Source organism: Arachis hypogaea, chromosome 19 (genome assembly GCF_003086295.3).
Source record: "Arachis hypogaea cultivar Tifrunner chromosome 19, arahy.Tifrunner.gnm2.J5K5, whole genome shotgun sequence".
NCBI lineage: Eukaryota > Viridiplantae > Streptophyta > Magnoliopsida > Fabales > Fabaceae > Arachis > Arachis hypogaea.
In genome coordinates, this window is record NC_092054.1 from 7,518,874 (window position 1) to 7,579,821 (window position 60,948).

The 60,948-nt window shown below is 27.2% G+C and overlaps 2 protein-coding genes and 1 pseudogene across 2 annotated transcripts; 1 reads left to right on the plus strand and 2 right to left on the minus strand.

The window, feature by feature from the left end:
• The first annotated feature begins 13,363 nt into the window (after positions 1 to 13,363).
• On the plus strand, positions 13,364 to 24,709 carry LOC112777802 (protein ROOT HAIR DEFECTIVE 3-like). The gene is made up of 12 exons (XM_072226542.1): positions 13,364 to 13,469; positions 15,183 to 15,383; positions 16,546 to 16,612; positions 16,692 to 16,797; positions 17,309 to 17,379; positions 17,848 to 17,911; positions 17,999 to 18,064; positions 18,153 to 18,200; positions 18,298 to 18,366; positions 18,472 to 18,528; positions 23,824 to 23,931; positions 24,291 to 24,709. The coding sequence occupies exons 1-12, from the start codon at positions 13,466 to 13,468 to the stop codon at positions 24,372 to 24,374; spliced, it is 945 nt and encodes a 314-aa protein (XP_072082643.1). The 5' UTR covers positions 13,364 to 13,465; the 3' UTR covers positions 24,375 to 24,709.
• An 8,323-nt stretch (positions 24,710 to 33,032) lies between these two features.
• Positions 33,033 to 39,112, minus strand: LOC112779273 (ABC transporter C family member 8). Its single transcript, XM_025823520.3, has 12 exons — positions 38,961 to 39,112; positions 36,705 to 38,650; positions 36,276 to 36,596; positions 36,088 to 36,174; positions 35,405 to 36,010; positions 35,155 to 35,319; positions 34,765 to 35,059; positions 34,442 to 34,656; positions 34,058 to 34,363; positions 33,904 to 33,967; positions 33,448 to 33,687; positions 33,033 to 33,294 (listed from the first exon to the last, which is right to left on the minus strand). The coding sequence occupies exons 1-12, from the start codon at positions 38,983 to 38,985 to the stop codon at positions 33,179 to 33,181; spliced, it is 4,386 nt and encodes a 1,461-aa protein (XP_025679305.1). The 5' UTR covers positions 38,986 to 39,112; the 3' UTR covers positions 33,033 to 33,178.
• Positions 39,113 to 57,009: 17,897 nt separating this feature from the next.
• LOC112777803 (F-box/kelch-repeat protein SKIP6-like) lies at positions 57,010 to 60,733 on the minus strand (annotated as a pseudogene).
• Between the last annotated feature and the right edge of the window lie 215 nt (positions 60,734 to 60,948).

Genomic DNA, 60,948 nt, shown 5'->3' on the forward strand with positions numbered 1-60,948 from the left:
TAAAAACAACTTATAATGGTGTTATGATTTTATTACTGTGGTTTTATGTGTGCTATCTTAGACCTTAGTGTATGCAAATAATGCAATATCTTTAAAACAGTTTTCACAAGTTTTGAGTGCCTGTATCGCATGTTGAAATATCGTGTAACATTCAGTTCTGATGCAAATGGAAGGGATATTGACATATTGATTTCATTTTAATCTAGGTATGATGCTGAAACCACTTATTATAATGAAGGTCCAAGATCTACATACCAAAATCAACTTAAAAAAAAATTGTTGCAGGTACATTATTTTTTAATTTTCTTGCAATTATGTTAGTTCAACCTTTTCTTTTATTTTCGTCATTGTTAATTAACCCATGACTGTACATAGAAACAGAAATGGGTGATATATATATTTAAATTTTGGATTATTGAATATATAAGTCACTATTTAAATTTTTGGATTTCTTCATTTTGTTTGTAATATAGTCCCGACTCTTGAAGTTCATAATGTCCTTTTGATTGGTCAGCTTTTTAAACCAGCACTGGTATGTGCATTGGAGCATATAGGATCTACAATTTTGAAGGAGTTCAAGCACACATTTCAAACGAAATTATTGAATCGAGGGGAGAATTTTTATGCACGTGCTACTAATTGCATTGAGTCTTGTTTGTCTAAATTTGACCAAACCTGTCGAGATACACAATTCTTTTTTGAGTAAGGCTAGTGAACCAATTTTTTTTAACTTTAATCTTTTTTAATTATTTTCTCTTTTGTTTATCTCATTTTTTAATTTCTAAATCATAACATTTTAATCCTAAATTTTAAATTATAAATACTAGATGTTAAATCTTCCAATAATGTTTAAAATTAATTAATATTAATTGACTAAAAATTAATTCCTATATTTATTTTTATTAAGATGTCCTATGTTTCAAACTAAATATCTAATTGGTACATATAAAAATCAATATAACCATAAACAATGATTTTTGAATGTAACAAATTATAAGTCACATTTATTTAAAAAAAAAAGTGAATATTCATTAAACCAACCATATTAGTCATTAGATATATATCAAAATTAGTTATTAATATAAAATATATATTAAAATATAAATATATATTAAAAATAAATTAAATAATATATATTTATATATAAATAGATTAATAGTTGATTTTGTTATATAAATAATATTTTTGTTATTCTAGACAACAATAAATTGAAGTTGAAATCATTATGGAAGTGTTAAGTCCGGAAAAAGAAACTTGAAAGAGATTGAAACGTGAACTATATATTTTGTGACAAATTATTAATTTGGGGTTGAGCGAATGAGCATAGATGGCTAGCTTTGTCTATTGTACAATTATTTAAGTAGGTATTGGAGTATAGGGTTGCTAGCTTCTGAGTACTGTTTGAGATGTTAAATTCTATAAATCTCTCCTCATTTAGTTTTTGAAATTTTCATGCAATTATGATCTCAAGAGAGTTGCAGAGTTAAATACATTAACCTTGCAGTTGCAGATGTTGTGATTGAAATGACAAATAAGCACAAAATTAGAGTAAGGAGGAAATTACAGTTTGACATTGTCTCGGTGGTTACTTCATCTTGTGAGGTATTGATCAATCATGTCTTGTGTTCCCTGCCCCCTATTGACTATCTTAGAAGGTTTTCTGATGGCCTAGTGGCATTGCAGGAAAAACTGAAAGAAGCATTGACTGGATCCATTGAAAAAGAACTCTTTGGTGAAGTTATTATAGATACTTGGAGATCAATACGGGAACTTCTCAGGAATGAGGTGGAATCAACTGTTTTCCGGTTATTTACTGCACTTACTGGGCTTGGAATAGATGGAGACACAAGGGAGAAAATGATTGAGAGTGTAGGGGATTATGCAAAGGGTGTTGTAGAAGAAAAGGTTAGGGGTGAAGCTAAAAGTGTTCTGATGCGAATGAAGATGTGTTTCGAAAGGAGGTTTGTGAACCGTCTTTTCATAGGCAAAGATGACATTCCAACTGCCGCGAAGTCTGCTCGCGGTTATGTATGACTCTGTTAATTTTTCTTTAAATGTTGAGTCCATAATGTATTCTTATATGTTCTTAACCAAAGTCTTAATCCTATGCAGTCTTTGGAATTACTATCTATTTTGGCTGCAATTCGTTTGAATGAAGATGATATTGATGACATTAAAGAAATATTAGAAGCTGAATTATTCGTATCATCAAGCAATAGTGCTGCCAATGAAAGCAGCAGTGTGGAGTTTGATCCACTGCACATAGCTCCTGACAGTTGGGAACAGGTACGCTTTACTGATTGATTCTATTCCACGGGATATCAAATTTTGCACTTATCCTGCTGACATATACTCTGATCAAAACATATTTTAGTTCTCAAGTTTTCTGCATAGTTTTGTTACTATATATGGCATGGCAAGATTTTTCACCTTCGGTATGAATTACTCATCGTGACCAAGTTTCCTATGTAGATTCCATCCTGTCGGACACTGATTGGACCTCGCTCATGCAAAACGGTGTGGGATCAATTCATGCAAGAAACGGAGATCATTATCTCGAAGGCACTTGAACAGGTTTGTACCATGTTTAATATTTTTCTAAAGATTTCACAGCTTTGACTTCATGTTTAATATGATTCTGAATCATCACCACTGCCGCCACCACTCAAATTGCATCAATGATCATGATCTTTATTATCACATTACCGACTCGTGAACCCCCTATTATTGAGAGCATTCATGAACCACTATGTTTGAATACCTTAGAATAAGATGGTGGGGAGGAGTTAGAGACTTGAAGGATTATTATGCAAAAGAATTTTCCGTATTTTAACACTATAAAGAGTTGAAGCAGTGACGTAAATGTACAACAAGATCTCTGTTGTTAGCACCTCTTCCATTTGTACTTTTGTAGTGTCCATGAAAGGATTCAGATTCTAATATACCCTTTTAGGACTGGAATAATGTACTCACTTGAAGTCCCATACTATTTTGGGATATCGCCATGATAGCTTCTATAAGTGATTTACAATCCTTAATTACCCCTTGACTTTTGAGGTTGAGTTAAGCCTCTCAATCTATAGTATGATAGCTTATCATGTGTTTATTAGTTTAGCCAAGTTCAAATATATTTATATCAATCCTGCAAATTTTGCACTCCAATGTTCATTCTTTGGTACGAGGGTTGTGTCTAGTAGTTCTCCATAATATCTTCATGGGAAGATGTCTTAAGTATTTTCATTATTACCAATTCTTATTTTATTGACATTTTTTATTCAATCATTTTCAGGTCAGGTCCTCAAAATTGTCCACAATTTATAAAGTTGTCGCTGTTGGCTCTGCTGCCACTTTATGTTTGACCGGAGGTGCGGCGGGTGTAGCCACCGCAATATTAGGTCCTGAGGCGTTATTACCAATGTTGGCGGGAATGGCGGCACTGTTTGTGTAAAGGGCCAAGTACGTGAAAGACCTAAGCCTTTTAAGCTAGAGAAGACTGGGAAGTCCAAAGCCTAAAGCCCAACTACAAAAAAAAGTTTGGAATACATGAGACAGATTATTTACTAGTGTTTGTTTGCTGTATTTTTCTTTTCTTTTTTTTGTCATTGTGTTTCATTTTATTTTCAACTTGTCTTGATCATCTCGGTACCCAGATAAAACCATGTTTTTATTGAATTGATTTAAACTGCTGACCCTTGGGAATCCATGTTTGAGGCTTTGATATTATAAATAGAGTTCAAAAGAATCTAGCGTGAGACAGATTATGACTCACTGGTTGTGTTATTATGTTTAACTAAGTCATGAAGTACACTGCACCTGCAGAATATATAGTGTGGCTGCAGGGGCAGTTCGATAACTCTACGTCTCTACTCTAGAAGTGATCAGAATCTGTTATGCATGATAAGTATTTAGGCCAGCTGCCACTGTTTAACTAATCTCTTCACTCACTGTAGAGTTTGCTTAAATGATATGAGCAGTTAGACAACTCAAAAAGAATTTGATATTTAACCGTTTATCTAAATTATAAAAAATATATAAAATATATATTAATTGAAATTAACTCGGTTAAAATAATTTAAACATTGATATTTTTGATATATTTAATTTTTTTTTTTAAATATTGTTCTATTCTCATGAGGATTTTTGTAAAATATACATTAGAATATAAAATATACATTAAAAATAAATATTAGAATACAAAATAAAATATATATTAGAATATAAAATATATATTAAAAATAAATTAAACTATATATATATATATATTTATACATAAATATATAATAATTTATTTTATTATACAAATAATATTTTTTATTTTTTTAAATATCTTAAATTAAATCTAAATATAATAAAATAATACACTACCAGAAATACGGACATTACCAACGGGAAGATACCCACGAACTAAAAAGAGTGGCAAATTTATATGATCGTGGTAATCACTTGCAACGTCTTGTATTTCTGTGGCCAAATTTTGTGAAATTTTTCGACGATTTTGTTTGTTTGTGGCTAACTTGAGATGAATTCTCTCAATGACCACAGACTCAATGATTACCGTAGCAAAATCGAACCGCTTTTACTTTGGTTTTGTCCTCCATCCATCTCAAAATATTTTTATGCAGTTTTTACTTTTTCAAAATTTAAACAGTAACTTAAAGGTAAATTCGATTTATCATGTGCAGGCTTTTCCAATTCTTCAATTGTTGAATTCTTCTCCCTCCTTTTGAGTGCTGCCATGAAAAATTAATAAAGTATGCTAATGGTTTGATTTTAGATGTTGTTGATGATGTGCAATTTTCTCACTTCGTATGATCCTTGAATTCGGCCATATCTCTAAATCATGTATTTTTTTACTTAGTATTAGCTAGGCGCTGATTTGATTAATTTTTTCTTTTTGATTTAAATGTAGTTTTTTAATGTGGTTGTATTATTCATTACTTGTTACTAAATCAGATTGTAATGTAACCAAAAAGACTAAATTATATACATACAATTTCAATATTTATATTTTAGTTGTTACATTTTTTGTGCGTGTTCTTTTTGGTCAAATGTAGTTTAAATTAGAGACTTTGGTGATAGAATAAAATGATTCAATTGAAAATAAATGTTAAAATTATAAAAAAGAGTACTTATAAAAAGAGTACATATTTATCTTTGATAAAATAATTCTAACTAATTTTAGAAAGTAAAAGATACTAACTATGATTTTATTGAAATAATAACTAATTTAATTATTCATTATTTAATTACTCACTCTTAATTTATGGCAACATTAATAAACAGAATTTTAATTTTTAAAATTCAGAATATTAATTTTATACTTATATTTTATTAATTTAATTTAAAAAATAAATTAAAATTATTTTTATGGGAGTTCATTTTTTAATTATGTACAAAATTTTTTTTTCTTCAATTTAAAAGTATCAAATTCTTAAGTTTTAAGTTTATTTATTTTAATTTTTACTGATGCCATTTTTTTTAAATTTAACGGGTAAAAATTTTAAATTCTAATTAATATGTGAAATTTTTTAATATAATTTAAAGTTGTAAATTTTACAATTTGATATTTTTTTATTAAAATTAAATTTTACTCTAAATTAAAAAAGTTATAGTTAGTTCACTAAACAAAATTCAAATTAACATCTATAATAAGATGAATGAAATTTTGAGCTGTAATGTTAAGCACAACTTTTATTAAGTAGCCCACTCACCCAGTCTTAACAATAACTTCCTTCCACTATTTCCAAAATCCCTATTTGTTAGCTAACCTTCAGAGCAATTCGCTCAAGACGTTCCTGTTTAGGTTCTAGGTACGATCACACCGGACGTTCTGTGAAAGAGTAGGGACCATGATTTGCAGTTCGAGTACCGTCAGTTTGAGTCGCCGAAGAAGCAAGCAAAATCGGTGGAATCAGAATTCTATCTGTAAACCCGAATCGCGAAGAAGATTTTCATGACATCATTTTGTTTTTTATATTTCTTTTAGTTAACAATGAAAGTTAATTTTAGATTTTTTTTTTTATTTTTTATTTTTTTATTCCAACATGCATTTCTTTTGTTACTGGTTGTAGATAGATTCTAAATCACCAATTGGCATTTTGAAAGATGTTATGCAACTGACAATTGAAGGCCGCAAAGCAGCTGCAAATTACATCCGAAAAGTAAGTATTGTACCTTAATTTTTTATCATCTTCGAAGGAGTCAAATCATGACCTATTAATTTTTTAGCTTAATTCTTGATCTCTATTTTGCTTAACAGATTTTATTGGAGTACACAAAGCAATTGGAGTATCGACAGGGTGTATAATTTAGTGGCCGAAATTATGTGTATTTTTTACTATTTACCTGAAAATATTTTTGTATGTGGATTGTCTCTATAACAAGAAATGGAGAGTTTGATAAATTCATTATTTTGATACTTTCAAGATTTGTATCATTTTAGCAAAGTTTTATATTTATTTTGTAATAGTTTTATTTGAATATTTTTTTAACATTAAATCCATTAATCTAGGATATTTGCTTTTCAATACTAAGTATTTGTTAATTTTATATTTTTATACTATGAATAATACGTATAGGAATGTGATTAATTTTTTTAATATTATATGATGTAATTTTATATTAAAGAGCATTTTTATTATGATATTTTTTTTTAATTTAACTTCTATCGTTAGCCACAGAAAAAAGAGTATGGCAAAAAAGCCCGGCCTGGTCAATTTTATCACAGGTAAATGTTTTATTTTGCCACGGAAAAGAGTGTGTCTAAACATGCTAAAATTGTGGCTAACCAAATATCTCCACGGGTGTTAAAACCGTGGCTATTGGAGTAAAAAGCGTAGTTAACTAAAAACGCATCGCCCTCCCTAGCCACGGATGTTCATTTGTTGCAAAAGCATAATTGCCACAGTTTTTTTGGAGTTTAGCCACGGATTTTTCCGTGGCTAAACCCCTTCTTTTTGGTAGTGATACTACTCATGAATTTGACATTTGACAGTACGGTATTAATATCTGAATTTATTTATTATTTTAAATTAAACTGAAATTTATATGGTGTGCGAGAAAATAAATTAATTATATTATATAATAAGCATTAAATTGTTTAAAAATTAATTGGATAATATGTAAATTAATGTTAAATTTAAAATGTTTTAGTTATCATGTTTTTTCTTCTCGTGTGGCATTTTTTAGCTTCTAAATAATTTAAAAAATATATAAAAAATAAATAAGAATGAACACACCAAAAAATAATAAATTATAAATTGAGTTTATAATTATTATATATTTAAATATATTTAATAAAAGAGATACATCAAATTTAAATTTGTTTGGCAAAATTTTTAGCAATTTATATGAGATTAAAAAATAAAATAATAATAAAAAAAGATAGGTCAAATAATAATATAGTAATAAGAGTTTTATAGACTATGTATAAGTTTTGAAATTTAAATATTTGTAAATAAAATTTTTTATAATTATTATTATGATATTTTTAGTATATATATTTATTGTAAAAAAACAAAAAAAAAATATTTTAACAGAAAATTTAATTTGAATAAAAAACAATTTAATTTTGCTGAATACTCATGACGCATGAATATGTTTTGTATGGATGATGATATGAATTGAATGTATATATGATGGTGCTGATAAGAATATATTACTGACCATTCTTCTTTTTCAACATTTTATTTTATTTTATTTATATTTTTCATGATTTATCGTATCTATTCAACCTGAATAAACGATTATGTGAGCAAAGGTTATATTTTTATGAAACTTAGCTCGTATAATAGTGGGAATGAATTCTCTCAATTTTTTTTAATAGTAAAAAAATAAAATGTAATTTTTTATTATTAATTTTATAAATAGAACAAAAAAAATATGAGAGAGATCAATAACAAGTTAGAAAGCACACTTTACTCTTTTAATATATTTTAATAATTGAGAGAATTCATTTTTTATAATACTCACATAAATTACATTTATCTATTTCTAATTTTTGTTTAGTTTATAGTGTTTATACGGTAATAATACTAGAGAAATAATATTTAAAGTTATTTTATATGATATAGTATTTATACTTTTTCTATATAGTATTTGTATTTATTACATATTTATTACATTTAAAATTGTACAATTATATATTTTAGCAATAATTAATAAATATTAAATAGAATAAATTTAAATTAGTTAGATTGATAATTTTTATTGTTTTTCAAATATTATAGTATTTATAATTAGTAGCTTCATTTATAATTTTTTTATTTGATATTCATACACATAAAATAAATTTATCATACATTAATATAAAATAAAATAAAAAAAAAATGAGTCAACTGAAATAATTCATACCCGTTTCACCCAAATTCATTTAACTCGCAAATATACAAGTTGAGTTAAATTAATCTACTTATAAATAAATTGTGACTTTACTTACTTGATTCATTTATTTTTAAGGAGCTGTCCGAATCAATTCTTCGTGACTCCGTCACAACTCGTTTAGATGGCTCTGGTGACGGTTGAGAGTGGAAGAACAACTAGAACAGCTAGTCAACTAGAACAAGATAAAGACAAATAAAGCTTCAATGTAATTTGAAAGAAGCAAAGGGTAATATGGGGTTTTCATTTGGTACGTACTATTGAAAGTCCAAAACATGCACCACAACACGAACGGAATTTCAGAAGTCCCTAACGAGAAAAAAGCGGAAAAATGGTTTTTTAAAAGTCCTTGGAGAACAATAAAAAAAACCATTGAACAGATACAGCCGGCCGATCTTGTGTACATAACCGCCAAAATATTTTATAAAAAAGCTTTTCTCCAAACCACCCACCTTCATCATTATAGCTATGCAATTGCAAGACTCATAATTATTTTTTAAGGACCCACTCGGAAAATTAATGAAGGTAGCAAAGCACACCCAACCAAATTGAATGGAAGGTTCTTTTGTACATGCATTTTCTCTCTTATCCATCTTTATACGTACCAAAGGGAATGTGAGGGAAATAATGATATACCATATAGGCTTTAGATTCAACCCTATTTCTATATGCAAATTGAGAATTTTTCTAAAATTTAGCTTCGGTAGTGTTAAATAATCAAAATTAAATTGTATAAATTTGTTTCATTTAATATTTTTAATTATAACGATAATTAATAAATATTAAATAATAAAAATTTAGGCTACTTTTAACTAATTATTTTTGTTACTAAATATTTTCGATTTAACTTAAAAGTTTAAAAATTTCTCAATGAAAATTTTATCTTTCCTAAAATTTTATACTGGATTATACTATATTTAGACTCTATCTTAAAAAAAAACAATTATTTTTAAAAACACATTATTTAATTATTGTTAATTTTATTTAACTTTTTCTAAAATAAACGATAATTATCTTATATATATATATATATATATATATATATATATATATATATATAATGATTATTAAATAAAATTAACTAATTTATAATATGATGTATAAAAGTATTATTTACGTATAATAGAATCAATCTGATTTAATTTTGACCATTATTATCGCTGCAATAATAAAGCGTAATAAGATTTTCGGTTCTTGTAGACTTGTAGTAGTATACCCAATATACCTGACTCCGGTAACTTGAGTAATAATTTACTAATATTTTATTTGAAACGTAAAGAATTGATTTTTTAAAAAAATTTACAAATAATTCTTAAATTTCATATTTTAATTTTGATGAAGGACTGGTATATAGATTTCATCGTGCATTCATCAATCAACATGCTCATCTAACTCAATGATAAATATTATATTTTAATTTTGAGCTATTTGCATATAAGTTTTCTTATGTAGTTTCAAAACATACATACTACTCATCTATCTAAATCAATAAAAATTTTAAAAGTCTATCGTTTGAAAGTTATTTTTTTCTAATTACGAAGTGGATATTTTTTATAATATTTACCGTAAAAATATTCTTTTAATTAATGAAATCGCAGCGACAAAAATAAAAGATATTTTTAATAGAAAAAACCTGAATAGATAATTAGTGTAAAATGTTGACTATGATAAGTCAATTAATTTTATTCAATCATTATTAGACATATAAAAAAATAACTTATTTTTTATTTAAAAAAATAAATAGAATTTATTTTTAATTATATAATATTTAATAAATATATATATTAATAATATAAAAATTAATAAGTTAAGTCTATATTAAAATTAAAAAAAATAAAATCATAATTAAATTCATGTTAAAAGTTACGAATCACTCAAATATCAATTTATCATCAGTTTTTTTTAATTAATAATACAAATAATAATAAAATATTGACTAAGTCATTTGGAAGGATTATAGAAAGCAGAAAGCAGAAAAAGTATGTTCAATACTTACAAACTCATAATATACATATAATTCTTTTTACAAAATACACTAACATATTAAATTGGATATCATTATCAAGTTCTTGTTAACATTAATAATACAAATAATAATAAAATATTGACAAAGTCTTTTTAAGAATTATAGACCGAGAGTTATTAACGATAGACGATAGTCGTAGTTATGAGTGTTTATGGGTCGGATGAAATCAAATTTAATGTGATCTAAATTCAGCTTGAAATATATACTGGACTTATTTGTTAGACCCGAATTCGATCTTAGACTCGATGAAATCCACACACTTTCGGGCTACGATTATACCGGATAAAAACTGGATAAAAATCGAATCATTAACATTACATTATCTTGATATTTTGTTGTAAGCTAGCATGTGAAAATATCAAAATTTCCAAAGCTCCAACCATTATTTGACATGATAAAATTTACTTAGGAAAATATAACAAGAACCAACCCTTCTTCAAAATTAAAGTATAACTACAATCAATATTAATATTGTCTAATAACACCAAATATTTAAATCAATACAAATAATACAATATTATACATTAGTTTAAAGTCTTATGTATTCTAAATATAAAATATTAACTTATAATCTTATAATAATTAATAACACAAAATATTAAGGTTTACAATACTTAAATTCTACATCAGAATAACCATCATCCATCACTAATAATACAAAATATTAAGATTTACAATACTTAAATGACCACCGGACCAGATCCGATCTCGATTTCACTCACTTTCTATATTTTATTTCTTCTCCCCAAGTCAAATCTGAGTCACTTCAAACCCGAATCTTTATAATCCAAAATCTTTTGAACTCAGATTAAATTTTCAGACCGAACTAAATTGTGCTCACCCCTAATAATAGTGATAGTACTCAATCAATTAAATTTTACTCTCTTGAGCAATATACAAAAAAAATTACGCTTCATTCTTTATGTCTTTGTTCTGATTTTTTGGGTTACTCTCTTTTCAAGAAACCAATGTTTCAGTAAACTCTTTTTAAGAATGTCTATGCGTGGGAGTAGATTTTTTTTTTTTTTTTATGGAAAAAAAAATGGATAGTGTCTAATATTTAATTTTATTATTCGTTGTTCTCTTTTATTAATTTCTAGTCCCACTTATATTTTATTTTTTCGGTAAAAAAAATTGGAGAGGATCCATTTCTGCTGCATTCTATATAAATCAAATTAAACGAAATAAATAATTAATTAATTTATTTCTTGTAAAAATTTTTTTAATTTCCACCAACTACATACTATACATAGCCTTGTACTTGTATCTTTTGGATGGGAGAATGAGAGGAGATGTCAAGATAGAGCACAAATTTTTTTTTATTTTTCTATTTTTTTTCTTAAATTATTTAAAATATGAAATTAAAAAATAAGGTTAATTAAATTTTAATGTTTATTAAATTTAAAACAGTAATTTTGTCAAAAACAACAATAAAATGTTTAATTTATTTTTTAAAATAAATAAAAGATATTTTTATTATTTATCAATTAATTATAAGAATATTTTAATAAAAATAATGATATAATATATTTTAAAAAAATATTAATGTGAACAATATAGTCTATATGTTATATTTTTATTTGTTTAATTTTTTATTGTATCAATACATCTAAATTTATTTTTGTACAAAAATAAATATTAGTATTTTTTTATAAAATACACTAATATATATTAAAAATGGAGATTTATAAGATAAAGGGATAAGTATTGTTTTGATCTCTAACGTTGAGGGTCAAAATCGAAATCGTCCCCAAAGTAATTTTGGATTTAGAATCATTCTTAACGTTTTTTTTATATTAAAATCTGTCTTTCTTAATAAAATTTTTAATTTTATTCCTAAACTACTCTTACTTTAATAAAAAATTATAAAATTTAAAAAAAATAAATAAAAGAACGTGGAAGAGGAAGAGAAAGGAAAGGACGCGGGGAGGGGGAGGGGGAAGGGGAAGTGGGGGAGAGGGACGGCGGCGGCAAAGTTTGGAGTCGTCGTCGTGGCCGTCGCCATTGAGAATCGCGAAGGAGAGAGGAGACGCGAGCCACTGCCGCGCCGCTGACCTTGCTGCTGCACCCCTTCGCCGCCTCGCTTTCTGCTTTTGCATTTTGTTTCTGCTTTTCTGATTTTGCTTCTTGCTTCTGCTTCTTGCTTTCTTCTTCTTGCTTTTTACTTCTGCTGCTTCTACTTCTTGCTTCTTGCTTCCCAATTTCCAATTCTGCTTTTGTTTTTACTTTCTTGCTTTTAATCAGAAATAAAATTAAGTAGCATTTTCAAAAAGGTTTATGATATGAGCACGGGATCCTAAGCCAATGCTACGATTTTTTGATTTGTGGGAGAAGTTGCTTCCTCCTTCAGTCCTCCCTACTAAGGATAGAGCACAAATTAGAAGGTACTTACCACGTCATCCGTTTTAAATTGAGTTCTGTTCTTGGTGCCTGGCATCAAGTGATTCCAATTAAATTGATTTCAATTTTTTTAGGTAATTAAATGGGCTTCTGTGATTTCAATTCATGTCATAGTAAATATGATGGAGAAGTTCTTTTTCACAAAGTGACTTCAGATTTTGTATCACTAGTTGTGTTTAAATTCTAACTTTAAAGAAATTATGAAGTGATATAATGAATGGCAGTGGAGAATATTTTTGTCCAAAAAAAATTAAAAAAATAATTTTAATACGAAAAAAATGTTAAAGATTATTCTAAATCTAAAATTACATTGGGACGGTTTTGATTTTGGCTCTCAATATTAAAGACCAAAATAATATTTATCCCTAAAATAAAATTAGACTTAAACTCATACTGATACACTAACTTCTTTGTTAACGTAGACGAAGACTTCATTGAGTATAATATATTTTTTTTGGTCTAGTCATCTGGTGCATTGATTATATCCTTATCCTTATTTTGGGAATTTATTTGCTGCTTATATATGTATATATACCCTGTAAGTCATTAAGTAACATTAGAACAGAGTATTTTCTTTCTTGTTAACTGCTGCCGAACCATTTCCTCAATTAAATACTATAGTTCCCCTCTATCTCGAACACAAAGAAAAGAAGAAAAGTTATGAGTACGTTATTTTCAATTTCTATTCCGTTATTATTTTGATCTTTGTATCCAATTTCATGCATTATTCCATACAATTTATATCTAATTAACATCGAATATCATACAAACTTCTTTTTTTTATCAATATATAAATGATTAAATTATTCTATACAATTTATATCTAATTAACATCGAATATCATACAAACTTTTTTTTATCAATATATAAATGATTAAATTAGCGTCCACGAAAAAATCTATTTTCTTCACAGCTGAATTAACATACTAGACTTGTATTATTATTATTATTATTATTATTATTGTTAATATTGTTGTTACTGTTGTTAAAGTAATGCTAGAAAATTATATTTATCAGCAAATATTATCTAATTTTTTAGATTATTTATCTTAAATTCTATACTCTAAATCATAAACCTTTAATCTTACATCCTAAATCATAAACTCTAAAAAATAATTTCCTAGATTAATCTTCTTCTTATTATTATTATTCACTTTAATTTCTTTCCAACTATTTCTCATTAAACAAGTGTAATGGCCTTAAACGTTAAAGTGAGAATTTCCTAATTGTGCATCTATTTTTATTATATTTAAACTTTAATTTTGTTAATCGTACCATTGACATCAGTAATTCATTATAATTTATGCATATTTATTATAATCTTTGAATCTTTAATATATATGAGTCTTTTTCTATTATTTATATTTTAATATGTATTCTATATAAATAGTTGATTTGGCGACTATTTTTTGTATACCTAATATATTTTATAAGTTCTAATTTTTTTATTTTTAATTTTTTTTATTATTAAAATTTTGCTAAATATATTAAAGAATAAAAAATTATTTTTTATTAAAAAATAATTTTTTTAATAGTTTGATGACACCTAAATAAATTGAATATATTATTATCATGAACAAATACATATATTAACATTACTAAAAGCATAATCTTATTGCAAAATATGCTAAACAAAATTGAAAACGATTAAAAAAAACTCATGAGAAAATGTTAGCTCACAAATGCATGCATTAACATTCACTGAAGTGTAAAAATCAAAACTTGTAGTAGTGTTTATTCGTTTGTTTGCAGCTCAATTTATTTATTTATTTACAAAAATATTTAATATTTATTAATTATTATTAAAATAAATAAATATTAAATAAAACAAATTTGAACCCTCTTTTTTTAGTTACCTAACACTACTGCACTATCCAATTTATTTATTATTAATATTGGCGTTGCTTTGAATGAATGAAGTGGGACCATCTTAAGAAGGTGGATGAGCTGAATGTCAATTTTGGGGGGATGGGGATTTTGACATTTTTATTTTAGGAATACAACTGCTACAATAATTTGTTCATTCTACTCTATATAACACTACTCTAAACGGTTAATAAAAATCTGTAGGCCATTGGTTTAGTATTAATATTATATGGTCGATATCATTTTATTACATTGCATAATTCTTTGTGTCAAGTACAAAAGAGTAATTCCTAATCCCTGCAAATTGACGTTTAACGTAAATGCTAATTCACAGACGTTAGGAGTTAGGCGCCAATTTATAGGCGCTACGCGCTACTCTTTTATACTTGACACTTTGAATATCTGTCACAAAGATGTAAAATACAATAAAAAGAGAAACAATTCTCCATATAATTAAAAGTAAAAACAGAGAAATTTTATCAAATTCACTTCTTTATTTGCCAAATTTCAGGTGAATTGGGAGAATGCTCACTCGGGAATGAACCCTACTCTGCGGGGTCACCAGTACAATGTTATCCAACTCAGCTTATTATTGATAGAGATAACAAAGTATTCAAAGTTGCTGAGACTGAAAAGTTTGTTCACGAGATGAAAATAGATAAATGTGAACAATCGTATGCTGTGGTTTCTATCATGGGTCCCCAAAGTAGCGGTATGCTTTCTTGCTTTCCTCTACAATGCCATTTTTTGGGGGCTAATTATGGTATTTTTTATTTAGTGTTTAATTTTTGTTTAAATTATTTTTTATAGTAACTTTAAAATATTTAAAATTTTTTAATTTTTATATTTTTAAATTTAAAATTAATTATTTAACTTATTTTAACAATTAGACAATATTTTTTGAACACTATAACAAACATATTTTTTTATCACTGTCTATTTATTTATCTATTTTAAAATTTTTTATAATACTTATGTTAGGTATACATCATTAAAATTAGTCATCACTAATTTAAATATAAGTTAAATAATATATATTATATTTAAATATATAATAACTAATTTTAATTTTAATAATTATTTTTAATATATAAATAATATTTTTTTTTACCAATAGAAGTTATAAACAAGTTTTAGTAAGAAATACCCAATTCAATTTTGTCTATTTTTTTCGAAAGACAAAGTTATCTCTATCTAAAACAAAGGAACACACAGCTTTAATAAAATTATTTTTGGACAATACAATTCTTTTGTAAAAAAAAATTGCTAAATAGTAACGAAAATTAGTATATATTGTGGAACTTTTATTTAAAATTTGTAAGGGTTATAAACTCCACAAACTATTATAAATTTATCTTTAAACAATTTTTCATTAGTGGGGATTAAGTGGAGAAGCTAAGGACAATTATGAATTATCAGAAGTGGTATCACAAAAAAAACTTATAATATAAAAATTTTTTAAAAAAATAATATAATACAAAAAATAAGAGAAGAGAATAATTTTAAAATTTACATAAATTATAAATAAAACTTTTACAAAATTAATTTTTTTATTAATTAATGAATTTTTTAACAAAAATGTCGTATTATTCCAAAATAATTTTGTTAGAGGTTAAAATGTCTTTTATTTTTCAAAAATTGCCTTGTCTTTTAAAAAAATAAATAAGAACCGAATTTAGTGTTTACCTTTTTTTTAATCACGGATTATATATTTATCTATTTTTAAAGATAGAAGTTAGTATAAACAAGTTTTAGTGTATTCTTTTATATGTAATTTAATCTCATAACATGAATTGAACCATTTAAATAAGGTGAATAAAGGTATTTTGATACCCATAGCCAATCAAACTTACTGTTCTCTTCACTTTGGGCAGGGAAGAGCACACTCTTAAATCATTTGTTTGATACCGATTTCAAAGAGATGAACGCTAAAGATGGAAGGCAAGTAGTTCTTGTAATTCCCATTTCCTCTATACAAAGTTACTTGACATGACATGATGGTATTTTTGCTTCTTTTTAGGTCTCAAACAACCAAAGGAATCTGGATTTCTCGGAGTGCACGCATTGAACCTTGCACACTTGTGTTGGATTTGGAAGGAACTGATGGAAAGGAACTCGCAGAACAGGTTCTCTCTCTCAAAATAGCGAAACTTATATATAATGGTTAATTACCATGCATAAAACACACTAAAATATCCACAAAACTAATAGATATTTCAATTATAAAATTAAAATTGAAAAATTAGGTGTGGAGAATTGTTTAAAATTTGCACTCTAGTAGGGAGCAGTTAATATTTAAATTTTTTTTATTATTTTAACGTACGAGTTTGTCCTTGGTAAAAAATTATAAGACTTTATTAGGTAGATAATGATTTTTGTGAACAATGTGAACAATGGACTTTAAAATAGGCCAATAAAATAAAAACACACTATATTTTCAAATTATCCACCTAAATCTTAATATTAGGATAACTATCCGCACACCTAGTAAATTAAACATTCGATATATCAATTATTCATATTATATTATTTAATATTTTTATTGTTTACCTATACTTTTCCAAAATTTATAACATAGTTAAGGGTTAATAATTCTGCTTTGATTGTTTCCTTGTACTGAAATTATTTTTATTGCAGGATGATATTTCATTCGAAGGTCAGAGTGCTCTATTTGCTCTAGCAATCTCAGATATAGTTCTTATAAACATGTGAGTTCTCTTTTTATTTAATTTTAATAAATTAATAATATAAAAAACTTTTGGTTTAATTATTCTTTTATTTTTTATTATTTTATTAAATTTATAATTAGAATTATTTATTTATTTTTTTAGTTAGGTTTATATACTATTTTTAATTTTATAATTAAATTTTTTTATATAAAAAATATTAAAATAAATAAAATATTTTTTTTAAAAAAATATGTAATTAAAGATCTAATTAAATTTTTAATTATAAATATTTTAATTTATAAAAAAATATTCAATTAATTCTAATATTTTTAATATTAAAAAATTTAATTATAAAATTAAAAATAATATTAAAATTTAATTAAAAATATATATATAAAAAACTAATTAAAAATTTAATAAAACTATAATTACCAACCGTCTAATTAAACCAAAACTTTTGGACACTTAACTAATGATATTCTTCTTTGCTATGCAATGATTGTGAAGGTGGTGCCATGACATTGGCCGCCACAATGCAGCGAATAGGCCACTTTTGAAAACTATCTTTCAGGTATAATTTGGAAGCTTATCAACTACAGATAACTCACTTGAATCCTGAAAATTAATCGTTTATTGAATTGCATGCTCATTTTTTCAGGTCGTGATGAAATTGTTTGCTGGACGCAAAATAACACTGTTTTTTGTCATTCGCGATAAAACACAGGTGCCTAAGAAAAATATTGAGTTAATTCGGTTTTAAAGCAACTGTGCATTTTTTTTAAATGTTAATATGATGAGCTTTCTTTTTATAGACGCCATTTGAACGCTTAAAAGAGCTTTTGGTAACAGATATGGAGGAGGTAATTAATCCAGTTTTAGCTTCATATAATGTCACTGAATTGTTTTATAATTTCCGTTATCCTTTATGGCTTTGTCAATTTACTCTTTTCTCTACAGATGTGGGAAAGTGTTACAAAATGTAAATCAGACTCTAACAATGAGGTCGCACTCACTGATTTTTTCAGTGTAAGATCATCATTGCTAAACTTACTGAGCGCTTCTTTTCTTAGCATAATCTACTGGCAGTTCGTATGTCGTAATAACTATATTTGTATTTGGAAACAATTCCAGGTTGAGGTCGTTGCTCTTTCAAATTTTGATTATCAAAAAGAGCAATTTAAGGAGGAGGTATGAACCGTGGGATAACCAGAGGCAGAGCCTCATGTAAAAAAATTAAAGGGGGGGCATTTTAGTTTTTTTTTTTTTTTATAAATTATATAGAAATTTCAATTTAAGTCCTTTAAAATATTTAGTTTAGTATCTTTTATATTACAAAATTATTTTTTGTCCCTCCCTAAAGTTTAGTCTATGGGAATAACTCTTGGGCTTATGACCTGCTGACGATTTTAAGACGTGTGGTCGAATGCGCCTCATATGAAATTATGATTATCTCTCATATTTGATAATTTACATCACTTTTCTACTTCTTTTGGATTATTTTCATTGTAGGTTGCGGAATTGCGAGAAAAAATCTGCGATATTGGTTGGGACTCCAATGGAGTAGTTCTTGCGTCAGACTTTCTTTACAGTTGTCAGGAAATTTGGGAAATGATTAAGGCAGATAAGGACCTCGACCTTCCTTCTCATAAGGTAAATCTCAGCAAATTTCTTTTCAAGGACTAATCTCTGTTGAAGCTTTATTATTTGAACAACCAAAGTTGTTGCTTGATCAACTTGTAGGTTATGCTTGCTATTGTCCGATGTGAAGAAATTGCCCGAGAGAAGTATAAAGCTGCAAAGAAGGTATTAAGAGCACTTGAAAAAAAAGGACTCATATTTGACTGAATTAATTGATTGATTTAATTCAATCTACTAACATAAAGATATATATAACTGCTAATGTTGTTTAAAATTTCATAATAATGAAATTAATTATTGTTTATATCCTTGATCTATATATGAACCTAATTAATTCTAATTATTTCTGCATTCGTAATTACTAATGCTAGGGAAGTTTCTTTCATATCAGAAATTACATCAACTGGAAGAGGATATGAAATGTAACTCTACTGAATTTTTGAACAGGTTTAGTTCACAAATTGATACTTGTTTGTCAGAGTGAGTATAATTGACTTTTTATGACACCATAACATTAAATTCTTTGTTCATATTAGACTGCTAGTAATAGCAATGGTTTTGATTGTTCTATGTGTTAGAAAAAGAAGGCTTCATACTTTTCTCCCACTTTAGTTGCAATATCCTAAGATTTATTGTTTTCACATTAATCTAGGTATGATGCTGAAACTATTTATTATCATGAAGGTCCAAGATCTACATTCAAAAATGAACTTAAAGAAAAATTGCTTGATCGGGTACATTATTTTTACTTTTCTTGCAATTATGTTAATTTAACCTTTTTTTTTTCGTCATTGTTAATTAACTGATGACTGTTGAAAGAAAAGCAGAAATGGATGATATATTAATGATTATTATTGGCGTAATTACTATGCATATTAGTCCGTAGAGTAACGACGTGGTAAGATAGACTAATGACTATTACTTTAAGTGAAATTTGAATTAAAATTTTAAAGATTTTGCTGGAAGAAAATTAAGATAAATAAATTTTAATTGTTACATCAAATATTTATTAAAAATAAGCATATTGTTAACAATTTTATGATAAAATAAAGTTAGAAACAAATCTAAATTACTGAGTGCTAAATTGAGAGACCAAATTAAATAAATTGAAGTTTTGATAATCAAATTAAGACACTAATATATAAATTTAGGAACCAATTCAAATATTAAGTTATTGTTTGGCCAATTCATTTTGTTCATGAAGTCCCAACTCATGAAGTTCATAATGTCCTTTTGAATGGTCAGCTTTTTAAACCAGCACTGGTTTCTGCCTTCGAGCTTATACGATCTATGATTTTGGACGACTTCAAGCAAACATTTCAAAACGCATTATTGAATCAAGTGGAGGATTTTTATGCAGTTGCTAGTTGCATTGAGGCTTCTTTGTCTAACTTCGACAAACCCTGTCCAGGTGCACAATTCTTTTATTATTATTATTATTATTATTATTATTATTATTATTATTATTAATAACTAGATTAAAACTAGCTTATTGTGCGAAAAACTAAATTAATTAACAAATTATATTATATAGTATATATTTTAAAAGTGTTTTATTATTTAAAAATTAATTAGATAATATATAAATTAATATTAAATTTAAAAATTTGTTTGTAAAAAATATTTATAATTTGTATATAATTTAATATATTGTTCAAAAAGAAAAAATAAAAGAAAATATACAACAATATTGACTTGTGTTTTTTAGTATCTTTAAATAATAATAAAAGATATTTTATTTATGATCATTTAGCGTGGCTATAGATTTATGATGATCACGATTTTTCTTTTATTTATGATAACAGTTTTTATTATCACAGTATTTAAATTTTGACACTTTAGATCACATTTTTTACTGTGGTCATAGATTATTTTATGGTTACGTGTAAAAATTATGACTATAACTTATTTTTTGGTTACTTTTTTGTAAAGCCGTGACAATAGTCTAATTTATAGTCACAGTTTTAATATGTCCATAATATTTATGATCATCCTATTTTAAAATTGTGACAATAATTTATTTTATGATCATCTCTATTTTAAACTATAACCATAACTTACTCTATTTTATGAAATTTATTTTTTTTAAAACATAATCATATCTCAAAATTATCATTATCCTAAAATTGGAGTACATGGTTGCTAGCTTTTGAGCACTGTTTGAGATGTTAAACTTTATAAATCTCTCCTAATTTAGCTTTTGAAATTTTCATGCAATTATGATTTCAAGTGAGTTGGGGAGTTAAATACATTAACGTTGCAGTTGCAAATGTTGTCGTTGAAATGACAAATGAGCACAAAATTGGAGTAAGGAAGGTATTGCTGTGTGATATGGTTACTTCATCGTGTCAGGTATTGATCAATCATGTCTTAGTGTTCCTGTCCTGACTATCTTTAACTCAGTAATTAGTTATATATGTTCATGGAAGAAAAATCCATCTCAGTTTCATATTCTTATTAGGCTTTGGAAGTTGAAACTTAGCTTAAGTGCCATTAGTAATAGAATCATCCAAGTATAAGAAATAGGTTAATGAAAATATCGTTGACACTTCTTTCAAATAATTAATAACCACATATCAAAAGTGAAAATAAAAGATATTATTTCTCCTGCTTAGCAACTGTTACAATAACAGGTAAGTTGTTTAAGAGATTTTTTACGCCAGTTGGTTTGTTTCTATGGTCCAAAGACTACCTTTTTATTATAGAATTGTTATTTGTTTAATTGTTGTTGAAATTAGAAGATTTTTTTTTAATAAGTAGTTTCGACAGTGATTAATAGAGAATAGTTAATCGTTTTATATTTATTACTCTTCTTTTTATATATTTAAAAATACTAAAGAGTCAACAAATTTATTATTTTTTACTATTATTTTAATTATCAACTCAATTTCTTTAATTTAGCAATTTAAACTATGATGATATAGTTTCAGTTAATCCATTTGATGGCTTTGCTGAGTAGTCTTTTAGTTCTTTGCGTTGCGTCCTCTTATTGCATGTCTATGAGATTTCTGCTATCTTCAGCCTTAAATTAAAACAAGCTTAAAGCTTAGTAAGCCTTAGTTTGAGATCGAGTTCTAGAAATAAAGTGATTATCCTTTGACATTTCAACATATCAAATAATACTTTTTATAAATTGCTTGTGTCCAAGCTTGATGCATGCTATTTACATGTTCATACTTGACGCGGAAGTGTTGTAATATGACAATAGATATTATTGTTAGATAGAGATTAATTTAGATGGTGCATTAATGAAAAGTAGTTGATTAAGTACTCTATATTTATTACTCTTTATATATATATATATATATAACAAAATAAAAAAAATATAGATAAATAATTTTTAATCAGTTAATTTTAAATAAGTGCAATTAATATTTATTAATTTTATATCTTTTAAAAAATAAAATTTAAATAATTACTTGTTAATGATAATTTGAAAAATCAAGATTACTAAGTAGTTGACTAGTTGGATGTTAGTTACCTGATAGAGTTCAACAAAATAACCCTCTATACACATTATTCTAATATTTTTACCGAGTAACCATGAATCTTAACAACCATTAAAAGTTGTTTATAGTACACAACCTTTAGTAGGTAAGTCGGAAATTTTATTTGTAGCTTAAAAACAAAAGGTTGAAAACTTCTACAATATTTCGTAACTTGTGAAAAACTTGAAAAAGTATTGCTATCCTTAGAAAGTTTTCTGACGGTATTGCCACTGCAGGAAAAACTAAAAAGAAGCCTTGACCAGATCCATTGAAAAAGAACTGTTTGGTGAAGTTATTAAAGATCATCCTTGGAAATCAATAAGGGAAGTTGTCACGAATAAGGTGCAATCAACTGTTGGACAATTATTTGAGGCACTTAATGGGCTTGACATAGATGGATACACAAGGAACCAAATGATTGAGAGATTAGAGGACTACGCAAGAGTGGTTGTAGAAGAAAAGGTTAGGGGTGAAGCTGAAAATGTTGTGATGCGAATGAAGATATGTTTTGAAAGCAGGTTTCTGAACTGTCTTTGTATGGGCAAAGATGACATTCCAAAAGCCACCAACTCTGCTCGCCGTTATGTATGGCCATGAATAATATTTCTTTAAATGTTGAGTTCATGTTGTATTCTTATTATATGTTCTTAACCAATGTCTTAATCCTATGTAGTGTTTGACATTACTATCTATTTTGGCTGCAATTCGTTTGGATGATGATGATGATGATACTGATGACATTAAGGAAAAATTAGAAGCTGAATTATTGGATTCATCAAGCAGCAGTAGCGCAAAGTTTGATCCAGTGTGGCTAGCTTCTGATAGTTGGGAACAGGTTCGTTTTATTGTTGCTTGATTCTAGGGGGTTTCAAAAAATCCAGTATAACCAAAACGAACTGAACTAAAACTGCTTTAAATAAATTAGTTTCTTTTAGGTAAAAAACTAAATTGAAACTATAGTTTTTTATAAATTGAAATTCATAATGCATAGAATATTTACTGATATAAACAATTTTACACATTTTGGTATTATGACCCAAAACACATTAAATACATATTTCGAGTGCTTTGTCTCTTAGATATGATTCAACAAAAAATAAGATGATTCTATTCGATGGGATATCAAATTTTACACTTATTCTGCTGGATGAGTGATCTTATATCTCATTTGAAGCCCCGAGAATGATTTTATCTAGTGCTGATCATATACCCTCATCAAACCATATTTTAGTTCCCAGTGTTGTTTCAAGTTTTTCACTTTTCTGCATAGTTTTTATTATTATTATTATTATTATGACATGGCAAATTTTTGCACCTTTGGTATGGATACTCATGGTGGCCAAGTTTTTCTATGTAGATTCCATCCTGTCGGACATTGATTGGACCTCGCTCATGCAAAAAGGTGTGGGATCAATTCATGCAAGAATCGGAGATCTTTATCTCGAAGGCTAAGAAAGTTAAAAAGGTTTGTGCTATCTTTCATATCTTTCTTTCTAAAAATTTCAGAGCTTCTACTTCAACATTGACACCATATAAGTATCTACTTTAACACTATAAAGAGTTGAAGCAGTGAGCTAAATGCACAACAAGATCTACTTTATCAAGATCTGTATTGTTAGCACCTTTTTCATTTGTAGTATCCATGAAGGAATTCAGATTCTAATATACCCTTCTAAGGTTTTGTTGATGTATTTACTTTTTGGCTGCAAAAAGCTTTTGCTGATATAATAATACATGACTAAATGTATATGTTGGTCCTTGACAAGAATATATATATTACGGATTCTTATTTTATTGACATTTTTTGTTCCAAATAATTTTCAGGATGAACTTATAAAGGAATGGGCTTACGAAATTTTCAAAATATGTGGGCACTTGATGATCGGAAAAGCGTGGGAAGATAGATAGACACAAATACTGAGATCGAGAGACATAGACTGAAATAAGTTTTAGTATTTTGTTTGGTATAGAGTGGAAGGCAGAGATTGAAATAAAAATAAAACTTTAATTTAATTTGTATAAAGGATAAACTTTTCTTAGGTTTGTATTTTGTTGTTCTGTTTTGTGTTTGGGAGTGCTTAGTTGCTAATCTTTGAAGATAGGAGAAAGAATAGCATCTAGATCTTGTGGAGATTTGTAATTTGTAGTATTTTTTTCTGTTTAGATTTGTAACATGGTTTATTATTTTTCAGAGAAATTTGTGTATCAATATTTTGAGTTTAATAAAATATCTCATTTTATAATAATTAATTCAGTATATTTATATTATGCATAATAATTATTGTTGGCAAAAATATATATTTGATTCTGGAAAAAAGATAGTTTGGTGCTTCTAAGAAAACGAGTATAATATAACTAACAAAAGTCATAAGATTTTAGTGGCAATAGTAATGGCAACTAAAAGTGGATAACATTATAATTTTAAAATTATTTTTAGTGGCTATATAAATTTCCGGTAAAATGGATTTTGGCGGCAATAGTAATGGCCACTAAAAGTGAATAACATTGTAATCTTATGATTACTTTTGGTGGCCATATAAATTGCCAAGAAAATGGCCGCTAATAGTTATATACTTTTTGCGGCCATTAAAAAGGTCTTTACCGGCAAATGTTATAATTGCCACTAAAACCTTTTAGCGGCGAAGCATAAGATAGCTAATGTCTAATTGCCGGTAAATGTATTAGCGGCTATTTTTATTGCCGCTAAAAGCAAAATAAATGGCCGCTAAAAGTGATTTTTCTTGTAGTGCTATCATACCCTATCCTACTCTACCCGCACTCCTAATATATTATATAATATATATGTAAAAGTTATGTATGCAGTAAAGAAAGTGAGTATTAAACTCACAATCTTCCTCTTATAAAAATCTAAAATAATCACTAAGTTAGTTGATGATCATATTATTTGTAATTTATGTTGGATTTCTTTAAGATTTTATTGTTTTTAATTTTAATTTGAACTTAGTTTTTTATTTTCTATTTTATTAATATGTATGAAATTTGGAATGTTTAAATTTTATATTTGCTTGAAAATTTTTTATTGTTCTGCGGATAGGGTCGGATTGGGTAGGGTTTAAAACTTTAGGATGCGAGTAGGGTTAGGGTTAGGGTTAGGGTTGAGAGATTCTCAACTCGCGAATAGAGTAGGACAGAATTTTAAAAAAATTTTCAACTCGCAGATAAGATTAGAATAGAGTCCAAACCCTATGCTACCCTACCCATTGCTAACTTTACTCTTATATTATCTTTCGAATTTAGCTTTGGAAAAATCCTTATATCTTTCATGTTTTATACGAATACCATCTGCACTTCTAGAAATCAAGAAAGAGAAAGCAATAAAAAAAGGTTAACTTTGTGGTTATAAACTTTTGTAAATTTTTTTTATGGTGGTGCGTACTTCTCATTTAGTTTGATAATAGATTGCATCAAATTTTTATTTGCCTTTTTGATAATAGATTGCATCAAAACTTGTTCAAAAGAACTCATCAAGGAGGTGAGTCGTTTTTGGCAGAAAACAAGAACATTAATTCAGAACAAAGAAACAAAATAGTTACACAATCATGGAGAAATGAAATTCTCTTACCTTCAAACCCAAGAATCACCATAAGAATACTAATGTCTGTAACACATGCTTCTACCTTTGCTCGCAACCAAACTTTATATTAAACTAGAATGAGACATGCGCTATACGCAGGGAAATAAATTAATTATATCCTATATTCTAATATTTTTTAAAGATTGATTAGATAATATGTATATTAATGTTAAATTTAGGGTTAAGTACAATTTTGATTTTTAAGGTATAGGCCGAAAATTTTTTTCGTCCCCAACCTTTTTTTGCATATAAAATCGTCCATAAGGTTTAACTTGATTTTAAAATCATCATTCTTACTAAAATACCTTTCTCCTTTTTCACAAAATACTCAGTTTCTATTCTTCTTTTTCTTTTTCATTCTCCATCACAGCAGCATCTATTCTTCTTTTTCTTCATCTTCAACAGCAGCAATAACAGAATTTCAACTAATAAATATCAAAAAATCAAAACAGAATTTCAACTAGTAAATATCAGAAGTAGAAAAATGGAATAGAATCAGAAACAGAAAAAACAGAAACAGAAGAACAATGCACTCAATCAAAATGAAATCAGAGTCAATATCGACAATGTAATTAACAAAAGAAACAAAACTAACAATGTAATTAACAAAAGAAACAGAAGCAGAATAGTCAACTTAATTAACAAAATCAACAAATCAGAAACAAAATCGAAACCCTAGGGAGGACCAACGGCGAGGAGCAGCGGCGACATGCAAGGAGCAGCAGCGGCGACCGACGAGCTAGCGAGGAGGATGAGCAGAATGGCATGCGGTGGACGTCCTCCTCCCTGATCTACTGGCGTTGACTCCGTCCTCTCTTGCCAGCGTCGTTGCCACCCTCCCTTCTCCCTTCTTCTTCTTTCCTCTCCTCCTCGCATGATTCCCTTCTCCCCCCTTCCCTTCCCCCTTCTTCTTCCCTCCCCCCTCGCGTGATTCCCTTCTCGCTCTCATCCGTTTTCTGTCTTTTTTCTTTTTTTATTTTATAATTTTTTTAGTTAGAAATAATTTGGTAATAAAATTTAAAATTTAAGTAAAAAAGACGATTTGAAAACCAAGTTAAATCTCACGGATGTTTTTGTATGCAAAAAAAAGTTAGGGACGAAAAAAATTTCGACATATACCTTATAGATCAAAATCGTAATTAACCCTTAAAAATTTAAAGTATTTTATAAAAAAAAAATTACAAAATATTTATTTGATAATTTATACATAATTTCATATAATTATTTAACAAAAATATAATATAAATTGGATTATAGATTATTGTCTTTAGGAATCTGAATTCATTTATTTAAAAAAAAACATAAGTTTTTTATATTTGAATTGTACAAATATATATTTTTGTGTTGGAAATTAGTAGTATGACCAAATCTAATCAATCTTGCGTCAAATAATTTATTATTGTTATTATATTAAAATGTTAATATAATGAGGTCATTGATTAAATTTATAAATTTATCATTGTGACAGTGATCATAATATTGAGAGATAAATATTTTATAATTAATCTGAATTATTCTTAGTCATAAGATTATTAAAAAGAACATTAATAATCCAAAAATATCAATATATATATAATGGTCTTCATTTGATGAAAATTAATAGATTTCATTTATTAAATTATATATATAGATGGTCCATATAGAGATATGGCCATTGAACTGACCCACTTTGAGAATTCCTTATTGTTATAATTACCGCATATTTGTCAATAGAATATTCTCAAGATGAATATAGTAATAGAGTTTCCTTTGAACTACAACTATCATAGTAATTAACAATGTATTTATTATACTTTGATTTCGGACACCTACTACCCTAGGGTGCTAGTTGAATGGATATTGGGTTTGATTTAAATACATGTAACAGTAATTATTAGTCAATAAGAAATCTGTCAACTCTCAGTAAAGAGTTTGAACTCTATGATTATAATAACTGAGATAAATAAAACATTAACCAAGGAAATTGAATGAATGAAGAAATGAATTTCTTAAGTCATTCACATGTTGTCCTGTCTCTAATTATCCTCTGTTTATCGAAGAATTTGTAGAGACTTGTAGGCTTGTAGCTACTCGTGACGTATCAATCATTTGAATCATTAGTTCCCTTATGATATTTAATTTTTTCTGTGGCAGTTCAATGTAACAAGATTTTGTACTATAATTTAGAGCAGGCTTGATTATAATCTGATTATAGTATTAAATTTTGATTTCGATTATTGAATTTGATTATTACCATAAGCGTGTTTGATTATAACCAGATTTTGTATTATGATTTAGAGCGTGTTTGATTATATTCTGATTATATACCATAAGTTTGAATGTTAAGTTTAATTATTATCTTGATTGCATTTGATTATAACTAGATTTTATAATATAATTTCAGAATGTGTTTGATTATACTCTAATTATAATATGCGTTTAAACTTTGATTTGGACGATTTTTGAGTTTGGTTATTACTTTGAACACGTTTAATTATAATCAGATTTTGTAATATAATTTAAAATGTTGATTATAATATAATTAAAGCATGAATTGAAACTTTGATTTGAATTCGTAAGTTTTATTATAATTGGATTATAGTTAAAATAAATGACGACACATTCACTCTTCAACACAAAAACTAAAAGAAAATAAAAAGTGACATATTTTATAGGCTAAGATTTAGGACATATATTCACTCCTCAATGTTCAATGAGTATATCTCAATAATCTATTTATTTCAATAAAGAAGCCTATAGATTTAAACAAATCTCCTTTTGAATAGACAAAAATCATAAATCTAGTTACATGCACTACAACTGAGTGTTAATTTTTTTTTTTTTCTTTCTGTAGTGCTGCGTTTTAAATTTTTACTTATCTTGTATAATATGATTTTGTTGCTATGGCTAATTACCACATAAAATCATTCAATGAAATTGAGAAAGATGCTCAAATTGTGCATGGGCATCGATAATGAAACCTTGCCTAATGCAATTAACGTGTGGAGAGATTTAAGAGAACTTTGATTCTTCTCTTTCTTTTATGTCCTGTTTGCTGATTTTTGAATGTAAAATTGTAAATGGATGAATAAAAATTAAATAATTGATTTTGTGCTGCTCTAAAATTTTTGTTAAAATTTTCTTGCTGCTAAAATAGAAATTAAATCTTTATTGGATTTTATTTTACAGAAGATTTTTTATATATTGTCAAGCACACTTTTATGGTAGTATTATTTTGATCTCATATTAACAAAATTATTAATAATTATAATTCTAATTTTAGGTGTTTGTATAAATAAAATCAAGGAATTTAGCAGATTTTCATGGGATGAGTTCCTTGAAATATTTATTTTGGTTTATAAATAGTATTTTGTTATTTTGGCCATACTTCTTGCTATCCCTAAATTTGAATGAGGTTTTATCTTTGTGTCAATTTTTATTAACTTGTGTTTATTATGAGAACCAATCATTCTATTTGAAATTATTCTATGAAATCGATGGAAATGAATAATGATTGAGCTACTGGCTAAACGAAATGGTGGGAGGTGGACTAAAGAGGAACAGAGAAGAACTTAACTGAAGAAGATGATTTCAAATATTCAATTATCCCAAGTCATTTAACTCAGTGGGTTAAATGAAATGGTGGAAGGTGGGCCAAGGAGGGATAGGGAAGAATGTAATTGAAGATGATGATTTTAATAATCCAATTAATCTCAATTCATTTAACTCACTAGACAACGCTGAGTTTTTTTGGAGACGTTCCAAAACATTATCCTTTCAAACACCTTATAAGGTATAGTTGTCCGAATCAAATCGATGATCAAATTAATTAAGCTACTAAATTATTAGGTTATTAATTTAATTGGTGAATTATTAGTTGAACCAATTGATTTAATTTTATGAAATAAAAAATATAAAATAATAAAAATTTAAAATTAAAATTTAAAATATATATTCACTAATATTTTAAAAATAATTAAATTATTCTAAAACAATATAGATAAAAAATAATAAATATTTTATTATTTTTATTTTATCATAAGTATTTTTATTTTATTTTTATATTAAAATAATTATTATTTTAAAATTTAATAATTTAATAATTAATTTATATTTATTATTAATTTATATATTATAAGTATTTATTAAAAAAATAATATTAATAAATATTATATAATTATAAAAAAATGAATTTATAATTATTGTTAAATAAAATATAATTAATTAAAAAATAAATGAATAAATTAAATAAAAATAAATTATTTGATCATATATATATATAAAATAATTTGCATATATATATATATAAGAACAAAAAATATGGCTACTTGTTGGTTATTCATGCTTACTTCTGTCTTTAATAAATAAATAAAATATATATATATATATATATATATATATATATATATATATATATATATATATATATATGTAATAACAGTTGGTGGAACAATAAAAATACATAATTATAAGTTAGACACAAGAGTACGTAAATATAAGAAGACATTAATTTTATATTGTGTTTAATAAGTTAGACAAAATAAAAAATTATAAAAAATTAGTGTTTCAAATTAAAAATGTGCGTCTCAATATTTTAGAAAAATACAAAATACATATTTTTAAATTTTTCATAATTTGTTTTAATAAACAAACACATATATGTACTCTCATGTACTCTCGTATTTATATTTTAATGGACATGTATATCAAAATAAACACTACCAAAAAAATATATCATACCCAAAATTTCATCTTCCTTCACCCTTCATGTGCAGTTATTTTGAAACATAGTTGGTTCTCGCATGATGGCTATGCCTTGATATTAAGTATACTCCCTTCATCCTTCGTGTGCAGTTATTTTGAAACATAGTCGGTTCCAGTATGATGGCTATGCCTTGGATATTTAGTATACCCGAAATAGATCCAACGGTTGTTATCCTTCGCTCTGTGGCATTTCTATCTCTTATGTCAGTAGTCATCGTATAGGTGCTATTTTATGTGGATCACCTACTACGCAAGGTATCCTACCATACTTTTCGACTTGAATAATTGGGCTAATGACAAATTTTTAATTCTTTTTGTGATCACACTGGTTATTATTGGTTTTGTCCCGTATACGTAAGTTATTTACTTTATACCAATATTTTTGTCATTGACCTAGATTTTATGCTTTTGACATGTACTCCTTTTAATATTTAAAATATAAATTAAAAAATTACTACTAGTGCTTACATTTCAATATTATTATTATTATCTTTTGGCATGTACTCTTTCTATCTTTTAGTTATATTGGTATTATTATTATTATTATTATCATCGAAAAATTAAATATTTCTATCTAATTTATAAAAAATTTATTTATTATGGTACAAAATAAAAACTTTTTTACCTTAGTACTACAAAAATATTTATATATTTATTTTTACAAGACTAAAATAATTTAGTAACTCCTTCAGCCACAAATAATTTTAATTAACTATTACTTATTTACCATTTCTAAAAAATTTACTAAATTATAACTAACAATTAAATACTATTTAACTTAAATTGATATGCACAATTCTAATTATAAATATAAATAGTATTAAAACATCATAGTTAATCATGTATTTAAATTTCAAATACCTTCTTTTAATTTGTCAATTAATTTCGTTTAAAAAAATCCGTTAAATTCACATAATTAAATAAAAAATTAATTTACTCATTATTTTAGCTGTAATTATTAGTACAATAAAAACTTTTAAATTCTATAAAATTGATTACAATAACTATAAATGCATATTTGAATCTTAATAATCAATAAAACTAAAATAATGAGTACAACCAAATTAATAATTGCAACTAATTTTTTTTATAAAGTTCAAAAATTTTTTTGATGCTCATTATTTTTAATCTTATTCGTTATCTTAGTTATACCATTATAAAAAGTAACAATTAAAATTTTTAAACTTTATACAAATATAATAATTACAATAGTTATAGGAAATTGTTAAGTAAAAAATTTAAATTTTATAAAAATATTTATGGTGATCGTCCTTATCGTTTTTTCAATCCGTTTTAATTTAAATAAAATTTCATTCATTTATGACTCATATACTTGTATATGTAAATGTATGTTTTTATATATATATTTATTTGTGTGAACATTTAAGTTTTATATTAAGAGTGCAAATTTAGCTAATATATTTTTATTTTATTAATTTTAGAAGGACTAAAATTAGACCGTAATCGACATATGTGCAATCTCTTTATTTTTAATTACTATATAAATTTAATAACATAGAAAGGTTAAAATTTTTTTCATTTTAAATATATTAAAAACAATTAAAGACTTGACTATATTTACTTAATAATAACTAATAGCATTATATTATACGAATAATAACTAGAGCAATTAAATAATAATACTATATTTTTAATATTTGTATTACTCATAACCTATGTAGTTACTAATATTTATCTACTAATTAGTTTGAATAAATACAAAGAAAAAATTTAAGAACCACCAGAATTTATAATTTTTAACCAATATTTTTAGTCATAAGCTTAGTTCTTTTAATTTAGTAATCTAACAACATATTTTTAGTTCACAATTTTAAATATTAACAGCTAACTGCTAACTAAACATAAAAAAATCTACCAACTCTTTACTATTCTTCATATACAAATTACACAGTTTGTAGAAAAGACTTCCAAATTTGATATTTACTTTTGTTAATAATTTTGTTGAAATATTTGAATTAATTATATATATATTTTTTGGTACTAATAAAGCAAAGCAAACAAAATTAATACCAATTTTTTTATCAATATAAAAAATAGAGAAGACTTATTACTTTTTTATTTAAATTTGATATTTACTTATATATATATATAATAAATTAATTTTACTAAATATATGTTTATCACAAATAAGTCTATATTTTTTCCACTAAATTTATACAGTAAAATTACGAGCATTATTGGGCCATCTTCTAATTCATTCATTATAATTTTACTAAGAAGTTAGAAGCCATCCATATAATATTAAAAGTTAGTGAAAAAAAATCATCAAAGCCACAAAAATGGCACATTCCCCTTGATTCTTAAAGAACCTGTTTATATTTTTACCAGCATAGACAAATCCTTCTTTTCAGTATTAGTCATTTTGGAGAATATTCCTATTACAGTTGGACCAATATTCTGACACCAGCTTATAGAATGAAGAGGCTCTCTCCATAAGCTTTGAAGGCTCATCATATTCAATCAGTTTCCCTACAATGACCAGATCACACATAAGGAAGAAGAACACATAAAAAAGAAAATGGATATGACTAAAGAAGTACTATATCTAAGGAAACTTTATAAAGAAGAACCGGGAAAAGTAACATACCATAAATAATGATTGTAACAACTATTAGAACTTACCATAAGACAGGACCATGACCATGTCACTATCTATTACAGTTGGAACTCTGTGAGCCACCGTTATAACTGTGCATTCTGAGAATTCTTCTCTGATAACTCGTTGTAAAATGGCGTCCGTGGTGGAATCAATGGAGGCAGTAGCTTCATCCAGCACAAGAATTCTGTTCCTCTTAAGAAGTACTCTTCCTAGACAAAACAGTTGGCGCTGCCCTACACTCCAGTTTTCACCTTCATCACTCACTGTTAAAATTGGTAAATTTAGTTTAGACTATTTCAGTCAAATGAATCAATGGATGCAATGCATATATTTGTCAAATCTTGAATGATATAAATCAACAATAACATTTCACAAATATTTTCATTTGAAAATTATTACTAGTGAATGGTGATGTAATATTTGGTGGCTGCTACCTCCATTTCATATTGTAAGCTAAAAAGTTCACAGATTTAACTCACCAGAAGAGTCCAAGAGATTTGGTAGACAACTAATTGTTTCCTTAAGCTGACATTTCTCTAGAGCCTGTACAAAAAAATTGCCATGAATTTTTCTTAGAAAAAAGAAACCCTTTTATTGCATCTAGTTCTGCAATCACAGACCCACTTCACATACCTTCCATATTTCATGATCAGTGTAGAGACCTAAAGGGTCCAAGTTTGTTCTAATGCTGCCCCTGAAAAGTGTTGGTTCTTGAGGAATGATGCTTAGCTTCATTCTCAAATCTTTCAGCCCTATTGAGCATATGTTGATCCCATCTATAAGAATATCACCCCCTGCAGGCTCAACTAAGCGGAATAAAGCGCTTATAAGTGTAGTTTTTCCACTTCCAGTTCTTCCTACCACTCCCACTCTACTCCCTTCTTTAAATGTACAAGATATGCCCTTAAGGACTAATGGAGCATTTGGACGATATCTAATCTGAAATTAATGGAGACATAATCACTATTGAATTCATTTGTTGTGAATCTTAATTCATATAACAGGCTTGATTGTTACCTCCAGAGATTGGAGATCAATCCGACCCCTCGACGGCCAAGAAGATGGTGGCCTTAAGTCCTCCACAATTGCACTAGGCTCGGATGGTATGTTAATAAATTGCTTGATTCTTTCAAGAGAGATCAAATAGTTTGATAAGTTGCAGAACCACTTGGTCAGAAAAACTTGGGTGGCTGTCAATGAAAATGCATAAGATAGCGAAACTCCGACAAGACCTGAAATGAGTCAAGCATAATGTTGACATAATAAGATGATGTTTTATATCTAAAAATGTTATTAACAATATTAACATGAGAAGTTGATTTTTTTGTATCTAACAATACCAGGGGCCACATATCCCTTTGGAAGTAAAATAAGCAACAAAGCTGCAGTGAAGAGTGTCAAGTTCTGTAAGGCTTCAATCCTTAAAATTAACCATTCTGTGGCAGCATTAGAATGAAAGAACAGTGTGGCATCTGTGTCAACAAGTTTTAGGTAGCTTTTGAAAAATCTGTCCATCATCTTGGTAGCCCTTATAGTAATCACACCAAGTGATGTCTCAGCTGTAAAATTCATAAGAGGAGCTTTTGTAGTTCCATTGATTCTCATAAGTTCCCTTGCAGAAACTTGATAATAACCCTTATAACCAAAACAGAAAAAAATAAGAATATAACATTAAGAAAGTAACAATGTGGCCTCCATTTGAGCATGAGACAAGAGAAAAATTGACAAACCTGAAGATATTTTGAAGCCGCCAGTGCAAGAATGGCAACAATGAGAACCTGCCATGTGACTGAAACCATGATCCCAATCATTGTTGAAAGTTCAATTATTTCGCCTATTACAAAGAAGGTTGCGAAAGCCATATCGAAATCCAAAAAACTAAAATCTGATGAAGCCTGCATGAAAGATAAACATATTGACATTAATTTGTGGAATAAATAATGGGATCATTTCAATCTGGAAAAGAATAATGAATCTTACTCTGGTTAGAATCCTCCCTACAGGTGTTGAGTCAAGGAACAACATAGGAGCACTGAAGATGGCATCATTGAAAGCAGAGAAGAAAGCCTTAGAAGCTTTCAAACCAAGATGTGCACCAAAGAAAGACTTTAGATATGAAAATACAACACTTAAAAAGGAAATCACAGCATAAACTCCAATCAAGATGCTACTTGTTACTTTTGGTATCTCAATTGCTAGTGCGAGCCAAAAAGTTGATGCAGCTTGCAGACCAATAAATAAGCATTTTGCCAATATGCAACAGCATAGAAGCCATGATCCCTTGGGGAATAGAATATAATCACAGAATGTCTTCCATCCAATATCACCAAACTCCTTTTCTTCCTCTTGTGTAAGTTGAACTTTGGAGGAAATGTCAGCTTCACTTCCACGGTTTGCGAGATTCAAACCATGTGAATCCTCTTGATGAACTGCAACTATATTTTCAAGAACTCTCTCCTTCTCATTCCTTTTCTTCATCCCTATGATTGCATCTCTGTGAGCATTCAATAGTTGTTCAAAGGCTGTTCCAGCAATCAAAAGATCTTTATAACTTCCTGATTGAGTTATTTCTCCTCTCTCCATCACCTAGAGTGATATAAATATATTCTCATATTTATGAGATAGAAAATCAAGATATCAAATTTGACAATGGGATACAATACCAGAATTTGATCAACTTCTGAGAGAAATTCAACTTGATGAGTCACTAGAATAACAGTTTTGCTTCTTAAAGCAGTCTTCACACAATCCTGAAATTACACAACAAGAATTAGAAACATGTCTTGGAATATAAACCACTTGTTTCATGTTTTTTATAGATTATAAAAAGCGGTTGAAGTTAGTAAGTTACATTGAACAGAATGGAAGCAGTATGAGCATCTACAGCACTAAAAGGGTCATCAAGGAGATAGATATCTGCATCACTATAGACGGCTCGAGCGAGTTGAATCCTTTGCTTTTGTCCTCCACTCATGTTGATCCCTCGCTGACCAATTTCTGTGAGATCACCATGGCTGAATCCATCAATATCCTTATCCAAGGCACATACCTTAATGCAATATTCATATCTGGTTTTCTCCATAGGCTTTCCATAGAGGATATTATCGCGAATGGTACCACTTTGGATCCAAGGAATTTGGGAAACATATGCAAAAGTTCCACCAACACTAACCTGTTTTTCCATTATCACAAGCAAAGCATAAGAAAAAAAATTATAATATTGTTGAAATTCAAGTACTATGTTCATAAACTAAAGTGTAATCATCAATATATAACTTACTGTTCCTGAAACTTTTGGTATCTCTCCAAGAATTGCATATAAGAGAGCTGTTTTTCCAGCTCCAACTGGTCCACAAACTGCTATTTTCTGACCCCATTTTATATCTAGATTCACATCTCTCAGGGTTGGATGCAATGATTCCTCATTCCAGGTGAAATTTCCTGCAATAATTTCAACACTGTTACAAGAACTCAGTGTTGCATTTCTTCTACCATCATCAACTTTTATCTCATCATCCAGCAAAAATGCGTTGAGGCGATCGAAGGAGACTTTGACTTGGATAAGAACAGATAGTGCCTCTGGAATCAGATTAACAGGTTCTCCCATGCTTTTCAATACTGCAAGAATTGTGAAGATGGTTTCAGCATTCAAAGGTGCACTTTGGAAAAGAACACACCCCGTGAAGATAACAGAAGAGATTATGGTAGGAGACATCCAATAAATGAATGCCCCAAAAGCTCTCATTAACTGTGCCTTAGTCAAGCATTTGAACTCTCTAGCGCGAAGCGATTCGACTAGTTTCTTGAACTTTTCCTCCCATGATTGTAACTTTATGATTTTCATGCTACTTAGAATCTCTGAAGTTGATCTCAGACGCTCATCCTGTGCAACCATAAACTCAGAACGACATCTTTGTAGGATCTTTGCAAATGGAACATTGATGATTCCACAAATGAGAAGAGGGACTAAACCAGGAAGTGCACCAAGACCAACAACACCAAAAAGAACACAAACAGCCAGAAAAACTTGCAATGCAGAACTCCAGGCTATATGAAACCACCATGGAAATTCTCCCATTCGATATGCATCAACCACAATATAATTCACTATCTCACCAGTTGAATGCCTTCTCCTACCCCAAACAGAAAGCTTTAACTGCTTCTGATATACTGCTGCCATTAAAGTTGATCTCATTTTCATCCCTGACCTCCTTGAGTTGAAAAACCAATGCCTCTGAGACATAGACTCAACCACCTTGGCGAGTACTAGACATGCCACTATGGTTAGTCCCCATTTCAAGTCTTGCTCAATGGAATTGGAATATTTCACAAAGGAATAGACAAGTAAGGGAGAAGCCACAGCACAAACTGTCCTGAGAACAGCACAAATGGCTATAAATATGTTTTCTTTAAAGTAAACTCGCACAATCGACCAAAGAACCAAGTTTGTAGAATCATTCTTGCTCCTCTCCCTCAAAAGGGAGTCCAATTCATGAGCAAACTTTTGATAACCAATCTCAGCTTCATCTTCAGAAGCAAGGGAAGGGATGTCTTCAAGTGTTAGTGGCTTTGAGTAACCCAATTTCAGTAACAAATTGATCCAAGAGAATGTCATTCTATTGAGAATGTTGTCATGGCCTAACTCTGTTTCTTGATTATGCTCAACCTTATGAGCTAGTAGAGGATCAGATAAACTAGAATCTGAGGCTTTTTGTTGAACAAAATAGCCATGGTTATGGAAATTATAGATTACAAGTAGAATATGTACTGGCCATATCATCATGTCATAAATCTCAAGCTTTTGCTCTCTAACTAGAATTTCAATGTTTAGTGTTGAGACCAATGCACATGAACACACCCACCAAATAGTGGTTAAAATTTTAGTCCACTGGGATTTCTGAACAAGCAAAGAAACAGTTAAGGAAATCCAAACCAGTGATCTTATAAAGTAAATCAAACTCAGCTGATTGGAACCATTAGATTTGGCTATGAGATTCCAGAAGCCATTAACCAAACAGGTAATGCTCAAAAAAGCACAACAGAATGAAGTAACTAAATGAAGCCACCCCTTTCTTGAGCTACCACAAGGGATTCTCATTATCAAATTTATGAGCAAAGATATATAGAAAATACATAGAAAAATTAGGTTGGTTGTGTCTATTATAGTCCCTTGAGTGGAAATTGAAGTCCAATTGAAATTTCCAAGACATGTTCCTGAGAAGTCATCTGCATTATACAAAGCAGAAAAAAAAAAAAAGAAAATCAATGAATGAAATAACATTTATCTTTGCAATTGAAGTTTGACATAAAATAAATGTTCAGTATAAAATAATACTATTGTATATTTATTTCCACTCAGAATAAAATCATTTTCCAATGATGAGTCTTGTTTCAAGAACATCATAATGCATCTAAGAAGCACAAAACAGAATTTTTTTTGTTTTTTTCCTTTTCTTCTTTTGGTCCGAATCATATTACTAGGAATTCAAACTAAGACTTTGTCTTCAAAGAAAGTTGTTTTGTGTAGGAGTTGTACCTCTTGTGATTCCAAAGCATGCCATTTTGTGTAGTATAGCCTCACAGATTGACTTCTCACTTTCACAACACTTCAACCTCAGCTTCAATAAATGAACTTAAATTTTCGGAAAAAAATATCTGTACCCCACTAATAATCTCTAAGTTTGATATATGTTTGACTTTTCTTTCATATATATATGCATGCATGCATGCGTATATCGTACATAGGAACAGATATCTGTAACAAGGAGTAAGTGCCTTCACTAAAATTCAAAAAATTTGGGAGTAGTATATAATAATGATATTTATTTATCTTTATTATGCCACTATATTAAATTATTATAAAAATTATTTTATTGTTATGTGATATATATTTTATGTTTGCTGTTAAAATTGTTTACATTCGTGAACCGTGGATGTGGGTTAATAAAAAAATTTTCATATGGATAGGCAAGAGCGGTAATAGAAAGGGTAGGGTAAGGTTTGGACTCAATTCTAATTCTACTTGTGGATTGTGATTTTTATATAAACTTAATCTTATCTTATTCAAGGGTTGAGAATATTTCAATTCTAACCCTCCTCATTCTTAATCTGCGGGTTACAAAAAAGATGCAGTATTATTATATAACTTGATGATAATTTAAAATAAAATTGATTTTTATGTAAAAAAAAGTTATTAAATTATTAATTGATGATCTTTTTTAGTGACTAAAATTTTTTTGTATTTAGTAAGAGGTCTTTAATTCAACGTCCACTTGAAATATTTTTATATAAGTATATAATATATACATATATAAAGTACGAATTAGTCGGATAAAATTAAGGGTCAATTCGCACCTTATCCGATCCACACAAAAGCTCTATCCGCATCTTATCCTATTCGTTGCGAATCGAATTAATAATCCTACTCAATCGAATAGAATCGGATTGAATACCTGTGAATAGAGTGTAGGTTGCCTCCCTACCCATTCTACCTATGGTTGTTGTGAATAAAATGGAGATGAATATAGGGTGATAGGGTCCATGCGGTTGTAAAGGGATTCTTTGAAGGCCAGTGAAAATAAATTAATAAATTATTACAAACGTGTTATGTGCATGAAAATTGGAATAGGGAGAGGAACGGAAATGGGAAGGGGGGGGGGAATGAGATGGATTCTTTTTGTTTGGTAGAAATACTTTTAGTTTCAGTAATAAAAATTAAAAAGGCTAAGTAATTAGATTATCAAAATAAAAGTACATCTTAAAGATTTAAAAGGTGATAAAAATAATTCTTAAAAATTGTAAATGACAAAATTAATAAATAATATTAGTTTGATAAAAATAATTAAATATAAAAAATATATTTTTACAAAGATTTTAAAAATAATTTAGTACAATTTTTTTTAAAGACTAGTTAATCGAAAAGACTTAAGCAAAACTAAAATTAATAGCCTTGTTATCTTTTTATTTTGTAATAATATTTGAAAAATAATAAAGATTCAGTTAAAATATTTTAAAATTATTTTATTTTATATTTATTAATTATTGATAATTTTATAATTTTAAATTAATAAATAATAATTAAAAACATTATATATATAAAATTATAAATATTATGTTATATAAAATAATTTTAAATATTATCTTTTTAATATTGTGAAATATTTTGTTAGAGATCCGTGTCATCTCTCTCCTTAAATGGTTAAGTGAATAGAAAACAAATTGACTTTTTAGCATTTAACAGTGTAGTGAAGATTGAAGAATAAGCTCATCAAAGATTCGCATCAATCATGCATTTTACAACATCGAGGAAATTGACCTCTAACAAATCCATGTCTTATTTTAATATTTTTAATGTGGAAATAAAAATAGCTCAGATTAGATTAGGCTCTACCCAATTTGCAATAAAATTTACTGGTCTAAATTTAGCTTGTACTTGTTATGGACTATTTTTGGTTGTAAAATATTAGAAGGTTTGATAATTTTAAAAAATAAAAAGTTATTAAATAAAACACAAACAAATGATATAAAAAAATTAAAAATAGAATAACTATCATTTCTCAAACAAATTTTAAAATATTAACAAATCTATTAATAAAAGAATAGAACAAGAATTACATTTTAAAGTAGTCCCTAAATTTGCACTAGTAAATTATTCTTTTAATTATTTGAATTTCAAAATGATCCCTAAAGTTAATAATTACTCAAATTTATTTAGAAAATTACTTTCCGGGACTCATAGTAGTCCCTAAAATAATTTCCGTCCATTCTTGCTATTGGAGAAGATTGAAACGACGTCGTTGTGTATTTATTAAAAAAAAAAAAAAAGAAAACCCAAGCCTCTACTTCCCCAATCCGAGTCCCTTCCCCTTTCCCTTCCCCTTTCTCTCTACTACCGCTTTTCGCCGGCATCCGTCATGATGTCGCGCCGCGCCGAACACTCCCCGTTTTTCAACCTAGTCTCATACACTTTTCTCTCCTCTCTATCTCTCTCTACCTCTCCCTCTTCTCTTGTCTCCTCTAAATCTCCCTCAGCCTCTCTTATCCTAAAATTAATTCTTTCATTACCTCATTTTATTTTTCTTCATACACAACCAACCATCAATTTCTACAGATGACTTAACTAAACATTCTCATTACTCATCGATTTTCAGTCAATAAAAGCTAAAAATAAAAAAAAGAAAAAAAATTGTGCTCCTGAAAAAGTGATCACCGAAATTGAACCTGTGATTTGACATCAGAAGGTTGAGAATGGCAAACTCCACTGCTACTCTTGTCACTTCTGCATCGGTCGAGTTCAAGAACAGCTATGACAGCAGAACGACGACATAGTGGCGTAGCTGGTGTAGAAGGAAAAGTAGAGAGACGGTATCGGCGACGCGTTGACTTGTTGGAGTCAAGAGTCGCGAATTGGAGTAGAAGACACCAGTCGGTTCTGGTAGCTAAGATCGACGATGGTAACAACTCTCAGTGTAGCTGAAAAATAGAAGGCACTAAGTGCAGCGCCATAATAATAACGAAAAATTAACAGAACAGTAGAGGTTAGGAAAAGAGGAGGAGGGGGAATGGGGAAAGGGAAGAAAAAAGGCCTCAGGTTGGAGAAAGGGAAGGAGAAAGGAAAGAGGAAGGACTCCATATTGAAAAAGGAGAAGGGAAAAGGAAACTAGAGTTAGATTGAAAAAAGGAAAGAGGAGCGTGGAAGGGAAAGGGACAAGAGAATTGGGGAAGGATTGGGGAAGGGGAGGTTTCAGTCCTCTCCAACGGCAAGGATGGACGAAATTATTTTAAGGACTACTGAGTCCCAGAAGACAATTTCAAAAACGAAATTGAGTAATTATTAACTTTAAGGGTCACTTTGAAATCCGAGTGTAAGTTTAGAAACTACTTTAAAATTTAACTCATAAAACTACTTTCGTACTTATCCTGTAAAAGACAAAAAATTAACATTTTTTTATTTATAAAAATTTAAAATATTAACAAATTTATATATAAATAAAATTAATATTTGAATATTTTTATTATATGAAAATTATTTTTTATGAATACAAAATTTTTTTTTGATCATTTATGATTAAATTTGTCAATATTTAAATTTTTATAATAAAAAAATAATTCATTCTAAAAAAATTAAAATAAATTTATATATATAATTAAAAAAATGTCGTCTGTTTTAAAATAGCGGTCGCTTTTACGTTTTAAATTTATTGAAAGATTAATATATAGAGAAAAAAAAATTGCACTTGCATGGCATGCTGCCCAAGATTCTATGAATCGTTTTAGTAAGATCTTAACAACGAATTCTATAAAAGGAAAAAAAAAATCTTAACAACGAATGTTAGCACATGCAAGCTGAGTAGTTCCAAAATTAGGGTTTGGACTTTCTTTTTTTTTTTTTTAATTAGGAATGAGATTCGGATATAAAATCTTTAAATGAAAACGAAAAAATTATATTATTTAAACTTTGTCTGTTGGCCACCAGATAAATAAATAAAAACATATTTTAATGCAATGCAGTATTTATTATTATTGTCCATGAAGCTACAATTAGAGTAATGTGATGAAGCTTTTAGCTCGTGTAGATATTTCCCAATAAATTTATATCTCATATAAATTAATACAAACTATATTTAGTTATGTTAAGACTGTTTCATATATCTTTGTTTGACTTTCCTATGTCTAAATCACATATATCTTTATTTTTTGTATGATTAGTCATTTCAGAGATATAAATATTAAAATTGATCTTGATTAAATTTTAAGATAGAAAACGTTATGTCCGGTCTCTTAGGGTTTATTCTAGACAAAAAAAAATGTTTACAAAAATTTTTTAAAAATTGAGTTTTTAATATGTTTGTTATATATTTATTAAAATAACAATTTAAAAAATTTATTAATAATAATAATTTTAAATAATAAACAATTATTACTTTATTAGCATACAAAATAAAAGTTTTTGTAATAAATATTTTTAAAATTAACAGTAAGTATCCAAATATAAAAAAAAAATCTCTCTCTTTAAAAAATCTACAAATTAAGTATAATTTTTGTCTCCAACGTTTGGGATAAGTGATCTTATTTGTATTCCTAATGTTTAAATTGCGTTCTATTTATATCTCTAAATGTTTGTAAAAGTAATTCAATATTATTTTATCGTAAATTATACATCATGAGCTTTAGTTGGAATTATGAAAATTTCTTCTTGAAGTTAGAATATAAATATTTGAGATAGAACTGATGATCCACTTCGGATAATATGTAATGAAAAGTTAAAACTAATTATTTGTCGTAATATTTACATAATTTAATTTTTTTAGGGACATAATTGAATTTAAACATAAATAATAAGTATAATATTAAAATTAAATATATATATATATATATATATATATATAAATAAATAAATAAGACCTAATTAAAAATAAATACATTAAATAAAATAAAAATAATTAAAAAATACAATTTTATCTATTAATATAATTGAAGATAAAATAACATTTAAATTACTTTTATAAATATTAAAAATATAAATAAAACTATTTAAATATTAAAGACACAAATAAAACTTATTTCACGACAAAAATAATATTTTTCTCAAAACCCATGATAAGCATGGTAAAAGAAGCCGAAGAAGGAAGACAAACGTCCAAAACCAGAGTCTCACCAGCCCCCGCAGCAGCCGGCACATGATTGCATTAATTAATTCATCAAGTTATTAATAAGATGTAGCATAATGAAGACAAATAAACTATTGCATTAATTAATGCTTCTTCAACTACCCTTCAACTCAGAATTAATTGTTGAAGAAAATATGCACATGATACTTTCTAGTGTCTACTGTGTGCGTGACACTGGTTTTATTATTAGGATTTTGTTTTCTTGTGTCGTCCTAAAATTACGCGTCGAGATTATAAATTAAAATTTTTTTATTAAAAATATAAAAAAAATTAATTTATAATATATTTAATTTTATATTTATTAAAAAATTAATTTTTTTATTATTGATAATTTTATCAGGTGTCTTTAAAATATATATTAGTTAAATTTTTATTATTATCAATAGAAATTTTTAAATTTTTTATTTTAGTAAATATAGAATTATTATATTAAAGTTTAACTTTTGTTTTTTGATAATTTTTTTAATAAACAATAATTTTCATGAATGCTTAAAAAGTAAACAATAATTTTCCAATGCACTAATACATCAAAACCACCAGCCAGAATCTTTAAATTGCAGCGGATCTCAAAAATTTAGAGTAAAGTCCAGTTTGTATTTTAATATTCTATTTTTATTTTTAATATTTTTTTGTCTTTTTATTTTGGAAAAAGAAAATTTTATTTTCTATTTTCACATTCCGTTTTCTCTTTTATTGTTACAAAATTTTAAAACCGAAGACGTTAAAATAAAACCAAAAGATAAAAACACTTCCTTGTATTTTCTTTTAAAATTTTTTGTTTCCATTGTGATTTATTTGTTATGGAAAATATTAAATTTTTTTGGGCTAGTGCAATTTATAGAGTTAAATTTCAATTTAATCTCTCAAATTTGGCCTGATACTCAAAATGATTTCTATAATTTCGTTGGTCCTAATTAGAATCCTCAAATTTATAATTGTAGATCTAACTTGCTCCTGTGATCATATCCGTTATTGAAATACTGATCTAGTGTAATTGCATGACATGGTGGATACTACTTATTAAACGACGGCGCATTGGTTTCGCACCCAAACCCTTTGGAAACTACGTAGTGTAATGATCGTTCTAGAGGAAAGAAAGAGAGTTTTAACCCACAAAAAACTGAAACAACATGGTTTCCAAAAGATTTGGGCGCGAAACCAATGCACCGTATTTAAATAGTGTCCACCATGTTATGTAATTGCTTCAAATCAGCATTCTGCTGATGAAGATGATCGCAGGAGCAAGTTAGAGCCACAATTATAAATTTGGGGATTCTAATTAGGGCCAATAAAATTATAAGAATCATTCTGAACATCAGACTAAATTTCAAAGGCCAAATTGAGATTTAACTCGTAATTTATATGCAGCTATTTAAAGCAAAAACATGTTGCAATGTATTAGTACTAAAAGTAAGACACATATAAATTGACAGAAAGGAGATACACATAAACCATTATAATTTGGGTAATGTTATACGAACAATAACTAAAATGATTTTATTTAATTTAATATTTACAATTATACAATTAACCTCTCACTAATCCATATGTCTTATCTGTAATAAAATTTAATGGTCTAAATTTAGCTTGTATTTGTTATAGACTATTTAAAATAGTTAAATACTAAGTCTGGTTTGTTGTAAAATATTAGAAGGTTTAATAATTTTAAAGAAAAAAAATTATTAAATAAAAAATAAGCAGGTGATATAAAAACATTAAAAAAGAATAAAATATTATTTCTATTAAAAAAAGTTTAGAATATTAATAAATTCATTAATAAATAAATGAAACTAACTTTAAATTTAACTTTTAAAAGACAAAAAATGATCATTTCTCTGTCTATGAAAATTTGAAATAATGATAAATTTATGCATAAATAAAATTAATATCTGAATACTTTTATTATATAAAAATTATCTTTTATAAGTACAAAATTAATTTTCGATTATTTATGATTAAATTTGTCAATATTTCAAATTTTTATAATTAAAAATAGTAATTTATTCTAAAAAATATTTGAAATAAATTTATATATAATTAAAAAATACCATCCATTTTAAAATAATCCTCGCTTTTTACATTTTAAGTTCATTAAGAAATTAATATATAGTACGTTCATGGAATATTAATGCTCATAAATCTGTGCATAATCGTGTAAGTAAGATCACCAATTAATGCCAATGAGTTACGGTTCAAATGACATAATCTCTCCATACTTATTTAAGAGGTTGCGGATTCGAATATCTCTATTTTTGATTAAAAAAAAAATCGCCAATTAATATATAGTGACGGTTGAGAGTGAAAGAACAACTATGTGCATGTTTGGGCGCCATTATTTTGTTAAAAAAAGATCTTTTTTCAATGAAAAAAGATCTTTTTTTATTTTTTAACGTGTTTGGCAAATTTCTAGTAGTAAAAGTAAAAGCACTAGTAAAATAAAAAAAAGATCTTTTTTGAGAAGTTGTAATTTACATCTTTTTTTAAAAGATCTTTTTTTCTTAAAAAAAAGATGTTTTTCATGTAATAAATAAACAAAAAAGTACTTTTATATTGTTATACCCAAATATAATTGATTGATAAAAAGACCTTTTTACATGAGATATCCAAACATAAAATTAATTTTACTTCTCTATAAGATCTTTTAAAAAAAAATAACTCAAAAAAAATCTACTTTTAAAAGCTCACCCAAACAAGCCTATAACAGCTAGTCGACTGGAACAAGATAAAGACAAACAAAATTTCAATGTAATTTAAAAGAAGCAAAGGGTAATATGGGGTTTTCATTTGGTACGTACTATTGAAACTTGAAAGTCCAAAACATGCCACCACAACAAGAACGGAATTTCAAAAGTCCTTAACGAGAAGAAAGCGAAAAAGTGGAGTTTTAAAAGTCCCTGCTAGGAGAACCATCAAAAAACCATTGAACAGATCTTCTATACATAAAATAAAGGAAAAGTCTAGGGGCCAACAATTTTATTACATTTTGGCCAGCATGTAACTAGCAGAGAAATGTGAACCATTGGATGAAATCTTACACCAATCTCACAGCATCAAATCATCATTGATGGTTAGTTGATGGCTACCAATCACAAATATTGCTGGCCCCTTAGTATTGCTCTAAAATAAAACTGCCAAAATATTTTATAAAAAAAACTTTTCTCCAAACCACTTTCATTATAGTTGTGCAATTTCAAAACTCACTTCTTCAGACCCACACGAAAAAAAAACAAGGTAAAGTTCTTTTCCTCAACTTTGGGCTATTGATTATATTGCTAATGCTGTAGTCAGAGAGGTAACTTCATGATCATAATTATTTTTTAAGGACCCACACGAAAAAAATAATAAAGGGAATGGGAATGGGAGGGAAGTAATAAAATATCATAAGGCTTTAGATTCAATCCTATTTCTATAATTGACAATTTTTCTAAAATTTAGCTTCGATAGTGTTAAGTAATAAAAAATAAATTGTTTAAATTTATCTTATTTAATATTTTTAATTATAGCAATAATTAGTAAATGTTAAATACTATAAATTTAAACTACTTTTAACTAATTATTTCTTAAATTTCATATTTTAATTTTGATGAAGTACCGGTATATATAGATTTTATCGTGCATTCATCAATCAACATACTTATCAAATTCAATAATAAATATCTACTTAATATATTAAAACTGGGTTTTCCCCCAACTAATGAAAGTGAGGTGTCACTTTCTCGTGAACCCATTTTCCCTCCAAAATGAATGTATTTAATGAATAATGCATAATTATACTAATTTAGGAAAATATCTTTATTATAATTATATAAAATCAATATTTAATGCATTATTAAACTACTTATCAATTATTAATCAAAAATATTTTTAATTATTTTAATAAATAATACATAATTATACTAATTTAAGAAAATATATTTATTATAATTATATAAAATCAATATTTAATACATTATTAAACTAATTATCAATCAAAAACATTTTTAAACATTTTAATTATATTATTTTAATTATATTTATATCCTTCTAATTCTTATTAATTATCCAATGATTTTATTAGTGGCAAGTTGTTAACCCGTTTATATTGATGATAATAATAATAATTTTATTATGATAAATATCAAATTCTATTCCTAATATAAAAATATAAAATTTAATTCCTTCCATTTTATTTTACCACTATAAAAGATCATATATGCTAGAAGAAAATATCATTCGTTTACTAATTACTCTTTCATTTGATAGCTTTTACAACAATTCTTTTTCTTCCTATTAAGCGTCATTGCAAGAAGGTAACTATCGTGGACACAAACTACCACACTCTCCAACTTTCGTGCTCATCATTCGGAGCTATATAGATATGTTATCTATGAAGTATTTATAGACCATGGTGTTATCATGTATGCATAAATAAAAAATGTTTTGTATTTAAATTTAAGTCATTTACCTGTTTGTGGCATATTGTAGTGTGAAATTACTTTCAATATGTGTTGTATAATGATATTATGTTCTAATTTAAGCTTTTACTTTAGAACTGTATTATGATTTTATCTCATCATTTTTTCTTAGATATCAAGTTGACGTATTTTTATTTATTATTATTATTATTATTGAAACGGATGTAATATGAAATGTACAAAAAAAAACTCTCACATTCAATTTATTTTATTGTAGTCTTCTATCTATTCTATTTATTTTTATTTTCTTCTTATTCATTTTATTTTCTTTTTAAATATTATATAATTTATTATAATTTATACCAATCTCTTTAATATACTAAAACTGGGTTTTTCCCCAACTTATGATGGTGAGGTATCATTTTCTCGTGAATCCATTTTCCTTCCAAAATGATTGCACTATTTCTCTCTTTTAAATTTATTTTTAAAAATGATCTTTAATTGATATAATTATATTATAATTAGTATTTAATGAATACATGATACATAATTATACTAATTTAAGATAATCTCTTTATTATAATTATACTAATCTCTTTTAAATTTATTTCAGAAAATTATCTTAATTATAATTATATAACAATATTATACTTAGCATTTAATGAATAATTCATAATTATACTAATTTAAAAAAATATTTCTATTATAATTATATAAAATCAATAATTAATACATTATTAACCTAATTATCAATTAGAAATATTTTTAACTATTTTAATTATATTAATTTTAATTATATTGATATAATTCTATTTTTTATTCATTATCCTAAAATTTTATTAGTGACAAGTTATTATCTTAATGGTGACCTATATAATAATAATAATAATAATAATAATAATAATAATAATAATAATAATAATAATAATAATAATAAAAAGATAGAAAATTATATTTTAGAGAAATATAAATTGGTTATTAATAATTGGTTATTAATAATGATAATTATATGATTAATTTTTAGTAATCATTAAATATATTTAATATAAATAACCAAGTTTAATTAATTAACAAATAAAAGAAAATATTATCACATGATTGTAGAAGCAACAATAAATATATATATATATATATATAACCAATTTAATATTAATAACGATAATTATCGTTATTATTCAATAATAATAATAATAATCATTTTTTCTTTTATTAAAACACTCATCTAATTGAATTAATATAAATATTTAATAAAAATAAAGGATGGATTTTTTGGCTTGAAGGATAATAAAATCAAATATTTTTAAAGATTTTAAAATTGTGAGTATATATTCTTCCTATATTAATATACGCAGGTATGTTACCTCATTTTTTCCATAAATAGAAAATAATATTTATCCATTAAATTTGTTAGTTGCTCAACCGATTCATCTTATTTATTGTGATTGAGATTGATATATAATCATAAAGATTTTTTTTCCTCCATTAATTTTAGTAAAGAAATTCATGACGTAAAATAAAATAAAATAAAGTCAGTATCTACTTTTTTCTCAATATTTTTTATATTTACGGTAAATATTAAATGTAGAAAAAATAATATTAATTATTATCACTTTTATTTATTTACATTCATAATTAAATTTAATATAATTATAGTAAGTCTCTATAATTATAACAATTTATATCTGTTACATATATAACAATTATATTATATATAATTATATATCTCCTCTTTTATATATACTTAGCAAGTATTTCTATTTATATAATCTACTTAATATATTAAAATTGAGTTTTTTCTCAACTAATGAGAGTGAGGTGTAAATTCCTCCTGAATTTATTTTCCCTCCAAAATGAATGCATTTAATGAATAATGCATAATTATACTAATTTAGGAAAATATCTTTATTATAATTATATAAAATCCATATTTAATACATTATTAAACTACTTATCAATTATCAATCGAAAATATTTTTAATCATTTTAATAATAATAATAATATACTTCTACTTAATATACTAAAATTGTATTTTTTCCTAACTAATTGAAGTGAGGTGTCAATTTTTCATAAATTCATTTTTCTTCTAAAATGAAAGTACTATTATCTCTTCTAAATTTATTTTAGAAAAATATCTTTATTATATTTATATTACAATTAATATTTAATGAATAATGTATGATTATACTAATTTAGGAAAATATATTTATTATAATTATATAAAATTAATATTTAATGCATTATCAACTAATGAAAACGAGGTGTCAATTCTTCATGAATTTATTTTCTCTCCAAAATGAAAGTACTATTCTCTCTTCTAAATTTATTTTAGAAAAATTAAAATTTCATGCTGAATATAGGTGGCAAATTAAAAAAAATAAGCAAGTTAATGGAATCAAATCATATTTCTATAACATATATAAGAATGTATATTTTTATTATATAAAAATTGAATTTCTACACTTCATGATGGGCGTGGCATACTTCTTAACGTGTTTCTTAATTTATTTTTTATAACTCATTAAATACAATTTATTACAGTAAATTAATTATATCAACTAATTGATTTGATTAGGTATTTAAATATCACACGATTTATTATAATTTATATCAATCAAATTATTGTAATTTATTATATCAATTATTTTAATTCATTAATTTATAAGATACATAATAACATAGATGATTTGTTACTTATACTGATTAAATAAAATAAATACATGTTAATTTAGTTAAAAAAATCATTGTCTCCTATGTTTTTCTATTTATTTTTTTTAATTCATTAAATCCAACCAATTATAATAAATTAATTATATCAACTAATTAATTCAATCAATTATTTTCTAATTTATTTTTTGAATTCAATAAATCAAATAAAATTAATTATACTAATTATTTGTATTGACTAATTGATTTGATTAATTCTTAAAAATATTTTTATTTAATTTATTTTATTTATTTAAATATAACTAATTAGTTATTTAATTTTATTAAGATAAATATCAAATTCTATTTCTAATATAAAAATAAAAAATTTTATTCCTTCTATTTTTATTTTACCACTATAAAAGACCATATATATTAGAAGAAAATATCATTCATTTACCAATTACTCTTTTATTGGGTAGTTTTTACAACAATTCTTTTTTTTCCTATGAGGTGTCGTCACAAGAAGGCAACTATCATGGACACAAATCAGTATACACTCTTCAACTCCCGTGCTCATCATTCAGAGCAATATATGATATGTTATCCATTAAGCATTTATAGACCATGGTGTTATCATGTATGCATAAATAAATAAAAAATCTGTAATTAAGCTTAAGTCATTTACCTATTTGTGCGGTATATTGTAGTGTGAAATTATTTTCAATTTGTGTTGTGCAATGATATTATGGTTTAATTTAAGCTTTTATTTTAGAATTATGTTATGATTTTATCTCATCATTTTCTCTTAGATATTAAGTTAATGTATTTTTATTTATTATTATTGAAGCGGATGTGATATAAAATTTGTAACAAAAAAAAAACTCACATTCAATTTATTTTATTGTAGTCTTCTATTCTTCTATTTCTTTTTATTTTTTTATTCATTCTATTTTCTTTTTAAATATCATATAATTTATTATAATTTATACTAATTAATTAATTATAATTCATTATATCAGTTAGTTTAATTCATTAATTTATAATATACATGATAAAATAGATCATTTGTTACTTATACGTTTATTTTTCTAAAATCTAAATCTGAATAATTATATTTTCAATTTTTGTTATGAACAAAATATTATTAATAATGAATAATAATTAACCACTCATACTTTTAATCAAAGTGTTTGGATGGTTTTTATATTTATTAATATTAATTATTGATTATTTTTTCATAAATAAATTATATTATAATTTTATGTTAGTTCATAATTGATTAATGATTAATGTTCATGAAGCTATGTTACTCTAAATTTTATATTTTATAAATATTTTATTTAAATATAATTTTTTTAACATAAAAATGTATTATTTTTAATAATATCATAATTTTATATTTTTTAATTATTTTAAATGAATATTTTATCAAATACTAATTAAAGTCATTCTTCCCTTTGCTTTTACTAATCTATTATCTAACTATTATATAAAATTAAAATCGTATTAATGAATTTAATATTAGAGTTAATTTGGCTTTTTATTATTTAGAGTATTTTTCAATCAATAATTTTATACTCTTTACTTTTTTTTTTCAGTTTCATTTTGAATTTTAATTTAGTATTTAAAGGTAGTAAAATTCCATTGATACTGAAATAAAGTTACAAAAGGGTCCATATGGTAGAATAAGTAAAATAACGTGATACCCACATTGCAACATCCAAATAAAACAACTTAGGATCTAAAATGTTTATCTTTCTCTTTCTTGCCGTCTATTATATTATCTATTCTATATCTATTCTATTATATAAAAATCGAATTTTTAGCTTTAATGATAGAATCAACGTAGCATACTTCTGCTTTATTTTGTTTAACTTATTAAAGACAATTCATTATGATGAATTAATTATATCAACTAATTGATTTGAATAGATATTTAAGTATCACATACACAATTTAAAATTATGTATATTAATTATTTGATTTAATTTTTATGATATATAAATTTAAGGAATAAATTAAAATAAGATAATTGGGTATGACATTATTTTAATATTGTAGTGTGAAATTAAAATAAGATAATTGGGTATCACAGTATTTTAATAAGGAGTCATGTATAGTAAATACGGTCGATGATCGTAAAACTGTATACTAATATTGATATAATATTATTTTAGGTATATGTTTTGCAGGCATCAAAGAAAAGTGTTGAGTTATTTTTTAGTAGATTTAAATTATTTATTGTTTATTAGAGAATTTTGTGCATTAGAATTTTCTAATAATTTATTATTTATTTTGAGTTAATTTTGATATGTTCTTACTTAACAGTAAAACAACATATAAAAATTTGTTGGTGGGTCTAAGTATTATTAAGTTATTTATGGTCACATTGAGTATATATGTTTAATTTATTGAAGAAAGTAGATTACTAAAACCAATTAATAACTATTTTAGAGTTAATATATTTAATACTAGATTAAGAAAAAACAAATAATACATAACATATTATATTTTTATTAATCAAATTATTATAATTTAAATTAATCTTAACAAAATAATTTAAAATTATAATTTCAATCTTATCACTAGGCACGGGTTAATACACTTGTTATATTTTAATTTTGAGCTATTTGTATATAAATTCTCTTATGTAGTTATCAAAACATACATACTACTCATCTATCTAAATCAATAAAAATTTTAAGAGTCTATCATTTAAAAGTTATTTTTTTCTAATTACGTACGAAGTGGATTTTTTTTATAATATTTACAGTAAAAAAATTCTTTTAATTGATGAAATCACAACGCACGAAAAAAATTAAAGATAATTTTAATAAACAAAACACGAATAGATAATCATTAGGGGTGTGCATGCCCGGGTGAAATCGGGTTTGATGTGACCCAAATTTGACTCGAAATATATACCATACCTATTTATTAGACCCGAATCCGGCCCTAAACCCGATGAAACCTATATACTTTCGGGCTACAATTATATCGAGTAAAAATCGGATGAAAATCGGGCCGTTAACATTACATTATCTTGAACCTTCTTATAAGCTAGCATGTGAAAATATCCAAATTTCTGAGACTCCAACCATTATTTGACATGGTAAAATTCACTTAGAAAAATATAACAAGAACCAACTATTCTCTAAAATTAAAGCATAACCATAATCAATACTAATATTGTCTAATAGCACCAAATATTTAAATCAATACAAATAACACAATATTATGCATTAGTCTAAAATCTTATGCATTTTAAACATAAAACATTAACTTGTAGTTTTATAATAACTAATAATACAAAATATTAAAGTTTATAATACTTAAATTCCACATAAGAATAGCCATCATCCATCACTAATAACACAAAATATTAATTGTGTGTGATGACCGGGCCACCGGGTCAAGTTCGGGTGACCCGAGTCATGGCCCGAATCCGACCCGAAATAATGACCGGGTCTATTTTTGAGACCATTACCCGACCCTAAACCCGATAAAATCACACCAAATTAGCCCCTAAAGTGTTCGAGACCGAGCCAGACCATGCACACTCCTAATAATCATTATAAAATATTAACTATGATTAGCTAACTAATTTTATTCAGTAATCATTAGGCATATAAAAAAGAGCAATTTACTTTTTATTTAAGAAAGAATTAAATAAAATTTATTTTTAATTATACAATATTTAATAAATATATTAATAATATAAAAATTACTAAGTTAAGTCTATATTAAAATTAAGGACTTTGTTAGGTAGACAATGATTTTTGTGAATAATATGAATAATAGTCTCTAAAATTGACTCAATAAAGTAAAAATATACTACACCTCCAAATTACCCACTAAATTTTAATATTAGGATAACCATCTGCACACCTAGTAAATTAAACATCCGATATATTTATTATTCACATTGTTTAGTATTTTCATTATCTACCTATATTTTTCCTAAAATTAAAAACAACAAAATCATAATTAAATTTATGTTAAAAAGTTATAAATCACTCAAACATCAATTCATCATCAGTTTTTTTGTTAAAACTTAAAACTAATAATATAAATAATAATAATAATAAGATATATTGACTAAGTCGTTATATTTATAAGAGAAATGGACAAATCGATCCCCGACTTTTTGGTCTGCAAACATTTAAGTCCCTGAAGATTTAAAAATACATTTAAATTCTTGACCTCTTTAAAATCTGGACATATCGATCCCTGAGTTTAATTTGTCCAACTTTAAAAACTCTCTCACATGTGCATTTGTATCAACCAAGTCAAATTTTCTGTTGAGTCTGACAGACCCAAGTAAACATGAGGGATCGATAAGTCCAAATTTTAAAAAGGTCAAGGACTTAAATGAACATGAGAGATCGATAAGTCCAAATTTTAAAAAAATTAAGGACTTAAATGTATTTTTAAATTCTTGAGAATCTAAATGCCTGCGGATCAAAAAGTCAATGATTTATTTATCTTTTTCTTTTATATATAAAAACCAGAAGGTAGAAAAAGTATGTTCAATACTTACAAACTTATAATAAACATATAATAATTTTTTACAAAATACACTGACATATCAAAAGTGCGGATAAATCGAATATCATTATCAAGTTTCTGTTAAAATTAATAATACAAATAATAATAAAATATTGACCTAGTCTTTTTGAAGAATTATAGACAAAGAGTGTCTCCGTCACATTCTATATAAATCAAAGAGGAGTGTTAGGGCTAGCAGAATTTATGATATTTAGTCATCAATTAGTTATCATATGTATTTTTAATGATAAGAAATAACATTTAATGGTGTAGGATTATTCATTTCTCTTTTAATAGTTAACTGCTGACTAAATTTTAATAAAACTGCTGGTTTTGTAGACTTTCTCTAAATCAAATTAAACGAAATAAATTATTGATTAATTTATCTCAGGTAATTTTTCTGTAATTTCCACCAACTACATATATATACATATAGCCTAGTGGTCGTATTTTTCGGATTGGAAAGTGGGTGGAAGAAGATGTCAAGATGGAAAACATTTTTTTTCTTAACTCGCACTCAAACATTAACTTTTAACTTGAATACTGTTTAAACCAAATTGATTAACCATCGACTCTGATATTACTTATTGGATCACTATGAAAAAATTTTATTTCGACAAAAATTAAATAAAAGAATATAAGATGAAAAGATACTACATCCAACTCAAAACTTTAATGAATATTATTCTTGGGCTATTGACTTATTGCTAATGCTGTAGTCAGAGAAATAGCTTAGCTTCATGATCACAATTATTTTTTAAGGACCCACGCGAAAATTATTGAAAGTAGCAAAGCACACCCAAATTGAATGGAAGGTTCCTTTGTACATGCATTTGCTCTCTTATCTATCTTGGATTTGGATTTTCTAAAGTTTGAATTTCACTTTAGAGAATAAAGTGTGATCTTTTATCATTTATTTTATAGGTAAGACCAAAAATAAATACGAGAAAGAAACCATTCAAAAATAGAAGATCATACTTTACCTTCTAAAATACAAATTTAAAATTTAGAGAATCCAAATTTATCTATCTTTATACGTACCAAAGGGAATTGGAGTGAAGTAATGAAATACCATAGGTTTTAGATTTAAGAATAAATAACCATTTGTACCTATGAGAAATGAAAATGCTGACATTTGTACCCATGAAAATTCGAAACTAATCTTGTACCCATGATAAATGCTGTCTGTGTGACAAAAGTGTCCTAACTTGGATCTGAGCTTGATTCATGGGTTTTCGAACCTACGTGGCACTTCCACCCCCCCCCCAAAATCATATCTGAACCAACCATTTACCATCATCATCATCATCTTCATCTTTTTCACCATCATCCCCATCTATCACTGTCTCTTCCCAGCCACCATAACCTCCACTCGCCTTTGGGAACAGAAAGAACCTTCTGGAACCAATCAACCTCACCCCACAGTTCACCATTCTTCTTGCTAACTTGAATCTCAGCACACCAAATATCCATGTCTTTCCCATTCCCACCACCACACTCCCACACCACAACCAACTTCCCACCCAAATCAGCTATGGTAGCACCACACAGAAACCGAGGCAACCCCTTATGCAACCCTTTCAGCTCTTTCCATACCCTACTCTTCACATCGAACCCTTTAATCTTTCCCAAGTAATCGTAGCAATAAAGAATATCATCCACCACGCACGCCCTCTCTCGCCACCCGAGGTCCAGCTCCGTTCCCACGCTCTCCCAAGCGCCGCATCAGGGATCCAACGCGATGCCACCGTGATCCGCCATGGCATACACCTTGCCGTCCACCACGGCGCTTGCGTGCATCCACTTCTCCCGAACCTCCGCGGGGCTCGCCACGCGCTCCCATTTCTCGGAGGCGGGGTCAAGAACCTCCGCCCAGTTGGCCGACCTGGCCCAATTGTCGGCGACACAGCTTCCGATGACGTAAATCTTTCCGTTGACGACTCCTGTAGCGGCGAACTCGCGGCCAACGGGCATGGAGGGTCCACGTCGCCATCGGTGGAAGCGGCAGTCGAGGAGCCAGATGTGAGAGGAGGGAACATTGTTAATGGAGCCGCCGATGACGTAGATGGTGGAACTGAGAATGGCGTAGGCAGAGCCGATAGCGGGGGAGAAGGTTGGGGGTCGCGGCTGTTTGGTGGCAGACGAGAGGAGACCCAGGAATGGAGAAGGTGGCCGCTGCCGCTCTGGGCTTTGGTGGAGAGGAGGAGCTGGCGCTGTGGTTTCTGAGCTCAGCGGAGGTGAGAAGAGGGGAAGAAGAAGAGAAAGGGGCGCGGCGGTGTGGGTTGTCGCCGGAGGTTGTGGTGAAGGGGGAGGTGGCTGTGGCGGTGCTAAGGTGATGGTGATGGAGGTTATGGTGGCTGGGAAGAGACAGTGATGGATGGGGATGATGGTGAATGGTTGGCTCAGATATGGCTTTGGGAGAGGGGGGTTGGGAGTGCCACGTAGGTTCGGAAACCCACGAACCAAGTTCAGATCCAAGCCAGGATATTTTTGTCACACGGACAGCATCTATCATGGGTAGAAGATTAGTTTCGAGCTTTTATGGGTACAAATGTCAATGTTTTCATTTCTCATGGATACAAATGGTCATTTATTCTTAGATTCAACTAGGGCTGGCAATTGATACCCTATTCGCGGGTACCCAACTCGGCCCAACCCATTCGGGTAGGGTAGGGTAGGGTAGGGTACGGGTTTAGAGTGTACCCTATCCTACTCTACCCGCACCTCATATTTAACACATATTTTATAAAAATAGGCATACAGTGAAAGAAGTGAGAGTTGAACCCACAACCTCCTTTATGTAATGACTTACAATAAGTGAACAACCACTAAAACTTGTTAGTTAATTTAGTAATTTAGAGTATTAGTTTTTTATTTTTTATGTTATTAATATGCATAAAATTCGAAATGATTGAATTTTATATTTACTTTGAAAAAATTTGATATGTCAGCGGGTAGGGTAGGGTAGAGTAGGGTTTAGAATTTTAGGATGCGGGTAGGGTTAGGGTTGAGAGATTCTCAACCCGCGGATAGAATAGAGTAAAGTTTTAATAAAATTTTCAACCCACAAGTAGGATTAGAGTAGAGTCCAAACCCTACCGTACCCTACCCATTACCAGCCCTAAATTCAACCATATTTCTATATGCAAATTGAGAATTTTTCTAAAATTTAGATTCGGTAGTGTTATGTAATAAAAAATAAATTATCTAAATTTATCCTATTTAATATTTTTAATTATAACGATAATTAATAAATATTAAATAATATTATAAATTTAGGCTACTTTTAGTTAATTATTTTTGGTTGTCAAAATATTTTCGATTTATCTTTGTAAGTTTAAAATTTTTCTACGAGAACTTTATTTTTCCTAAAAATTTTATACTGGACAATATTAGACTCTATCTTAAAAAAACACAATTATTTTTAAAAAACATATTATTTAATTATTGTAAATTTTATTTAACTTTTTTGTAAATAAAGAATATATTATCTTTGTTTATATATATAATGATTATTAAATAAAAGTAGCTAATTTATCAAAATTAACTTATTTATTTCAATATTCCACTAACCTAAATTTATAATATGATATATAAAAGTATTATTTACGTATAATGGAATTCATCTGATCTAATTTTGACCATCATTATTACTGTAGTAGTAAAATGTGATAAGATTTTCGGTTCTTGTAGACTTGTAGTATACCCAATATACCTGACTCCGGTAACCTGAGTAATAATTTACTAATATTTGAGTTGAAACTTAAAGAATTGATTTTTTTTTTAATTTATAAATAATTCTTAAATTTCATATTTTTATTTTGATGAAATGCCGGTATATAGATTTTATCGTACATTCATCAATTAACATGTTCATCGAACTCAATAATAAATATTATATTTTAGTTTTGAGCTATTTGTATATAAATTTTCTTATGTAGTTATCAAAACATACATACTATTTATCTATCTAAATCAATAAAAATTTTAAGAGTCTATCATTTGAAAGTTATTTTTTTCGAATTACGAAGTGAATTTTTTTATAATATTTACAGTAAAAAAGTTATTTTAATTGATGAAATCACAATGCACGAGAAAAATTAAAGATAATTTTAATAAAAAAACACGAATAGATAATCATTAAAAAATATTAACTATAATTAGCTAACTAATTTTATTCAATAATCATTAGGCATATAAGAAAAAGTAATTTACTTTTTATTGAAGGGAGAATTAGATAGAATTTATTTTTAATTATACAATATTTAATAAATATATTAATAATATAAAAATTACTAAGTTAAGTCTATATTAAATTTAAAGGCAATAAAATCACAATTAAATTTATATTAAAAGTTACAAATCATTCAAACATCAATTCAATTATCAGCTTTTTGTTAAAATTAATAATATAAATAATAATAAAATATATTGACTAAGTCGTTATATTTATAGAAAGCAGAAAGTAGAAAAAGTATGTTTAATATTTTTTTTTTAAAGTTAATACCTTTATTGTAATCAAATGGTTCAATTACAATATTGATATAATTAGAGATAAGCATATACAATAATAAAAAGAGTAAAAGACAAATAGCTTTTGGACCTTTTTAAAAACAGATATTTTCGTTTCTCAAGATTTAAAAATACATTTAAATCCCTCACCTTATAAAACGCGTGACCATTATACTCCTCCGTCGAGTTGGGGTTCAAAACGGCAACGGAGAATGCTGACTTGGAAGAGTGAAGTGTCAGGTATCCGTTTTGGTTGCTGATGTGGATGGAGAACAAATTTTTAATGGACAAATTATTAGTTCTTGTGAAAACACTTACGTCCAACAACATCTTAATTGACCCAAGCAACGGTTTCAACCGCGTTACCAGAACATTCCACAGTCTAAAACCCCCTCTCCGCCTCCCTCCTCCCAATGCCACCATCTCCGCACCATCATACGTTATCTTTCTCCGTCGCAACTCACCTTGGTCCGACTCCGTCACCGCTCTCATCGACTCTGCCACCGGCCGCCACCTCTCCTACATCAATTTCATCCATTGTTCAGAAACCCTAGTTGCCAACCGTACATCTCTCTTCACAATCTCCAAAAACGACACCGCTTTGGTCCTCTCTCCAAACCTCTCTCCACGTTCCTATCCTCCACTTCACGCTCCTCTCCCTCGGCGTCGTTGTTTCACCGGCAAATCCACTTGCCACGCGCTACGATCTCACGCGCACCATCCGCCTTAGCAAACCTAGCTACCATTGCATTC

Coding starts and splice junctions, on each gene's coding strand:
- LOC112777802 (XM_072226542.1), top strand. Junction 18,367..18,471: donor CACTCACTGATTTTTTCAGT/GTAAGATCATCA, acceptor AAACAATTCCAG/GTTGAGGTCGTTGCTCTTTC. Junction 18,529..23,823: donor AAGAGCAATTTAAGGAGGAG/GTATGAACCGTG, acceptor TTTTCTATGTAG/ATTCCATCCTGTCGGACATT.
- LOC112779273 (XM_025823520.3), bottom strand. CDS start 38,985: ATGGCATGCTTTGGAATCACAAGAG. Junction 34,657..34,764: donor AAAGGGATATGTGGCCCCTG/GTATTGTTAGAT, acceptor GACTCATTTCAG/GTCTTGTCGGAGTTTCGCTA. Junction 33,688..33,903: donor AAATCTCTTGGACTCTTCTG/GTGAGTTAAATC, acceptor CAATTTTAACAG/TGAGTGATGAAGGTGAAAAC.